The sequence below is a fragment of the Megascapheus bottae genome, chromosome 19 (assembly GCF_031878675.1).
Source record: "Megascapheus bottae isolate mThoBot1 chromosome 19, mThoBot2.hap1, whole genome shotgun sequence".
Lineage (NCBI taxonomy): Eukaryota > Metazoa > Chordata > Mammalia > Rodentia > Geomyidae > Megascapheus > Megascapheus bottae.
In genome coordinates, this window is record NC_143527.1 from 31,363,716 (window position 1) to 31,435,804 (window position 72,089).

Below are 72,089 nucleotides of genomic sequence, written 5' to 3' on the forward strand. Positions count from 1 at the left end.
CATCTTTAGTTCCTGGGCTCTGATGTCTTTCAATTCTTATGTTCTCAATGCATAAAGTTCTAGTGTATAAAGTCATGATCCCTTATTTTGATATCCACAGTCACAAAGAAGTGAGTTTCTTTTTTTAACAATAGAAATAATTTATGCAAATGTAGAACAACTTGAAAAAATTCTTCACCTGCTAAGTGCTGTTTCTAGGATGCTATTAAATCCATGCACTAATAATACATTTATTATTGATCATACAGAAATAAATCAATAAGAAGTGAGGAGTTATCACATACATGTGTATATTTGCAAACAGGACCAGAGTGAAAAGATGTATCACACCTGGGGATACAAGAACTGTATTATATGGAATCTACTTCAGTTAATTCAAAGGTCAAACTCAGAATTGCTGGTGTCCACAGAAATATTGCTAGCTAATAAATACCATTGCTTCATAAAATTTAAGATTAGAAAACATCAAGTAACCATAGCACATCAACGGATTTTGGCTAGAAACCAAAAATGTTAGAAATTGTATAATTATGTGGTTGTTTGCTATTTAGTTATTGTTCTTGGCAATTTATTTGTAGCCATGTCATTTTCTTTAAGAAAAATTAAGTTTGATAGTCCAAACTCCTGAAATAGAGAAGGGATCAAATATTTATGTGAGCAAACAATTCACACAAGAGTCTTCTAAATAGGAAAATTCCCTAATACAGGAAATAACAAACTTACATATAATTACTTGACAAAAAGAAGAAACTGGAAACTAGCATATCAGCTTCTGTCAACTGAAGATGAAGCAGAAAATAAGCAATTTCTCAAAGCTAAATTTCCCAAGAATATATTTTTCTGCTTACTTTGTCACATAAAAATAAATGGCTTCTAGATCTTTAAAAATTATTTATAAAATGGCAGAGAATGGAGTTAATTCTTGACAATGGAGATGCATATAGTTTGAAAGGTACATTTTTGTTTAAACACATCATTAAATATTTATATTAATGACATTTAACAACTACAAATTTATCCAAAAAATAAATTTTACAGAAAAGTTATCCCAAGCACAGATAAATCTTTTCAAGATTGAGTTGCACAAACTCAAACATTTGTATTCATCCTTTCAGAGAAAGAAACAACCACACTTAACTACATGCCTAAGATTATTCACTGTCCAAAAAATAAATACTATTGTTTGAAAAGCATGTGTTTCTTATGATAGCTGGACTTTGGAAAAAATTATAAACTTTATCCAAAAATCCTATGTCTTGCTTATTTTATTTCGATATCAATGAAATTGGGAAACAAAAAGATCTTTTCAGTATTACCATCTAAAGATAATTACTTACTTACTGGCAAATATGTTTGAATATTCTGATAACAACAAATTGGTCATATATAAGTCTTTATTCAATATTTTGTTTTGACTTCTCTGACTCCATTCTGTCATCTCTGCTATGCTCATAAACAGCTTATTACCATCGTAAGCTGTGAAATCATTTGATATTATTTTAGTTAATCAAATGAAATATTTTAATGACTAATCTATTAAACCATTTTAGGTGGAGGTATCATTCTTGATATGTTCACCTTACATAAATGAACATTCTAACCTTATTCTCCAATTGCATTCTTGTGATTCTGTGATTTCTCTACACTCTTGAGCTTTCAACATTTTCATTATAGCTAGGGTTGGTAAGCATGAGTGATACCCCCTTTTGAAGAAAGCTTTTAGTTGCAATAAGTAAAGTTTTGTATATTTATTGCCTTCACCTCCTTATCACCACAAAATCACAGAAAATATTGGTCAAGTCATTTTGGTTCCTTTCTTAACTAGTGCTACTTTTTTATTCTTTTATTGTACATTGTATTTATCAGTGTTGACTAAACATTACCAATACATTGGCATAGATACTACTGTATTCTTACTATTATCATGCTTTATTCTCTGCATTTGCTCGTGATATTACTGGTCCATATAGACTTTACATAATTTGCATTTCTTTGTTCTAGGACCAACAACAACTTGTGTGATATACTTTTATAAAGCATCTGGGCAAATTAGAGAGCAAAATGAAAGCAGGAAGTATTATCTTTTAGAATTGTATAATGACCTCTTGTTTAGCTTAGGTTTGCTCTTTCTTAATTAGTGCTTTATTGTCTTCTAGGAAATTTCCCTAGGGCGTCCTCATTATTCACTCCTATTACAGAAGGATAAGAAATCCCATCTGCAAACACCTGAGCATCCCCATCAGCGAACACGCTGCCAGGTGATGTGACATCTGGACGATCTTTTCTCATCACACATGGCTCTAATATTATTAAATGGAATTAACTGGAACTGCTTTATGTCAAAGACCATTTCCTAATCACCATATTCCTGAGTATTCTCCACGGGAAATAATTTCTAGAGCTTTTGGAATCAGTTGGACTTCGTTAAAATTAGAAACAATCCAAATCAGAGTATTCTACTAAGAGTTCTGAAGAGTTACTCAAGGGTGTCTCCACAGATACTCTTATGTCTCTTAAGAGAATGTTTTGGTTACATACGTCTTGTCTTAGTTTGCTTATCTGATCAAGAAAAAATTACCAGGAACTGATTGATTAAAAAAGTGAAAAAATAGTATTTTTTCATGTCTCTCGAGAGTTTGAGATCAGAGTGCTAATATGATGTCTTGTGAATATTTGCTCACTAAATGGCCATCGGCTTTCATTGCCATTAGAACAGGAAAATAAAGGAAACCTTCTCCTTCGCTTTTCCTTTCTTTTCACTTCCCTTTTTAAAATCTGCCTTTCCTTCCCTTTCTTTCCTGTTCAAAATTGGGTGTCCACAGATTCCAGAGCAGTGCCAAGAAACTGCATAATAAATACCTGGATGAATATATGAACTCACAAAGAACGGGATGAAATCATTTTACTCTAATTGCTTGAGCAGTTTAAGCCAGAGACCTCTTGTAAAAGGATCTTGGTTTATTAAAACATTTTGCTAATAAAGAGTTTGAATATGAGTCACCTTCAAAGTTATTCACTTAAGTCATTACTTCATCTGCTCCCTCCAGGATAATTGTCATGCCCTTGCTAATAATATGGAAGCCTCCCACAGCAGTCTTACTCCCTTTATTAGTTTTGTTTTTACATAAAATTCCTTTGCCTTTAGTTAGAGCAGTCTGAGGGTTTGATATAAACTTAAGAATCAAATAATCCACAGAAGTAACTCTGTGATACTTTCCACACATCCTGACAATTTTGATAATGCAACTGCCTTTTTCCAAGTTAGGTCTTAAGTCTCACATCAAATTGCAGAACTTCTGTATGGCAAAGGATATAGCTAGCAAGTTAAATAGAAAGCCCACAGAGTGGAAGAAGATCTTAACTAACCATACAACAACAACAAAACTCATATATAAAATATATCTACAGCTAAAATAAAACGGACTCTCTCTAAAACAAATCTCCAAAGAAACAAATATCCCATTAAAAGATGGGACAAAGACTTAGAGACTGCTCTGAAGAAGAAATAAGAATGGCCTATAGGCACATGAAGAAATGCAAATCAAAACAACTCTGATTCCACCTCACTCCAGTTAGAATGGCCAGGATCAGGAAAACTAATAACAACAGATGCTGGAGGGGATGTGGCCAGGAGGGATCACTACTACACTGTTGGTGGGAGTGCAAACTCATTCAACCACTATGGAAAGCAGTATGGCAGTTCCTCAAAAAGTAAACATAGAGCTCTCCTATGATCCAGAAATTCCACTACTGGGCATTTACCCATTGGTCCAGAAACAAGGACACACTAAATCGACTAGCACAACAATGTTCATTCCAGCACTATTTACCATAGTGAAGATATGGAACCAACCCAGATACCGCTCAGTTGATGAGTGGATCAACAAGATGTGGTATTTATACACAATGGAGTTCTATGCTGCCATCAGAAAGAATGACATCGCACCATTTGTAAGGAAATGGAAAGACTTGAAAAAAAATCATACTAAGTGAAGTAAGCCAGACCCAAAGGAATATAGGCTCAATGGTTTCCCTCATCTTTAACAATTAGTACACATCCAAAACGCTCCTACCAGAGGATTACAATAGCTCAAACCCTAGATACATAAGGTCACATGGGCTGAGGTCAAATTAATGAACCTCCAGGACATGGAAACAAGAGCTTAATTATAAGTGTAATTCTTTATGTATTATGTTTTTCTCTCTTCTCTTGTGTGGCCCTTTGGTTAATCTCATATTGTTACGGTATCCTACTTTGTTACCTGTTATATTATATAGATGTTTACCTGTTCATTTGAAATAGGAGGGAAAATGAGGGGGGGGAGGGAAATGGGGACAAAAACATAAGAAAGGATATCAATGTGTGAGAAGTAATACACCCTCTATCTGGTGAATATAACTGTAACCCCTCTATAGATTGAAATAAAAATTTTGAAAAAAAGAGATAGACTCCACTGCCACTACTAAAATGCAAAACAGCAACAACAACAACAAACCAGCTTCCAGTTGTTCTGGAAAATCTCTTTATTCAAATGCAAGCATTGGCAAAGGAATGACTTGTTCAAAATCATTTTCATCCTCTACATGTTTCATATGAATACAGAACATTTTTTCTAACATAGTTCACCTTGTAACAAAAGATTAAATTATCACAATTAAGTTGTTATTACATTTGTGTACCCATTTTCTACAAAAATACCATTGATAATAATCAAACTATTATTTATTTGCCTTTAATTGGTAATGAAATGCCCTGAAAATACTGCTGCCTTCAAATTCCACAAATTGAATAAAATGAAGATAAGAATGTAAGTATTGTCACACATTCACAGTGAATATTTAAATTCTCAATGTTTTTCGTACTGATTTTTAATTATCTCTAAACAGCTCTAACCAAGCACCTAAGAACACTATGGGGAGAAAATCTAAAAATAGAAAGCACAAGACTGTATACCCAGAGCTGTGTAAAGACTGCAGAGGAATATGTACCTGCCAAACACTAGATATGGCTTTAAAATATAGCAAGTATAACAGTAAAGCCGTTGGTGGTAGAAATTGATTCTTAGGATTCATAAACCTGAAGTTCATGGTAAATAAATAAGACAGTCATTCCATAGAAAGGCTAAATAACTGGTCAAAAAGAAACATAAGGAAATGAGTACTCAAAAGGTCAAGGGGTGGGGCAGATGAATGAAAAGAGAAAGGGAGAAAGAATACCATCATAAAACTAAATGCCTAGTCTCCACAATGGTAACCTGAGGAACAAGATGTGGTTGGGAGAGATTGGGGAAAATAATGAAAGGGATAACATTGATAAGGATGCATTTTATTCATAAACTGCTGTATTGAATGCCAACTCCTTTCTACAAATACATAATGATGATAATAATACTAATTTTAACAAACTCCATCCATTCTCAATTAGATGAGGGGAGATGAAACAAAATGTGACAAGTCTCAACATCTAAAGGCTTAATGAGTAAGATTTAAAATTTTATTTTGGGGGGGAATGAAGGATACTTTTGTCTTTATTTTGCTACTTTATAGTTTTAAGAGCATAAGCAAATAAATAACCTAAGTAGCTTATTCATATCTAATTGGATAAAGTGGTATTTCTAAGTTAATATCTTTCGATGTAACCAGATGATTTAATACGCATAAAGTTCTTATAACTATGTAATGCATAGTTATGGATAGTAACAGTAGTTATGATTCTTCTAGCTTCCAATGATTTCTTTTCAATCTGGTAGCTATCAATTGCTTTTAAGTTCCCCCTTCCCCACCCACGTCATTGTAATACATCTGCTCTTCTGATGAAAAGTACAATATAAATATTGGAGCCATTCATCTCTATGTGACTATCCTTGCAATTCGAGGACAGGAAAGTGCTATCCAGAACAGGTTAGGGGTTCAATGTTAATGAGTAGAAGCAACTGTTGCAAGTAGACCTGTTGCAAGTAGAACTGAGAGTATAAGTTTTCCAAATAGAAGAGGAAAAAAAGTAGAGGATGGAAGTAGAGGTGAGAAATCAATTCTTTTTTTTTTGCTTTTTTTAAGTGAGTCAATTTGTTTGGTGCTGTCACAAGGAACATTAGGATAAAGGGTGGGAGCTTTGATTGAACTCAAGGCCTGGGTATTATACTTGAGCTTTCCCAAGGCTAGCACTCTACTACCTAATTACATGGTTTCTAGAATTAATTTCACTTCTGAGGAGTATTGTTTTAAAAGATGTCTGATGAAATGAATATCTTAGTTAGGAATATAATTCTTGAATATGTTACTTCAGGATTAAAGGATAAGAAGGTTTGCTCAAAGGATACTGTTCAAAATAATTCTCGTTTCTCTTGCAAGCAAATTGATTTGAAATTTTACTTCGATATCTAAAAGAAGCTGTGTTACAACCATTGCTTCAGATAAATATACTAAAATTTTTTTCGTTTAGGAAATAAATTAATTATTGATCATTATGACTTTTTATTAGAGAACATTTTTAAAAATCCCAGAGAAAATCTAAAAGCACTTGTTCCCCTTCTTTTCTTTCAGCACTCTATCCTTTCTTACTGTTCTATTTATCTATCAATTGATCTATGTAGATATATCTTTAAATATTAACCAATTATGACTATATATATATATATCCTTTCCATATGGATTTAGAGAGAGAACTATCTGAAAACCAATTAAGATAATATAGGTACAGGTAACACTGAAGTCTGTGAATGTTTCTATTATCAATCAAAATACTATTTAAAAAATTATTGATAAAAATCAATAAAGGTTTACTAATTAAAATCTATTTTTGTGTTTTTTATCTTTCTCTTTAATCTTATATTTAAATGAACATAAAAATCAATAAATACCAGTATTTGCTGTCCCTAAAATTGGATAAAATTTTCATAAAGCAGGATATGTAACTTGAAATTTTTCAATGGTATCTCACCATTGTTTGGCATTAGTAACTTTGAGAAATGCCGTTAAAACTTGGTCTTTAACAAAAAAGTAAGAAAAATGAGGTCTGTTGTGCACCTGCAGATAATTCTCTGTGGTAAGCTTTATATTTACCCAACTCCCAGTGATGATGATTTTAGTCATGTAGACACTCAATAATGAGGTGACTTTTCAATAATTCATAAGGATTTAAGAAGTGTCTAAACAACTGTTCCTGGGGGGGATGTTTGCCAAGTATATGAGTTTGTGAATTTCTAATATCACACATTCATAATAGCCTGAGAATCTATACCTTGGGTTCTAAAAGTAAATTAATGAAAAATCTATAAATTCTTAACTGAAAATTGAAAAGTCATGTGTACATTTATAAGGCAAAACAGATTGCTATTGTAGAGATGGTCATTTTATATTATAAATTATTCACATTTAAGTTTAACCAACATTGATAAAATTTACCAAGTGACAGCTACTCCAGTCAATGTTAGTTTCACAAAGCCAAGAGAGTCTATGAGAATTCTATCTAGGAAATATGTTTCATAATGAAATTACATTACTGTTTTCATGAACAAGGTATCCTGGTGAGGAACATAGGAAAAAATGAGCTACAGTATTCATTTATCATTTTCCCAAGTTTCTGTGCCAAGTATACATCCATTTAATCACTTGAATGTAAGTCTCTACCAATGGCACTTATTCACTCCAATTCTTATTGCACAGGATTCCCAAAATACTAATGCCAATAAATGTCTACAGAGAAAGAATTGCAGAGCTTCAAGTACAAGTACAAGCATAAGGTTGAAATAAAATAAAGGTATTCTGCATGCCAACAACTCCACTACTGGGAAATATTCTGTTTCTCAAAGACTTTTGTATTTGATGGATTTGAATTAAAGAGGGTCATTGTACATACTTCAATGTTTTTTTAAATATTGCTATTATAAAGTTGTTATACAGAGGGGTTAAAGTTACATAAAGCCCTTAGCTCTTAATGTGTGTTATTGTCTACCTATTGTCTTAAAGTTTTGACACAATCACACAAGTAGGATATTTTTATTCTCCTTTATGACTACAGAAGTTCAAGAACAGTGAATTATCCTCTCAAGGCCTCATAGTTTGTAAGAAAGAGAATTGCAATAGAGACTTCATTGTGTCTATAAAATCTGTATAACTTCCACCTGCCCAGCCACTACATTTCATGTCCTATATCCTGGCTAATATATTGAAACCTCAGCCCTGCTGTCCTGTAATATCATTTCACATATATTCCTTAATATTCTATTACAATCCTTGTGGATTCTTTCACTCTGTATCCCACGCTTTCATGTTTAAATTGAAGTATGTTTTGGTGAACTATAATTTAATTCAGCTGATTCTATAGTCTTTTTTTTTCTTATATTCTTCATTCAGTCTTCTACCCTAGTTTAATAGCCTCAGGTAGTCAAGACCTCTACAAGGCCTTCAGTACACTATAAGATCACAGCTCCCTCCTTTCGTATATGTAGTTGCGTTTACTTCATTCCATGTTTTTCTTTCACTGTCAATTCTATTTGGTCTTTCCTACTAAGCAGAATTTAAGGATATACATCATTTTTACTATCTCTATACCTTAAATAACCATATTGCACACAAGATATTATTTATATTTTTTGTTTATTTGTTTTTTGTCGGTCATGGGGCATGAACTCTGAGACTGGTCTTTGTTCCTGAGCTTTTCAGCTCAAGGTGATTATCACTCTACAACTTGAGCCACAGGACCAGTTCTGGTTTTCTGGTGGTTAATTGGAGATAAGTGTCTCACTACTTTAGTGCCCCGGCTGGCTTTGAACCACTGATTCTCAGATCTCATCCTCCTGAGTAGCAGAGATTACAGGTGTGAGCCACTGGTGCCCAGTTGTCTTTTTTTCCTCTAAAACTCACAAAAGAGAACTGGTGACATTTGAATATATAGTGTGACTTTATTAAGTAGAAAAGAAATGGTTGAAGGGATTGAGTATTATATAGTAACTTATTTTCTCATTCAATGGGAGTCTATATAAAACTCAGTAATTGTCAATATTTTAGTATACTTACATTTGAATAGTGTTCTCTAATAATTAAAATATTTAATTGTAGAAGCATTTACAAAGTTCCTCATCCCAGGCTGCCTATTACCTGCTCTGTCTAATATAACGATCCTATCAATCACTTAGCTTGCCCATTGTTTGTTTCATTTTAAGCAGGAAAAATGATAAAATGTACTTGAAAACATTACTTTGAGTTTCAACACTCAGAGATATTAAGTAAAAGTGCAAAACTCAAAACCAGGTATTTCTAGAAAAATAATCATCTCTAGTAAACATAAAGTTAAGCTTTAACTTCCTGATAACATTCAGCCACTTTCCTAAGTCTTTCTGAATGCTCCCAGGTATTCTGTCATTGAGAAGATACTTTGTTGCCATACTCAGTGGAGCTGATTCTTTTGTCAAAATCTTTAACTTCTAAACTTCCAGAGGTACAGATTTTCAAGTGACTAAGATTGCATTGTCTCCTGTGAAGAACTCAGAGTACAAATGCCTTTGTTACTCTATAAAAAAATTAACGAAATGCAACTTTCCCAACCTCCATATCACATGTTGTTACTTTTTTAAAAAGAGAATTATGTAGGTTGGACTGTGAAAGCTTCCTGAAAAATTGAGTTATAGCTCCACTCTTCAGGTGTCTAGAATGCTTCCAGAAAGCTCATCAATAATATTAAGATTTGAGCAGTTTCAGAATGTCATCATAGCTACTCTGTAGGTGATGATCAGGAAGAACAGAGTACAAGACTCGCCTAAACAAAAGCAAATGACCAGGACTCCATTTCAAAAAGAAAAATAAGGGGGCGGGAGTTTGACCAAGTGGTAGAGTGCTTGCCTAGCATACATGAAGACCCAGGTTTGATTCCTTGGTACCAAATACATAGAAAAAAGCCAGAAGTGGTGCTGAGGCTCAAGTGGTAGAGTTCTAGCCTTGAGAAAGTGCAAGGACAGTGCTCAGGCCCTGAGCTCAAGCCCAGGACTGGCAAAAAAAGAAAAAGAAAAAAAAAAGAAAAAGAAATCCAATTATTTGGATGTATACTTATAATCTCAGCTATAGTGTAAGTCAAAGGTTGAAGGTGTGCTATTCAAGACAATCTCAAGGAAAAAGCATGAAATCTTATCAGTGTGAGTAATGACACCAAGTGAGAGAGAGAAAGAGAGACAGACAGACAGACAGAGACACAGAGAGAGAATGAGAGAGAACATGTTTAAACAAATAATACACAACTCTTATTATATAATATCAAACATCTTTGTTCTTATTGTCTCCAAAATACTTCCTAGAGATTGTCTCATATGAATTGATTTGATCAAATCTCTTTGTGCAGTCTCACAAATACATCAGTTATATCTGGCATATCTCCATTTCAACACTGATTTATCATCTGCTAAAATGATAAATGTGGTTAACCTAAAAGGCCTCAAAATGATTTGTTTTGTCGATGAATGAATAATTTATAAAGGGCTAAATGGATGAATGCCTTTCTTAACCTTATCTCCACATCTCCACATTGACAGCTTCTGTTCAGGTAGAGCATTCTCCTCACTCCCTTTTTCCAAATATACCCCATTTGGCAGCTCCACTCTTAGTACTCCTGCAGACACATGAACAAACACATGCAGAAAAAAATATGTGAACAAGAAAACTGTACTTCAGATTCATTTAAAGAAAGTAATTTAGCCAAGCAAGGTGGCTCACACCTGTAATCCTATTCTAGAGACTGAGATCTGACGATCACTGTTCAAAGCCAGCCCGGGCACTAAAGACCATGAGACTCTGATCCACAATTAACCACTAGAAAATCAGGAGTGGCTCTCTGGGTCAGGGGTAGGGTGGTAGCCTTGAGCTGAAGAGCTCAGGAACGACGTCTAGGCCCAGAGTCTAAGCCCCAAGACCAACCAAAACAAAAACAAAAACAAAAAACAGAATCTAGGAAAACGTCTAGCTAAATTCTCCAGCTTCATTCACATCGTTTCCAAAAGTCATTCTGATCAAACACATTTCTTATTTTCTGTAACACATTAATCTAAAAACACACATAGTTTATCTTCCAGAATTTCCTTGATACATTTGTTTTAATTCCTTCAGGAGAAAAAAAAAATTTAAACAATAACTCCTTATGGGAGTTAACTGAAATTCAAATTAGTTTCTTATGAAGAGTCATGGCAACAAATCAGTTTTTTTTTTTGTGCCAGTCCTGGGCTTGAACTCAGGGCCTGAGCACGGACCTTGGACTTTCTCAAGGCTAGAGCTCTACCAACTGAGCCACAGCAGCACTTTCAGCTTTTTTCCATGTATGTGGTACCAAGGAATTGAACCCGGGTCTTCTAGCATGCTAGGCAAGCACTCTACCACTAGGCCAAACTCCCAACCCCAACAAATCAGTTTTAACTTAAAATTTAACTCAATCATTTATGTAATAGAAACACAGGATAAATCTTAGAGATGTGGAACTGAATAAAAACTAAAAAAATAGGGCCAGGAGTTTGGCCTAGTGGTAGAGTGCTTGCCTAACATTCATGAAGACCCTGGTTCGATTCCTGGGTACCACATACATAGAAAAAAAGCCAGAAGTGGTGCTGAGGCTCAAGTGGTAGAGCTCTAGCCTTAAGAAAGTCCAAGGACAGTGATCAGGCCCTAAGCTCAAGCCCAGGACTGGCAAAAAAATATTAATTTTTTTTTAAAAACTAAAAAAATACTCAAAGAGCAGTGTATTTTTAATAAAGTAAGAAAGTTACAGATAATGATGGAAGGTGCTTTAATCAATATATTACAGTGAAAGAAGGGAGTATAACTTCAGGAACTGACATTAAAAAACAGTGACTGATGGAGCAAGACAACAGAGGAGATGGATAGAGCACAAGTCTAGGTTAGCTGGATTTTGCAAAAACTAACCCAGAGTTCAGTGGTGGAAGCTTTGAAAAATCTGAACATGGCAGAGCAGAGACACAGAAACTTGAATTTGGTGTTATTGGCTTTGAATTTGAAATGTCTTTGGGGACTGCTAGAACTTAACAGCCTACATCAGCTAAAGAAATAAAATATAATTGATGTGTGGCCAATTCTCAGGACTTGAAAAAGTGAATGAGTTACTGGAGTTATGTTAACTTTATAGTGCTAGTTTCTGATAGAGATTTCTTTTAATTATTTTGATTCTATAAGAAGGTGGTTGTTGTTGTTTCAACTGGAAGAAAACAAACTATATTTATCCATATGAAGACCAAAAGTTTATCTTTAAGCAAGTTACTTTACTAATTAGATATGTTCTGCTAAGCAAGAATGAATATAAAAATGTGCAGTAACTTTAAAACTAATAGTATTTTTCTTATAAATTAATCAATTACAGTATAATTATATTTTCTTCTATAAAATCAGTCATTTCAATTTTTGTCAATATTTATTTCTTAATTTTAACTGAAATAGAAAGCTCTTTCTCTCGATCATTCTCATTGGATTTTCATATATTAGTTAAAATTCTAAAAAGTCCAAAAACTGTTAAAGTTGGTGCTATGGCATTTTATTCCAGTTAATGTTGATTTTCAACTAGAATTTTACTACATTTAATTATAACATCTTCTATCTCCATTTTACAGTTATAAATTGAAGAATATGCTGATTTGAACTAAATTGCACATTGTCACTTTTTACTAAGTACTTATAATAAAAATAATCTTCTTCCCCTGACAATCTCTTTATAAAACCAGTCAGAAATCTAACTTGAATAAAATTATTAAAAGCACAAAAAACATACTTTATCTGGCAAAACTTCACAAACTGAGTTGTCTGTAATTTTTATTTGTAATTTTTATTATATATCTCCTTCATCTTTGCATACTACAACTATTTGTGTGCACATATCAATATTTTTTAATTTTGTTGATACATGCAAAATAAACCTCATGCTCACATATGTATATGTCACATCTATATACTCTGATAGTATATATCAATATGAAGATGCTCTGGGTGCATCATGTTTCTTAGAGAGACTAGTATAGTAGTCTTTGTTTTTCTCCCACTGGAGGATATTTTAATATTCAATTTTCCTTGGCCCTATCAACTACTCGCTTGTTTGACTTAGAGTTGTTTTCTTTGGGGAAGCTCCTAAAATTCTGTTTAGCTCTATGTCAGTAAGTTTGTTGATTCTACTTTAAGCGGGAATGAAAATAATCTAGTTAAATAAGAACAATTATCATGAGGAATTCCTGTAATGGATAGAAAAGAAAAATGTAGAAATTGAAGATAATTATATCACATTCAAAAGTGTAGTCATTGGTTGAGGGACATGACTTGTGTATGAAATAGTTCAAGACGAACTGTGTACTAAAAAGAAGTGGAGATCGGAAGATAGCACTGAGACAATAGGGACCAAGCCTAGCTCTCTCCCACAAAAAGAGAGAATCAGGGAATCCCATGAGCCAACTACCTTAAGAAACCCACAGCTAGAAATTCAAGAAGCAAGGGAGAAGTACACAAAACAGAAAAGAAATCCAGATAAATCTTATATCCAACATTAACAAAGAATCCAAAATGCAAGGACCACTCCCACACCCCTCATCACTGGCTTCAAGCTGCAAAAGCCACAGATGAGGGCACTGCATCCAGGAAGCTTGGAACTCCAGTAACTCCAGCAAGCGGCGGGATCCAGATGCAGGAATCCCTCACAGACTGGGCATGGGCAGCACAGATGGTGGTGGAGACCAGAGGAGAGGCAAACAACCCTCCAACACCACGGAGCAGCTAACAGCCAAACCCCATCAAGTAAGTAGTCAAGCAGGTTCCCCCAAACCCATCAGGAAAGCCGAGCTGGGGGCAGGCTACAGAACCTAACCCAGATCCCTTCAACCTCTCCCAAGAAAGACTGGCAAGTGCAGGGGGGCAAGGAATTCAGAATCCTGCCCTTCCCCTAACAACCCCCTCCCCAAGGCCATTGACTGGAGACTGACAGGCGGGCACTAACATCCAGCACCCCCACAAAGGGCGCAGAGGTGTCCCTGCTCTCACATGCCCAAAAGCCTCCTCTCCCAGGCCACTGAAACTGGAGACAGAGGGGCTCTAGGACCCTGCCTTCCAACAGAGAGTGGAGGAGTGTGTGAGTCTGCCAGCCACATCTGACTGAACCAAACCTAAGTGGGACCTCCAGCAAGACACCACCAAAGGGCCCCCTATAGAGTCAGAAAGGATCTCAGCCAAAGTGGCAGAAAAAAAACAGCAGAAAAATGAAGGGCAGACCAGCAGGGGCCGAGCTTGCCCTCTGAGAATCAGAAAGGTGCTACCCGCCCACAGTGCCCACATCCTCAGCTGGACCCAACCCCTGGGATCAGGCGGAATCCAGTCAGGCTGTTTAGCTGAGAGCTCCCAGAAACTCCCAAAACCCAGGCCCTCAGCTGGTCCCTGCCCCTGGGAATAGGGTAGGAAAACTAGCCATTCACCAGGCTAGCTGAGACTGAAGTGTGCAGCTTCATACTACGGCCCACTGTGGGGTCACTAGTTGGGCTGAGAGCTAGCTGTGCAGCAGCACATAGCCTCTGGGAAGAGGCCGCACACCTGTAAAAGCTGCAAACTCTGACCTATTCAGTGGCGGAACCAATTTGGATGAAAATCACACATATACACAGATTCCCAGAACCACCAGTCCCAAACCAAGTAAAGACCACCACCTACCCACCGCATGGCGAACCTTCAACAACAGTCCTTGATGCCTTGGAAAGCTCAACGACGAATTATGACATATACAAATAATCAAAGTCCTACACAAAGTCCAAAAAGAAACAAGAGTGAAGGGACAAGAGAGATGTCACCATCCCAAGAAATGAGACCTGAAGAGACACGAAACATGACTATTCAAGGAGATGATTGTGGATATGCCTAAAGAGATTGAAGCAGAGTAACAAAAACAATTCCAGGAATATAAGCAGGAAATTACCAAGGAGCTCCTCAAATTCAAAAGAGAAATGAAAGAAAAGATTAAGAACCTCTCAGCACACATGATCAGCTCAGTGTCCACAATTCAAGCAAAAAAAGGATGCATTAAGCAACAGATTGACTGAGATGGAGAATAGAACATCAGGAAAGGAAGATAAAACACAAGACCTGGAACAGAGAATCATCAGTCTGGAGAGATCGCTCCAGAATTCACCAAAGAGAACAACAGGACCTGACAGACGCAGCCAAGAAATTTAATCTTCATATGATAGGGATTTATGAAGGGGTGGGGTTCCAGGATAAAGGAATGCAACCAAAATCATAGCAGAGAACTTTGCCAACCTTAAAAGGGAAAATACTCACATTATTGAAGGTTTCAGAACTCCAAGTTCCTAGAAGATCCTAGAAGGAACTCGTCTGGACACATCATATTAAAAACACTAGACCCAAATACCAATGAGCTGATCTTAAATGCTGCAAAAACAAAGAAAAAAAAAGACACAAAGCAGCAGACTGGAGTAAGAAACAAGACACATCCAAATGTTGCCTCCAAGAGACCCACCTCACTGCCAAAGACAAAAACAAAAAACAAACTCCAAGTGAAATGATGGAAATGAATTTCCACCCCAATGCACCATGCAAAAAAACAGGAGTAGCAATCTTAATCCCTGACAAAATTAACTTCTCAGTAAAATCAGTACATAAAGACAAAAATGGCTACTACATATTAGTAAAGGGTACAATCCGTACCCTCAATATTACAGTTATAAACATTACTCCCCGAACACGGGAGCACCCAAATGCATAAAGCTCTTAGAGTTACAGAAAGATAGACTTAAACATAGTCATAGTGGGAGACTTCAATATGCCACTCTCAACAAATGACAGTTCAACTCAACAAAAGATAAGCAAAGACATCATAGACTTAAATGACACCATAGCCCAGCTGGGCTTAACAAATAAACACAGAGTCTTCCATCCAGTGGCAAAACTTTATACATTTTTCTCAGCATCACATGGAGCACACTCCAAAATAGATCATATAATAGTTCATACAGAAAACTTAAGGAGATACAAGAGGACTGACATAATCCATGCATTCTATCTGATCATGATCACAGTATTGTCAGACTAGTTCTAAACAATGCAATAAAAATCAAAAAACATTCAAACACTTGGAAGCTGAAAAACACACTACTGAATAACTCCTGGGTTACAGATCAGATCAGAAAAGAAATTAAAAACTTCCTTGAATGTAATGACAATCAAGAGACATCACAAAGAAACTAACGGTACACATCAAAGGCAGTTCTAAGGGGCAAATTTATCTCACTAGGAGCCCCTATTAAAAAGACAGAATAAAAGCATGTAAATAACCTAAAAAAGAAATTGAATCACCTAGAGGAGCAAGAAAAAGTTAATTCTAAAACATCTAGAAGAACAGACTACAAAAATAAAATCAGAAATATCAGAGATTGAAATAAGATTCACTATACACAAAATTAATAATTCAAAAAGTTGGTTCTTTGAAAGAGTCAACAAAATTGGCAGACCCCTGGCAAGATTAATCAAGAAAAAGGAGAGGAGAGACTCAAATAAACAAGATTAGACCCCACGGGAACAATCACAACTGATATCCAAGAAATTCTGCCCATTATAAATAAGTACTACCAGGGCCTATATGTGAAAGACAAGAAAATCTAGTAGAAATAGATGATTTCTTAAATAAATGTAGGCTACCCACACGGAACAATGAAGAGGTAAACAAATTGAACAAACCAATCTCTTACAATGAAAGTGTGGAAGCAATCAGGGAAATGCCAACCAAAAAGAGCCCAGGTCCAGATGGTTTCACCGTGGAATTCTACAAGACGTTTAAAGATGAAGTAACACATATACTCTTGAAACTCTTCAGAGAAATAGAAGCAGAAGGAGCAATACCAAACTCATTTTATGAAGCTAATATTACTCTCATCCCCAAATCAGGGAAGGACCCAACAAAAAATGAAAACTACAGACCTATCTCTCTAATGAACACAGACGCAAAACTCCTCAATAAAATACTAGCCAAAAGAATCCAGAAACATTTAAAAAAATTATACACTACAATCAAGTAGGCTTCATCCCACAGATGCAAGGCTTGTTAAACATTCGCAAATCAATGTAGTACATCACATCAATGGAGCTATGGATAAGAATCATATGATAATTTCTCTGTACACAGAGAAGGCATTTGACAAAATACAACACCCATTGATGTTGAAAGCACTAGAAAAAATAAGAAGAAGAGGTAAATTCATTAAAATAATTAAAGCTATATATGACAAACCTACAGCCAGTATTATACTAAATGGTGAAAGACTGGAACCATTTACCTTAAAATTGGGAACTAGACAGGGATGCCCAGTCTCTCCACTTCTCTTCTATATAGTGCTGGAACCCTTAGCCAGAGCAAAAAGGCAAGAAAAGGACATCAAAGGGATCCACATAGGGAAAGAAGAAATTAAAATGTCCCTATTCACAGATAAAATGATCTTTTACTTGAGTGACCCAATAAGCTCCAGTCCCAAACCCCTAGAATTAATAAACAAGTTTAGCAAAGTGCCAGGATACAAAATTAACCTTCAAAAGTGAGTAGCTGTCTTGTACACCAACAATACACAAACAGAAGCCCAAATCAAGAAAATGATCCCAATTCCATTAGCCCCCAAAAGAATAAAATGCTTAGGAATATACTTAACCAAAGATTTAAAGGAATTATTCAATGAAAACTATAAAGGCTTAATAAAAGAAATTAAATAGGACACTAGGAAATGGAAAGACAACACATGCTCATGGATAGGGAGAACCTACATAGTGAAAATGGTATACTGCCAAAACTGATATACAAATTCAATGCAATCCCCATCAAATTCCCAAAGATATTCTTTACTGAAATAGAAGATACAATCCAAAGATTCATATGGAACAAGAAAAGACCTAGAATAGCCAAAACAATTCTAGGAAGAAAGAGTATGGTATTACAATACCAGACTTCAAACTCTACTACAGAGCCATAAGAAGAAAAACAGCATGATATTGGCAAAAAATAGACGAGATGATCAATGGAACAGAATAGAAGATCCAGAAATAGAACCACATACGTATAGTCAACTTGTATTCAACAAAGGAGCCAAAGATATACAGTGTAACAAACACAGTCTATTCAATTTTTGGTGCTGGCAATACAGGGCAACCACATGCAGAAAACTAAAAATTGACCCTAGCTTTTTGCCATGCACAAGTATAGTAGATCAAAGACCTCAATGTCACACCAGAAACAGTAAAAATGCTTCATGATAGAGTAGGAGAGACATTGGAACTCATAGGATAGACAAAAATGCCTGAACAGAATCCCAGTGTCACAACAGATTGGAGAGAGACTCAATAATTGGGACTACCTAAAAACAAAAGGTTTCTGCACAGATAAAAGTATAGCCACAAAAGTAGAGAGACAGCAAACCAATTGGCAAAAGATATTTACCAACAATACATCTGACAAATGCTTGCTCTCCAGTATTTACAGGGAACTCAAGAAACTATTCCACCCCCCTAAAACCCAACAAACAAGTCACTAAATGGGCAAGGGAACTAAAGAGAGACTTATCAAAAGAAGAGATTAAAAGGGCCGAAAAGCATATGAGAAAATGTTCATAATCCATGGTCATAAAGGAAATGCAAATAAAAACAACCCTAAGATGCCACCTTTCCCCAACAAGAATGGCCAAGATTTTGAACTCAGACAATGACAGATGCTGGTGGGGTTGTGGAGAAAAAGCAACCTTACTACACTGCTGGTGAGATTTTAAACTAGTTCAGCCACTCTGGAAAGCAGTGTGGAGGTTCCTTAAAGAACTGAAGATACACCTTCCCTACAATCCTGCCACATCATTCCTGGGCATCTACCCTGAACATCATAACCCAAGATATGATAAGGACACCTGCTTAGCCAAGTTTATCTCTGCACTATTCACAATAGCCAGGCAATGGAAACAATCCAGGTGCCCTACTGCAGATGAATGGATGCAGAAAATATGATATATATATATATATGTACACAATGGAATTTTTCCTAGCCAACAGACAAGATAAAATAATGCATTTTCAGGGAAGTGGATGAATCTAGAGTGAATCATGTTGAGTGAGACCAGTTAAGACCAAAGAACAAAAGGGGCTTGTTATCCTTAGTATGTGGCTATTAGAACCAAACAGTATAAGACCGAGGACTCAAAAGTTGTATACCCAATGCTATGGATATGGTACTGGAAATATAAACACAACTACGTTGTCATAAAAACTTATGACTCTATAGACATAATGTTTAATTACATAGATTAGTATGTATCTATGACATACAAACCATGAGCCTAATTTTGATTATGTTCTAAAATCTAAGTGCCAGTGATTGTATATAGAGATTCTTCTCTTGAATACTTTTTTGTTAAACACATCATTTGAAATATGATGTAAAAATCAACGTTAATAAATTCTTTAATTAATAAAGCAGAAGAATCTGCAAGTGGTCAGGCCAAGAATCTGAAACCCTCAGAAAAAGAGATAAGCTTCATGCGGTGTCAGCCTGAGGCTCAAGGACTAGAAGTACCCTGAGGAGCCCCTGGTGACTGTCCATATGGTAAAACTAGACTGGAGCCAGATAACCACAGAAGATAGCAAAAGCAAAAGACATATTCACCCAAGAAAAAGTGAGCTTGTGGTAGTTGACTTTCTCCCCATCAGACTTGATTCATTGTCTTCAACCTATTGTGAGGTTGCTCTCGATCAGATTGAGTTTATCTCAATTATTGAAGTATGATCTCATTTTTATGAACTTTGTTATGATTATAAAGAAAGCTTATAGTCCTTTCCATTCATACATTCTACAATCACAGATTTTTTCTTGAAGTACACTCATATATCTCATATATTTATATATAAATATATATATATATACAGAGAGAGAAAGAGAGAGAGAGAGAGATTTTTTCCCCCAATACTGTCAGGTTTACAACTAAAATTAACCATCATACGGATCCTGAGTAATGAAAATGTACCTTATTATCAACCTTTGGACCATCCTTTATTTTAATTTTTATTTTCTTAATGTAGAAGGTATACAGTTACATATGTGAGGTAATGATTACATTTCTTGTACATTGTTACCCCCTCATTTGTCTCCCATTTTCCCTCTTCCTCCCAATTCCTCCCAATCCCCAAAATTTTACAGTTCATTTCCTCCATATTTTATTGTGAGTGTTGCTGCTTATTGATATTTACTTTAGGAATGAAAGCTCATGAACTTTTCTCCCTTGCCTAACTTTGAACTATGATCCTTCAAATCTCAGTCCTCAGAGTAATTAGAGTTACATGAATGGACCATTGGTGCCCAGTAAGGAAAACTAGTATTTAAGATAAGAATAAGATATTATGAAAATAATATGGTTTCAAATGCAAAAGAGTTGAAAAGGATAGATAAGGAATCAGAGACTCTTGACATTATCCAAATACCTTTCACAGAAATAATGCAAAGATAGGCACAGGGGCCAAGGCATATTGTGAGGGAAAATGTTGAGCTGGTCAGTGAACCAGCAAACGTGTCCATTGCAGAACTGGAAAGAGGAAAATGTGTTGGATATTTGAGGGGAAAAGTAAAGATGTAGATAGTATGCTAGATAGTAAATACAGAATAATATATTGTACTAAACATAAATAAATGGAAAGCCCTATTTTTCCTTTCTGTATGTAGATAAACATTTTACTTTGTATTTTTGCTTTCTGAGGGCAATAAAATCCACATACTTACCTGACTTCCTGACAGTCATACATTACATTCTATATAGATATTAGATAAACATTTTACTTTGTATTTTTGCTTTCTGAGGGCAATAAAATCCACATACTTACCTGCCTTCCTGACAGTCATACATTACATTATATATATATATATATATATATATGGAGAGAGAGAGAGAGAGAGAGAGAGAGAGAGAGAGAGAGAGAGAGAGAGAGAGAGAGAGAGAGAGAGAGAGGGAGAGAGGGAGAGAGAGAGGGAGAGAGAAATAGCAACTGGGTAAAATATATTTCAAGCTGTAATGAAGGCATGAGGGAAAATACTGATGAAGAAAATACAGATAAAAATATCAGAGGTAACCAAGAGAGAAATATCCATGAGTTCATATGAAGCATAGACAAAATAAACCAGCCATACAAAAGAGAAAAGAACAAATCAAAGGTAGGTACATGAGGGCCTGGAGTGTAGTCTTGTGGTAAAGTGCTTTCCTAGCATACACGAGGCCCTGGGTTTGATTCTTTGGTATCACACACACATAAAAAACTGAAAGCAGTGCTGTGGCTCAACTGGGGAAGGAAGGAAGGAAGGAAGGAAGGAAGGAAGGAAGGAAGGAAGGAAGGAAGGAAGGAAGGAAGGAAGGAAGGAAGGAAAGAAAGAAAGGAAGAAAGAAAGAAAGAAAAGAAGAAAGAAAGAGAGAGAAAGGGAAGGAAAGGAAATTAGGTATCTGAACCAAATAGTATTAGAAACATATTTAGACATGTAGAGAATAAAATAAGTAGAATAATAATAAAGTGGACATATTTTTTTACCAGTCCTGGGCTTAAGCTCAGGGCCTGAGCCCTGTCCTTGGACTTTCTCAAGACTAGAGCTCTACCACTTGAGCCTCAGCACCATTTTTGGCTTTTTTTCTATGTATGTGGTAACAAGAAATCGAACCCGAGTCTTCGTGCATGCTAGGCAAGCACGTTACCACTAGGCCAAACTCCCGGCTCCTAAAGTGGACATTTTTATACATAGAAAAAGTAGTAGAAAAATTAGATATGGAAGTATATTGTAAATAATAGTAGAGATTATTACATGCTGCTCATCTATATTCAGCAATAAAGGATATAGGTATTATATACATACATTACAAAACAATATATAAGACAATATGTTACATTATTATAATATATTATTATCTTGTATATTATATATTATGTTCTAATATGATATACATATAATATATGCACATCATATGTAATAATATAACATGTACAGGAATAGATAATTATGCTATATCTATATTTTGGTAGTAGTATCAAAAGGAAATTTTCACCTGGAGGAATCTGCTAGTGTTTATATGTCTATCTATTTTACTCAATTCAAGTATGATTTCTGATTTTTTAAATATTTTAAAATATTCATCACAATTTATGTTATTTCCCATATCCTATTTAGAGCATATAAATTGTTTTTCAATCTGAATAAATTAACGAAGTACTTAATACAAAATCTATTTTTACTGCTTCTTCTGAATTCTAGCTGTAAAATTGTGTGTATAGGTATGTGTGTGTGTGTGTGTGTGTGTGTGTGTGCCCATGTACATTATGGGGCTTGAACTCATGACCTTGGCACTATCATTTTGTTATTTGACTCAGACTACTCTACCATACAGTAGCTATAGCTGTACTTCTGATATTTTTCCCCATATATTTCTTATTGTAATTGTAGTTAATAGAAGGGTTACATTATATTCACCAGATAGAAGGTGCATTACTTCACAAACATTGATACCCTTTCTCATGTCTTGGTCCCCATTTCCCTTCCCCACCCCCACCATCTTGTTTCCCCCCCTTCCCTATCTGATTTCAAATAACCAAAAACACATATATAAAATATATCAGACTGATGTTTTGTTTTTTAACTGGAGATAAGAATTCCACGTACTTTCCTCCCCTAGCTGATTTCAAATTGCCACCCTCAGATCTCAGCCTCCTGAGTATCTGGAATTGCAAGCATAAGCTATTGATGCCTAGTGAAAATAAGATATTTGGTAAAAAAAAATTAAAGAAAATAGGTTCTTCATATTCATCAAGATCCTTCTTGGTTGCTACTTGGAGAAAATCAGATTCATATAAAGTGTTATGGCTGGTTTGTATCACTTAGGACACTGTGGGACTGCTAGAAATTAATCTATGCAGCTTTCCTTTTCTTAGGTCTGATACACAAAGCAGTCAACGCTAGAATAGTTATAATTTTAAGTGTTTTCTCTCACTGTTGTCAAGAGTATCTCATTCTGCTGCTCAACATTTTAGATGTGCCTCTCTGGAGCTACATTGGAAAGGATATTTCTAGACCTAGGCCAAAAGGTCAGTTACTAGAAAAGCAGTCTCAAAATATCATACCCAGAGGACCACAAGTTATAAAGCAAAGAGTGAATAGAGTTCAAGAGCTGGAAATTTAGGTCAGCACAAATGCCAAACGAGAAAGATCTGTAGCAGAACTTAGTCTGCCTGATAAATTGAGAGGGCAACACAGAGCAGAGATGATGGATTGGCGTGCTGGTGAGAAACAAGTGTGGTTGTGGATGAAAGTCATGACCTCTGATTCTATCTTATATCCCCTAACCTTTAAACCAGCTTGGCTTACCCGAGAAATGAGAGAGGTGAGTTACATATGCCCCAAGGGTCTCTCGGGTAAGTGTTTGGGGCAGAGCATGCTCACATTCTGATGGCTACGCAAGGTCGATATGAATGTTTGAAACCACTCAGTGCTCGTGTATGTAAGTGCATGTAAGTATTGTACCATCCAGGTCCTGCTATGACATGAAGTTTTCTTAATCTGGACTTTGCAGTTCCTCACATCAGACTTATTGAGCTCTGTCATGCATATCCTGTTGTTCAAGACGTCTTTGTGTCACTAACTTGGCCAATCATAAGAAATCCACTATTTTCCCGAGATTATGAGATGACTATTTTCTTCTATCCTAATGTCAGAAAAGTATATCAGAGTTTTAATCTATCATCTGTCTGAACCTGAGTACTTTTGCTGTATGAATACTTTTTATGAAAAAAAACTCATGTCTATCTATGTATACATGTAGGTCTGAGCCCATTGTCGGTTTTTTCTACTAAAATAAAAGGTGGAAAGAGTAATTATTCAAATATCCTGATAGAGACCATCAGGTACAATCACATACATTCATAACATTAGTTATTGGTCAGGAAATATATTCAGGAATTCTGTAGGGTACTTAGTAGATTCATCTACTTTTGTTGCAGAGGAAGGGTATTATGATGTGAGCTTAGTGGTGGGCTGTTTCAGGATGGAAAGTTTGAAATACATAGGCTGTATAGTTATAATATTTGTTGTTTGTGGTAGTGGTCTAGAGTTTGAAGGGTTTTTGGATTTTCTAGGTAAATATACTCATGGTTGAGTCATGCCTCCGGTCATTTTCATTCTGGTTTTATTTATTTTATTTTTTTTTGCCAGTCCTGGACCTGGAGCTCAGGACCTGAGTACTATCCTTGGGCTTTCTCAAGGCAAGAACCACAGCACAACGTCTGGCTTTCTCAATGATGTGGTATTGAGGAATCAAAACCGGGTGTTCATGCATGCTAGGCAAGGTTCTTTTTTGAGACAAGCTCTTATTCTTTGTCCAGGCCTACCTGGGTGTAATCCTTCTATTTTATACTCATGTCATTGCTGGGGTGTCATGATTATTTCACTGTTCTCATCTGTTTGTTGTTGTTGTTCTGATGAGTTTGGCTCTGGAAATATATGTTCATTCCTAGCCTGGTCTGCTCCAGTGAATGTGCCACAGTTTCTGGTGCTGTGAAACAGGGGTGTTTCTTTCAAATACCAAAAGAATCACACAGTGTCTCTCCATACGATCAAAAACATACAATTCATATTGAAAAGCATTGAAAAGAAGTAACCCACCTACAGTTTCACGCAGATCTTAGTAAAGTTTTCCTGTTGTTTTCTAATGCAGCAGTAATTTTGTACTGATACCTAGAAATATAGTTTTATTCATAGAATGTATTCTCCTGGAAGTCTTCTTAGCTGTATTTCTGTTAAAATTAATAGGGGGCAGTGGTTAACACATGGTTTATTCTACTTTAAATATTAATGTTTATTTTTAGACTCCATTTCTATTGTTTGAAGCATTCAAAAATTGTTAAGGATTAGTAACTATTTTTTTTAACTTCCTGCTACTTGTGAGGTAAATTGTTGCTCCAGGCCAAACAAAGGGTCAGCAAGACGGCTACTACTAGGTATTAGTTCAGGAACATGCCCCAGCACTAAATCTTTATACCTTAAGTGCAGAATTATTATATAAACTACCAGCTTTATTCTACCCAAATGCCTATCTCACCAATTACTATGCAGTGTATTTTATCTAAATTGTAAGTTTCTTGATAGAAAAACTTTAACATTTAAATCAACTTTAGTGAAATATTTATCCATATGGCTGGGTATATGAGGTGATGATTTCTACATGTATACATTACCTAGTGAACAAATCACGGTAGTTAGCATATCCCTCACCTTAAACATTTATCATTTTTAGTGGTGATAAACTTCAAAACACTCTGTTCTGATTATTTTACACATAGCATCTTTATGTGTGTTGGTTTTTATGGGTGCTCATATTTCCAAATAATTTCCAATCTAAAGTTTTATGTAATGCCATCTGGACCTAATGACTGGATACTAAATAAAATAAAATGGAAGAGAGTAAAGATATTAATTTTGAGAGCAGACTATCAAAGTTCAAATTTGGCCCAAAAATCTGTTGTCATGAAGTTCCTGCCGTTTTATTTCTGTGGAATACTTAGCATTTGGAAGTCATATATTATGGAATATAAAGTTAAATTGAATATGTGTGGCATATTTATCAAAAGAGTTTAATTTTCATCTGATAATTATAATCTCTATATATTTTATCAGCTGCCTGTCAATATAGGAGATACTGTAAATGTTAATTTTTAGCATAAGATTTAGCCACAAATTCAGAATCAATGAGAACACAAGACTATACTGGTGACCAAGCAACTCAGCATATAACTATGTAGTTAGTTGTATCTCTTTGTTCAAGATACAACACATTTTTCTCAGTACATCACCTAAATGAGTTTATGTAATAAAGAACCTTGAAAAACTTTGCTTACTAGCTCTAAATGTTTAAAACTTTTGCACTGTATCATAGTTATATATTCACAAGTGAAATAACTCACATTAATTTTCATAGATCTTGCTACTTATCAAGGAGATATGGTGATGTGAATACTTTTTAAGTACCTATGATCATAAACTAAATAAGATAATTCACTTAAATAAAGTGGCATCATTTGTTAAGTTCATGGCTATCATTAAAAAAAAGTTTAAGTCATTATTACTGGACTGAATCCAAAGAAACACTAAAATGATGAAATTAAAAAGTTAAGTAAAAATATGTAGCCCTGGTGGTGGAGTTCATCTATATTGTATGTATAAATACACAATAATAAACACCAGAAAACAGGTACCTGAAATGGATGTACAGGCAGCACTGGGAAAGGGGTACAGATAGATACATAGAGGAGAAGATATGGCAGTCAAGAATTCATTGTGCAACTAAAAATTGTAAAAAAAAAAAAAAAGTAAGGGAAGGAGTGCTTAGAAGAGGGTGAGTAAGAATATCAAAACGGGTCACATTGATCAAGATGCATTACATTCATAAATTGCTTACTCAGGGGTAACTCCTTTGTACAACTACTTGAAGATATTTTAAGAAAGAAAAAATGAAAGTACAACTTTAAACCTTACATTCTCATAGGTGAGTGAGAAAGAGTAATAAGTATTCTATTTTGTGTGTTTTTGAAACATCGTTTTGGCATCTTGACATGGTATATAAAAGCATCAAGAGAGCTTTTGTGAGCTGTACTCTATAAAAACTGGCATAGAGTGCTCACTTCGGTAGCACATATACTAAAATTGAAATGATACAGAGAATATTAGCCTGGTCCCTGCACAAGTATGTCACGCAAATTTGTGAAGCATTCCATATTTTTAGGTAATGCAGCTACTACTGGAGAACTTGGGGAATGAGAATGTGCACAGGTCTGTGAAGCCACAGATTCTGTCTGTGTTTGGTGATATTGCCCTTGCTATTGGTGGAGAGTTTAAAAAATACCTTGAGATTGTATTGAATACTCTTCAGCAGACCTCCCAAACCCAAGTAGACAGGGCAGACTATGACATGGTGGATTATCTAAACAAGCTAAGAGAAGGCTGATTGGATGCCTACACCGGAATTGTCCAGGGATTGAAAGGAGATCAGGAGAATGTACACCCGGATATAAGGCTGGCACAACCCAGAGTAGAATTGATTCTGGCTTTTATCGATCTGGAGATGAGGATCATACAGATGGAGTAGTACCTGAGCTGCTGGGCTGATAGGACATTTATGTACAACATTTGGTAAGGATGTACTGAAACTAGCAGAGACTAGGCCAATGATCCATGAACTGTTAACTGAAGGACGAAGATCGAAGACTAACAAAGCAAAATCCCTTGCTACCTGAGCAGCAAGAGCTGAGGAAACTGAAGAACCAAGCTTGATCTGTTACCATTGGGATGAGAACCTGAGACCCCCCACTGGAAATCTCCAATCTTTTGAAAAACCCAGAAGTGAGGAGTGTGCACGGATGCTGAATATTGGGAATGAGAGGATGAGTGAATGAGGCTTAAACACCACATTGAAAATCCTGCCGCAGCCACAGCCACCAACAGCAGAGATGTTAGTGAGCTAAGTAAGCACTGACTTAGTAAAATCCATAACATGGGCCATCTTGGAAAAGAGAAACAATGGATTTACTTGCTTATTTAAAAAAAAGAAAAAGAAAAAAAAAAGGGCTGTCTCTTCCCAGCGGTTGCTAGAACTAGCTTTCTGTCTTTGGTGAGGAAGGGAATGACTGGTTTGGGAGAGAAGGAGGGACTGGGTTCAGCTATGGTGCTTTGTTGTAAAAGGCAGCCTGGCCTTTGCTACTGAGGAGAAAGATGGAGCCTAGATTTTGAGCCCCCCTTCACTGTACCTTTGCCATGTGGTAGTATATAATGTCCTGGCTAGAAGGAGGGGAAAGGATTTTTACAGTCTGAGAATGAGTGTGTGTGAATGAGGCAGTATCCACATTCTCAACTTCAAGTCATTGAAGTTTCTTTTTCCAAGAAAACAAAGGGTTAGATGTTGCATTTCATGAAACTAACTCAAGTTCTGTCTACTGATGCAGCACAAGACATGTGTGTTTAAAAGAAAAAAAAGGAAAGGCACTCTTTAGGTTTTGTTTTCTTGTTTTCTTTTTTAAACTAGGGAAAACACTGACGAATGGTCAGAGCTCCTATCCTTTCATCAAGTCGCCTTTCCTGATAACATGGTTCAACTGTGAATGCAGAAGGGGGGAGGGGGAGAACAAAAACTCTGGAATTAAGGGATATAGAAAAATAAAAGTACAATTGTTACAAATAAATACAGATTTCAAAGATGAGAATACAGCCATAACCCAAATCCAAATTTAAATTCTCAAAAACTGGCAGCACAAAAACAAAGCTCTCTCCCGACCTGTATTGTGGCAGTTCGAATACCCCAGCATATTGTGCCAAAGAGTTTAAGAAAACAAATGTACAATAAAATACACACACACACACACACACACACACACACACGAAAAAAAAAACCAGCAAACTTCAGGTAACTTTGGATTACAAATGAAGATTAACTTAATGTTCAAACAATGTGATAAAATAATCATTTAGAAACTGAAAAAAAAATGGCAAAAGGAGAAACTGGGGCTTTCCTTTATTCTCCAAAGAGCTGGTTGCTGAACATTGCCTAGTATGCCATTCTCTCATTTAACTTACTTAAATGTTAAGTTTACTAGCTAATAAATAGGTGCCACAGATGAGAAAAAAATTAAATACATGAGCAAAAGCTTTAATGTAGACTGAACAAGTGAAATGGTAGCAAAGAATTATTTTGCATGCTAAAAACTCATGTTGTAAGGTTTATGATGTAATAAAAGTCTAAGCACCTAAAAGCAACCAAAGAACTATATCAAAAAGGAAACTTACAAGTCTCATTATAAAAAAAAAGCAAACCAGTTCATAAATATTGGATTCTATGTTGCCCTGACATTAACAGCAAATCATAAAATACAAATATTAAAAATTGAAGTATATATGTATTATATAGTCATACACATATATGTGTATGAATATATACACATATATGTGTGTATGTGTATATACACATGTATGTGTGTGTATGAATATATAACCATATATATATTTATATATAATAATATATATTATAATATATTATAATATATATTATAATATATAATAATATATATAAATATATATATGGTTATAAGGCCTGAATGCATGGCCTGGACACTGACTCTGAGCCCCTTTGTGCTCAAGTCTAACATTCTATTACTTGAGGCACAATGCCAGTTTTTGACTTTCTTGAGTTGTTTGTTGGAGATAAGTCTCAAGAGGAATTTCCTGCCCAGGCTATCTTTGAACCACTATCCTCAGATCTAAGTGTCTTGAACAGCTAGAATTACAGCCATGAGCCATAGGCCTCTGACCAGGAAATAATTTTGCACAGAATGAATCTAATGTGCAAAATCTACTTCAAATTGGTATATTTCAGAATGATGTGTACCATAGGAAAGCATGTATGTAAAATCTAGCTAATGAATCATTCGTTGTTGTGCATTTAGAACGTTATGTAAGAAACTATTTGTGGTAACAGCCTACACTAGCAGTAATTTCTTGGGTATCATTGGAGAGAGAAAACTATGGTAAAAAAGGCAAGATTCCCTTCATGCAATTTACTTTTTTTAAAAAAATTACACATGATTAATTTATTTTTCTGCTATTAGTATAAATTCCTAAGAAAATCAGTTTAGAAAATCATGGAGTTCATACCTGAAAAGGGACAGGGAGTAGGATAAGTAGAGAGAGAAGACTTTTGGGCCTCTGGCACAGTTGATAAGACTTGACATTAGTTATGGACAAAGGTACCCAGGTACTTGGATACCCAGGCCATAATATAGCAAGTATATATTTAAGTGCCACCAAAATTTCAGTACATTCGTAAAAAATGGGTGTCTTCATCCTCACAAGGGAAGCAGATTAACTTTTACGTTTTATTAATTATAAGGCGTTTCCTCTGTGAGGTATTAACTAGGTACTCTGTGACAAATATAATCAGCTACTTGAATGTGAAATAAATTTACAATAAAACCCCACGTTCTCCATAGGCTAATTCTGATGGCACACTTATACAGTGTTTTCTGGCACTTGTGAAAGCGAATTATGATTCTTCTGTGATTTCCCTTGAATCAGAAGTCATTTGGTAAAATAATATACTTCAAAGCAAAATATCCATATCAAAACTCTGGGCAATACATATATGGCAGGAAAGTAAGGTTCCATAGATCTTTCATGAAACAACGGAGAAGCCATCATCAATTCAGACTGGCCATGAGACTCACCTTCCACTTCTAAAAATGAGATATTACAGTCTAGAAAAACTTCCTATTCAGGATAAAAGCATGATGATGTCTGAAGGGATATATTTCTCTTTGCAGCTTTATGTCATACAGGGAGTAAACAGAAAGTAATAAAATGTGCCTAGTAAAAGCTAGGAAAAGATGCCTTTTTAGGCATTAGAACCCTTTAGGGAAATACTCTGGAGTAAAAAGTATTTGCCTAGGGAGCCAATTATAAATTGGAGCAAAGGAATTGTTCCACACAGGAGTTGCTATCATAAGTGCACACAGAAACTGAGATCCAGTAAATAGATTATCTGTGAGGAATGAACACAAAGCTTTATGATTGCATGGAAGATTTCTGCAAGATGCAGGAAAGAAACTTAAGGAAAAACAGCCCTGTAGAACAGCCATAAACTACCCACAAAAGAAAAGAATTCAACATGTGCTGATGGTCACAGCAAAAGAGACTTCTAAGAACATACAAGTGTCATTATTTTAGAAGGGCTTGGAAAAGGAGCTTGCTTATTAGTACAATCACCATCACCATATCATTATTGTATATCATGCTGTTTGTGTAAATGCATATACTTGTGATTATGGCACTCACCAAGTCAAGGACAGAATGGTTTCTTCTGCAGTTGATCCTCCATCCCCACTGCATTACTTTACAATTCCATTGTGTCTTCATGGCTCATCTCTATCATGCAAATGCTTCCACACACTGTGTCTGAGTGTTGGGTTTGAGTGAGAGAAAGAGAGACAGACAGACAGACAGACAGACAGACAGACAGACAGACAGACAAAGAGATTGAAAGAGAGCATGCAGAAGATTGGTACTTACATTCATTTGTTACAATTCCATTTAGTTTAGATTTCTAGATTTTTAACTTAAGAATATTGGATGTGAAATTGATTTATATAAATGTTTCAAAGTCAAATTTGATAATCATACTACACTGGAGAAACTCTCAGCATCTTTCCCCTTTGATTCAGGTACAATCTAGTTATAAGGAGCACCTGGTATCTGGGTTGCAGACGAGAAGGAGCTTTGTGTCCATCTAGTTCCTATAGTTTTAGTTCACAAATTTGAAACAATGACCTAGACTCTACATTTCAATTTTGATAGTAAATTCCTTTTAACTACTTGTAAGCCATTGCATATAGATTTTAGTCTTCAGAACAGTCTAGTAATATAAGAATAAGAAATACATTTCTTTTTTCTGTTTTGTTTTTTTTTTGCCTGCCTTGAGCTTGAACTCAGGGCCTGAGCACTGTCCTTAGACTTTCTCAAGGCTAGAGCTCTACACTAGAGCCTCAGCACCACTTCTGGCTTTTTTCAATGTATGTGGTACCCAGGAATCGAACCGTAGTCTTCGTGCATGCTAGGCAAGCACTCTAACACTAGGCCAACTCCCAGCCTAAGAAATACATTCCTGTAAACAAAATGTCTGAGAGTAGCACATCAAAATTATCCAGAATTTTAAAGAAGTATGAATTTTTAGTTTTATTTGAACTTAGTGTTATATGATAAGGAAAATGAAGAAATGAATCTACTCTGTCTGTGGCCACAACCAGAGAAGCAGGTGTAGAAACACACACACACACACACACACACACACACACACACACAGCTCTGGGTTAAAGAATCTTGTCACTTCTTTCCCACAGACCTCTTGGAATCACTCAGATATCTCCAGCACCCTCCCTCAATCTTGAAGGGAAACCCCAAAGTGACTGTGCACACGACATTTATTTGACATTCCTCCTGATAGCATCTCGTCCTCCTTTAGGATAGAGTTGACACTTCCAGATATTTAGTGGAAAGCATGTATACAGTTATAAGGCTTCAACTTTCATTTTTATCTGCCTTTTTACAAGATGATATCAGTTAAAGCAAGTAAGACTCATGCAAGGAAAGATCCAACTCAAGGAAAGTAGATGAATAAAATTACCTTTTGATAAAAGATATGGAAGCATAACCCTTTTACTAATTACAATAAAAAATATCTCAGGCAAAAAAAAGATATGGAAGCATGAAATCAGAAATAGTTGGAGATTGTTAGTATAACACAAGGAAAAGCTTAAAGAATTATATCATGTGTGGTAAGGTTCTCTAGGTTTGATTATCCTTTGGGTCTAACAATGGAGATTGAATTTTTATTGTGGATTTTATGACTCCTTTAGGGAATAAATCAGCACATATCATAATTAATTAAAGTCTACCAGAGATTAGTAAATCACTCCATGCCATACGTACTTAGCCCTCTGACAAATTCAGATTAGTCACTTATCCAATTACTTGATAACATTTCAGGGTCAAATTCTCAAGTAAGTATGTAAAATAATTATCTGTTTTAAATTCACAACATCCCTATGAATTTGTTATTATCTTACATTTGCAATTGCAATTTATCAAAGCTGAAAGTGGGAATTTAGAATATTTGTTATTTTGTAGTTAACAAACAGAAGCTGTGTATCAAGCTCCAATATTTCTGACTAAAAAGCTGTACTTACAAAATATAGTAGTTCTATTAGTACTTCAAAATTTTTATCTGGATTTTGTTTCTTCACGTGCACTCTTTTAATTGTGTTAGTCTTTAATATTCAAAATAATGGAAAAAGGGAAAATGGAAAAGAGAGAGCAATAACTGATGTTAATCTGAGTAAATCAGAATATATGCATTTATGAATTACTATGATGCAACTCCTATGTAAAAGGATCATACTATCAAAATATAAATGAAGGAAATTCAGGCTACATTGATGTAAGGCAGGTACAGGTAAAAGTATCAATGCAGAGGGTATGGGATGTTGAAATTTTATGAATCTGTAAAAACAAAGCCTTGAAAACTGTTGAAATTATTCTCCAAAGATGGGAAGGGAGACAAGGGAAAGAGACAGGCAAGATGGGTTGGAGATAGATACATTATATGTATATACAGATATATACATACACATAGCTCCATCCTAGAGCTAATAGTTATGCTGATAAAATTCTTAAAAATTGAAAAGGTTGAGTAGAAGGGAAAATTCAAAACAACCTCTAAGTAAACATCCATATTTGAACTCAAACAAGTGAGAATAAAAGAAGTTTCATTTTGTATCAGAAAGAGAAGCAGAGCAACTTGTGTGATTGTTGTTTTTAATGCATTAGGTTATTTCTCTTCTTTATTTGCCCTTTGGTTAATCTCATAGTTAATGCATCTGACTTTGTTACCTGGTATATTATATATACATTCATTTATTTATTTATTTGAAATAGGAAAGGGACAGGAGGGAAACAAAATCATTGATTGGGAGGGAATGTGGAGAGGAAAATGGGGGCAAAAACATGAGAAGGGATATCAATGTGTGAGAAGTAACGCAGCTACTACCGAGCAAACGTAACTGTAACCCCTCTATACATTACGATGATAATAAAAAAAAGTGGGTCTTAGTTAAAATTATGCATCTATAGGCCATATGTTTGAGAATAAGGTGTTTCTGAGTTTTAAAATAATTTGAGTTATATAAAACGAATTCAACCCCTTTTCTATTGTCAGTATTAACACCACTTTCTGAATGGAATTTATTTAACATACTTACTTAAACTGATCAATGCTTCACAATAAGTCCTAAAAGTTGATTAGCAAGCATTTGATACCTTGAGTTTTCTGCCTCTGTTCACATTCAGGACCTTATGTAGCACAAATTCACTTGCTTATACTGATGATACTTACCTTAATTTTTTTAAATCAGATCCATTTTGACTTACATTCCACTGTGTTACTACTTTTTCCTCTTCTTGATCATTTCAAAAGTCTTCATCTTGACATGGATTAACAAAATGGAACAAAACCCAATGCATGCAGAGTAGGACTTGGGATGAAATACAATTTGAAAAATAGTTATATTAACAAACTTTCTTTCTATCATATGTTCTGAACAATATAAAAGCAAGCAAATTTGGAGCAATATGTTTTTCTTTCATGCAGTAACAGCATAATACAAAGAAATGGTCACCAAAAGTATGTGTAGTTATGTACGATATGCCTTTACCCTGCATGTAAAAAGATATACAAAAAACAAATAGTAGATAACAATATGTTCTTATAAATAAGATAATTCTGCAATGATTTGAAAGTACTTGCCAATAATACTCATTCTATAAATGCAATTCTAGATCCAAGTGCATATTTTTACCCTTCTCAGTAAATTGAATAAAGACCTTTTACTTCACACACACTACATGCAATTAAATTATGACAGTAACTTGTCAGAACAGAGCAAAATTTCACATGGGTGTCATTAAGCACACAACTGAATTTCAATGAAAGGGCAAAACAAGAAAATATAGCAATAATCAGCCAAACAAAGGAGCAATTAAATTCTATGCCTGTAACTGGGCAGGTATAAAATAAAATGCTGCACTAAAACTCATGAAAATGTTGGCTAATCATCCCAAATTAAGTATATAGTCAATGATTTTTGTATAGAATGATATTTCAGGAGAGATATAAATTTAAGATATAAAGTTCTTATACTCCCCCTTCACCCAGTAGAGATCAATCCCACCATTTGCTTTCATAACCCACTTGAAGGATTTGACACAAAATCTCACAATCGTTATCCCCATTTAAATATATTCTAATAAAGAATATTATGATAAAATTGCCTGCTAGGGATGAATGGGAGAACAATTACATTCTGAAATTGGATACCTGATACAAATCACCTATCACTATCTTCTCATAAAATCTGAAGTCTGTATTACATAAACGCAGGTTATTATCCCATTAGCCAGGCCTTCTTTTATTGGTGAACTTGACAAGGGAAATGTTAATACTGATAATAGAAAAGAAATTCCATTTGTTTTAGAGAACTCAAGTTATTTTTAAACTCAGAATAGTTGGCTTCAAACTCCATTTACAAAATAGGTGGCAAAGTACTTGTTTATAAATTTTAGATGTTCAGGAAACATTACCTGTGGTTTCCTGAGCACAATTATAAATTCTGTGATTAGTTCTTGGAATAATCAGTGAAATATACATATATATTAATATTAAGCATGTCCATATGCACTGAAAATTTTATTCTCAGGACAACATGCATTCAAATATAATTAGTTGAAAAGAGAAAATTCTTGTGCAAACAAGAATATGTAGAAAATATTTTGGTCACTTGATATATAATAATAACAGTTTGAGATATCAGTTAATTTCCAAAAGTACTCAATGCTGTGAGATCACAGAATTTTCTATTCTGTTAAGTGAACATCACTGAGAGATTCAATGTTATTAAATGGGATATATGTTACTAATGAAAAATAGTCATAGGGGCCAGGAGTTTGGCCTAGTGGCATTTGCTTGCCTAGCATGCATGAGGACCCGGTTCTATTCCTTGGTCCCACATACATAGAAAAAGCCAATAATGATGCTGTGGCTCAAGTGGTAGAGTTCTGGCTAGCCTTGAGAAAAAAAGAAAAGCAACATAACATTCCACATGAGTTTATTAGCGATAAAAATAGCTGCCAAAGGGGCCGGGAGTTTGGCCTAGTGGTTAAAGTGCTTGCCTAGCATGCATGAAGACCCGGGTTCGATTCCTCGGTACCACATACATAGAAAAAAAAAGCCGGAAGTGGCGCTGAGGCTCAAGTGGTAGAGCGCTAGCCTTGAGAAAGTCCAAGGACAGTGCTCAGGCCCTGTGCTCAAGCCCAGGACTGGCAAAAAAAAAAAAAAATAGCTGTCATTTACAAAACTAAATCATGTCATTATGACTATAATTTTCAAAGAAGAAATCAACACGAGAAAAAATACAACTTGATAATCACATATAATTGGCAGGTTAAAGTGTTCTTCAAGGAGGCTCTATTGGTCCTATGGAAATCGAGGGTTATTTTAAGGTCTTCTTTTTTTTGTGAGTCATGGGGCTTGAACTCTGGGCCTGGGCACTACCCCTGAGCTCTTCAGTTTAAGGCTACCACCCTACCTCCGAGCCTGGGTGTTGTCCCTGAGCTCTTCAGTTGAAAGCTAACACCCTATCCCTGGATCTACAGCCACACTTCTCCTTTTCTAGTGATTAATTGGACACTTCTCCTTTTCTAGTGATTAATTGGAGATAAGAGTTTCACAGTCCTTAGTGCCCAAGCTGGTTTTGAATCTTCATCCTCAGATCTCAGCCTCCTGAGCAGTGAAGATTACAGCCCTGAGACACTGAGCCCAGGTTATTTTAGGGTATCTTATTTAAAAATATTGTAAGTCATTTAACCTGTACATGTTCCTGACATGAAATTCCAGTCTTAAAATATCATATTACTATTTTTCCTGAAGAGATTATGGTCCAATTTGATGTTTATTAAAGCTCCTGTTTACCAATTAAGGGAAATGAGAAGGCACAATAATAAAACCAATAGATAAGGGTTATTATTAGTTATTATTCAGTTGGATGTCATTAGAAAAGAACTAAATTGAAAAGATTTTTATCAAACTAAACGTTAAATTTTACTCACATAAGATAAAATTATTATGCTCAATTTTTCCTGAGTATTTTGACTTTTAAACAATTAATGCATTTGTTCTCTAATCCTTGGCATTGTGGCTCATTACTAGGTACTATAACTCGTCACTTGGGATTCTTACTCGTGTCATTATTTGCTTCAGGGAAAGTTTTATTATTTTTTTCTTTCAATCATTGGTTTCACTTTTTCTAGCTATTCAAAATGTAATATCTTCTTAGATCCTTCCTTTTAACTATTCAAATTTAGCAATTTGCATAATATGAACTCCCATGGACATATCTGTTACAGTGGCATACGGTTTCCAGTTTTGAATGCATATAAACCATCCTTCAAGATTAGCCTCACTTTATGAATGGCTCATGTTTAGTTTGCTGAGGAAGTACTGGACAGAATAAAAAGCCTACGTCTATTATATGTTGGTCCTTTATTATGTGTTGACACTGCGCCAAAGTGTCAAAGCCTCATTTGAAGTATTTTCTTAGGGGCTGGGAGCATAGTCTAGTGGTAGAATCCTTACCCAGCATGCACGAAGGCCTGGGGTTGATTACTCAGTATCACATACAGAGAAGAGTGTAGAAATGGTGTTGGGGGCAAGTGGTAGAGAAAGCCCTTGAGAAAGCCCAAGGACAGTGCCCATGTCCTGAGTTCAAGCCAACAACAACAAAGCTTGCCTGAAATTAATGCAAAAGAGAATCTGGTCACTTGGCAAGTTTTCACAAATTATTTACACTCTAAGTTCTTCAGGATAATATAATGGATCAGGTCTTTCACTGATTTATGAATAGCAGGCGACACTTGGATGAGATGGTCAGGGATGTGGAAGTCACAGAAGACTGGTGACAAGGAAGTATGGGCAAGAGGACTGACAGTTGTCGTCTTGGAATAGGTACAATATATGCGGATCTTTTTTATACTGCAAGGTACCTACTAAGTGTGCCAAGAGCAAAGAACCTGCCAAGAGCCACGATGTATTATTATGCTCTCCATAATGTCACACTCACCAGCTGTCATTTCTCTAACAATTCAGGGCTACGTCAACACACCCAAGTACAAAATGTCATTGCACCAGGAAGAGAGGTTATGAATGTCTTGACAATTTATCTCTAATGTAATTTTAATATGTCTTCTTCAAATTTTAGGCATTACTAATATAATAATGTTAATATTCCAAAATGTCATTGGGTTGCAGGGATGGTCCTTTGTGAATGGGATTAAAACTCCTTTTCATCATCCTATGCTAATTATAAAAAGAGGTTATGTATCATGATACCTCTATGCCTATATAATGTACTTTAGTAGATTCATTCCCTCTGTTACTCTTTATATTTTATGTATTTATAGTTTTTTTCCTCTTGACTTTGTGCCATCTGCTCTAAGATCACATTAAGACCTGAACTAGACTAAATGCTGAAGTCTCGATCTCTGACTTTCTCCCAAGCTTCAAAATTGTAAAAATATAATGCTACTGTTTATATATTATAATCTCTCATACTGTTTCATCAGCATAAATTGAATTAAGATATCCTCTAATACTAATAAAGGAGAACCCAATGCACATTGAATCTACTAAGATCAGAGGTCAGTTTGAGTTTATGTGATGGTTTTCTTAGCTTCAGAGATCAGGAAGTCATCAAGAGACAAATCAATCATATTTGATCCTTTGTATCATAGGTAGAGATTCTTCTTTAGAGGAAATGACATTTCTTAGGAGCCTCCTCCTGCTTGTCACTATGCAGTTGTATATGTATTCATAATCATAGACATGTAAAAATTGCCTCTTTCCCAGATACAGCCTACATTAAAGTAATTATTGATGGTTTTATATCCTTTGGGTTTACTCTCTTTCTAATAAGTAAGTGTAGTAGCAGTTGGACTACACATGTTGGAATTCCTTATTGATTGCTCAATGTCTGCTCCAGCTAGAAGATAACACATATTAGTTTTGGGATACTATATTACAAGATGAAACACAAGCATGAAAGAGTTGGTCATGCCTCTAGTCCTTCCTCTGGTTTCAAATTGCAAAGCACTAAGAAGAAAAAGGTGTTTACTTACAAAAAATTCCAACCTTCCCACCAAGCATGTGGGCACATTATGAAATGGCACATCCTGTGACCCCTAAATTTACAATGGCCACATAACATTCACGATGAAATATAAATGGTGATTGAGAGTACAGTCAAGAACACGATGCATATCCTAAAAAATTAAAGTAAGGGAAGGGGTGGGTTGGATGGGATCGGTGAGAAGATAAAGATATGTTATATTCATGAACAACTTAGTTAAATGGCATCTCTTGTACAACTACTTAAAGAGAAAAATTAAAAAAAATAAATTACAATTTAAAAGCAAGTGTTACAGCCAGGATGAAGTGTTAAAACCAGTTTAGATTTGTTGATGAGAAGATGGTATCTTTTCAAGAATCATAAATCATTAGGAAAATATGGCCTGTGATTTTTTTTTTGGATTCAATCATGACTACAGTGAGCTTCTAATCTACAGCTGGAAGTCATACAACAAGTAGCATTGTGTGTCAGTTGCGTTTGGCGATTTTTACAAGGTATTTTTTGAAAGTAATAAATAGAGAAAATGGATAATGCCTCCAGTACCAATAACATTATGGAGTTTAGAAATCCAGATATTCTAGAAAATATTTGTTATCAAATAAGAAAATATTTGTTATTGTTGATGGTAATGTTTTATTCCATTATAATCACAAAACGACAAATATAAGAGTTCAGTTATTTTAATTGGAAAATTGGCACCAAATTTCACAGAAAGTATTGGATCAAAAGTCCTTGTACTATTAAGAGTTCAGTATATGTTAGTTTCTAAATTAGAGTTCCAGCAAAGCACACACCATTAATTAAGTTCATTAAGCCAGACAAAATGTCTTAGGAAAAGAGATTCAAACTACAGTTCTCTTAACAAAGTCTTACAGGATGACTATATCTGAAATTAATTTGACAGAGAGAAAAATCTAACTTAGTAAATAAAGAAGCAAAACAAAAAAATCTAACTAGAAAAGGAATGCGCTATTGTCATTAGTGCATGGAGCTGACTGCAGTAAAATGTATGAGTCCAATTAAATGTTGAGTGTCTAATACCAAAGTGTCCCACTAAATTGGATGATAAGGAGAAAAATACAAAGCAAGGCTGAACACCATCAGGGACTGACAAATGTCTCTAAATAGAAAAAAAAATGCCAGACATCAACACGATAGCAAAACAAGGTGCAAAAATATATACACTTGCAGCTTGTCATTATCTTATTATCTAGATGTTCCCAAGAGACTACAGGAGAGGTGTACAAACACCTCCCTATATGCACATATGGATGTGTATATGTAGAAATATATTTATATAGATATGTGTGTATCTACGTATATATACGTATGTGTATATACATGTTTTAGAGAGTACATATAATATACTACATGTCATGTACTCTCTAAAAAAACATTTGTGTCAACAAATCACTGAATCCCTATGGAAGAGAAAAAGAGTAAATATCTTTTTTTCCTTTGGCATTACTATGTTTTAAACTCAGTGCATTGTACTTGCTAGGCAACTGCTTTACCCATCAGGCCATGCTTCTAATAATTTTTGGAATCATTGACATTTTTGAGGTTGTTTTATGATTTTTTGTTCTTATTTTCTTTTTTTAATATTTTATTGTAATTAATAAAAGGGTTACATGATTGTGCCAGATAGAAGGTGCATTAATTCACATACATTGATACTCTTTCACATGTCTTGGTCCCCATTACCCTCCCCCCATCTTGGTGTTGCTTAGTGTTGTCTTGGATTCTAAATCTTCCTGCATTTTGAGCCTAACATGTACCATATCTGGTCTGAAGTCTGACCATTTCTTTCTGAAGAGTAGCATGGGGAAGAAGAAAATCTCCCTATGAGATACACAATGAAATCATAATTCCAAAATTTAAGTCTGAGAATATGAAATTCGACAAGTAACCTCTCTCTCTCACACACACACACAGATTCAACATTCCCTCTCTCTCTCTCTCTCTCTCTCTCTCTCTCACACACACACACCCATTTCGCCACACACACATCAAGGATAGCAAGCAACAACCTCAAATAGATTTTTTTTTATCCTCCAAAAGCTATTGAAAAATATAAAGGTAATTTTGTGCTATAAATAAAAGTGGAAATGTTCCAAAATGGATGTTAAAAGCAGACAAAAAGTTATCGAGTCTTTGTCCTCTTCTGTTTATTTCTAAAGGTTTTGAGCAAAAAAAATAAATATACTGGCTAAAAACATGAACACAAACTGAAAATATTAATAAACAAATTTTAGTAATCTAACAGATGGAATATAATAGAAAGGGCCTCCATTCTTTTTATTCTGTGTTTCTCTTCAAACAGACATACCACATGAACTTTGAAGAAAAGCATTTACCCTTTTATATTGCTTGCACAAATCCGGACATTTTATTCTAAAAGTACAGAAAGATTCTTAAAAACTTCAACAATAAGCATATTAATGTATATATATATGCTTAAAATGTAAGGATAAGGAATCTCTTAAAAGTAAAAGAAAACACATACATTACAAGGAAAATACTGGAGAATGGAACCAGAGCCAACTAGCAACTGCATAGATTCCTGCCAGTCATTCCCAGTGTACACAATTTTGCCTGTGTGTTTCATTGATAAAAAAAGAGAACCACAATAATCTTTATAGTAGAAATGAAGGAAATGCTTCTAAGGAGACTCTGAAACAAAAGAGACTAATATAGTCATTATGAAATATTTATGCAAGAAACATTGAAAATGATACTTAAGTATTGCAAGAAAGAAAAAAGTAGCACTAAAACAGCGAGTTAGAAATTGTATGAACCAGTCACATTGCCTGAATAGAGAGGGAATGAATGTACATTAACAATTTTTAATATTCTTTTTATTGTAATTATTAGAAGGGTTACATCGTATTCATCAGATAGAAGATGCATTACTTCACAAACATTGATACACCTTTTCATGTTTTTTCTGCATTTCCCTCCCACCTCCCCACCCTCATCTTGTTTTCCCCCTTCCCTATTCTATTTTAAATAAACAAATAAATATGTATACAATATACCAGATAACAAGTTAAGATACTGTAACGATAAGAGATAACCAACAAAAGAGATGCGAAATCACATAGTACTTTAAGAACAAAAGTCACACCTCATATGGCTCTTGTTTCTAAATCTTGAAGTTCTTTCATTAATTTATTACATCAATGAAAACAAGTGTGAGGATGGTGTTAATAAAATCAGGGGCTGTTTTGTGAAAAAATAAAAAAAAATGAGATACTGGGCTAAACAAAAAAAATAGAAACTGGGTCTAAAACTTTCTTCTAGTCAGCAAGAAATATGGAAAGCATCAGTAATTTATTGGACTAAGTAAATTACTGAAATTGACTGTAGCCAAAAAAACTCTCTGTGGATCGGTAAACACAGCAAAAATAGGCTAAGAGCCATGGTCTTCCTTTAAAAGATAACCAAAACTCCTATCCTTTATGGACAAATTCTCTGACGATATCTGAAACTTAAAATATACATGAGAAAATTTAAAAGTAGTTAAAAATGTAACAAAAGGCAAAATTTCTTTTAGAAGAATAGTCCTTGTCTTTCCAAATACATGAATGAAGAGAAAATAGTTTAGGGTATATATAAACTGCATTTCAAAATAAAGATAGCTGGCAGCCATGAGATTATAATCCTTATAAAACTTGCTTACATATTTTGTGGCAGAGGGTGAAGCAGAATTCAATTTTTTAAAATTAGTATAATTATGAACAGAAATGTAAGGCAAAAGTTCTTGAAAAAAGTGGTTAAATGATTCTGAAGCTTACCTTCAATACCTTTCTAGAAATAATCATTTGTGTCCAAAAAACCAGAAGTTACCACCACACAGGTGAAACACAGCTTTATGTATGGAGTCATATACAGACACGTAAATAAGATGTCTAGTAGCTTCAATAAGATTCATTGAGATTTTTTTTGTTAAAGCCAATTAATACAGAAAAACAAATTTAACACAAAAATTTTGTTATGAAATATGACAGTTTCATTAGGCTTCTATGATATGTGAACATATTTGGCCAACTACATAGACAATTCAGCAGAATGGAAGGGCAATTTTTTATTGCTTAAAATAACTCATACACTTTTTTTTTTGCCAGTCCTGGGCTTGAGCTCAGGGCCTGAGCCCTGTCCTTGGACTTTCTCAAGGCTAGAGATAAATTTTGACATTGAGAAATAAGACAACATTCTCATAAACTGGCAAAGTGGAACTGTCTTTTATTTTGTTTCAAATCACAATTATAAAAAAAAAGGGAAACATTTTCTGTGGTGGCTTTTATTGTAACTAGCATACTAAGGAGAATATAAAATTACCCACACATACTTTCTCTTCTATTCACCAATGAAATAACTACCTTTTAAAAGGTAATATAACCCACCAATTACACTTGACAATCTCTCATTCAGAAACCCTGAACACCTGTGTAGAGACACTGAGGAACAAATCATTACTCAAAGGTTATGATTTTTAAAAATCTAAATAAATACCCCTTTCAGTTAAAAAGAGTATTCTTTAATTGCAGGGCTTCTTTTCCCATAGAGACTTAAAATACTTTTTCTGTGATCTACTTTCAGGTTCTCCCGTCCCCTCCCTGAATAATTGGTAGTTCACTGCCAACATTATAAGCATTTTTCTTGCGACTGACATTTCAACATTAAGAGACACTAAAGAATAAATACTGAGTGTTATTCAACTTATTTTGGCAATCAATGCTGATGGAAAAATACTGGGTTTTCCCTCTTTCTTCTGTACAAACTTCCTAGCATAAAACTTGTGCTTTTTAAATTACAAAACTTGCAAGTGACTGTACAAAAAGGTTATTTTGAAGGTAAAAAAGAAACATAACCAGAGAAATATCAGTCATGGCAAACTAGCTGAAAACAAATTCAAAACAAAGTAGGTATATGAAAATTGTTTGAAAAATATCACTTCACCATTTCAGTTACAATTGGTTACAAATTAGTTAACTGATTTAATCATAATAATTAAAACTGTTAGTATTTTGTAAACATACAAAATTATAAATTAAGGCATGTCCAACTTCATCTTTGGACAGGAAAAGATTATTTATTTTGCCTATTATTTACAAAGGAATAGTGATACTTTTGTCTTCAATATCAGCAGCCAATAATTCACCTCCAAATTATTTTGCTTACTTGATTAGAACATACAACATGGACCCTAGGGCTAAGCTAAGAATTACTGAGACAGAATCTCCAGGGTACAGTGTTTGAAACTTACTGATAAACTAGATGATTTACATAAATGGTATTGCTTCGAAAAAATGTTCATTTAGGTTTATAACTTAAATATAGCGAATGTAGCCTACCAGTATTTAATTTTAACTTCTGAGCGTTAAGAAATGATTGTGATCTTTGCAAAATAATCACTCCTTTGTACAATTAAAGAAAAATTAAAAAAACAAAATAAAAGTGTTATTACTTCACAAAACACAGGAGGAATTAAAAGTGGTTCACAAAAGTCATGAATAGAGAGAAAAAAGAAGTTGTGAAGAAAAAAATGAGGCACACGTAAACAGGTGGTATGATTTCCATCTTAGAAACACTGCTTCAACCCTCTTTTCTCACAAGCACTGAGGAATGTTGGGGTACTTCTCGGATGTCTAGGAAAGGGTTAAGATGGTGGCGGAGCCCTCGAGTAATCCCAGGAACACAGACACCTGAGACCAGACCCTCAGTGCAGATCTAATTTTATTTTTTCCATATATTTTTGATTGTGATTAATAGAAGGGTTACATGATATTTGCCAGATAGATGGTGCATTAATTCCCATACTTTGATACCCTTTCACATGTCTTGGACCACATTTCCCTCCCCCCCAACTCCCACCCATCATCTTGTTTTCCCCCATTCCCTGTCCAATTTCAAATAACCAAATACAAATATATCCGATATATCAGGTAACAAAGTTAGATACTGTAACAATATGAGATAACCAAGGGACAGCAAAAGAGATGAGAGATAACATAGTACCTTAAGAACAACAATCACACATTATATGGCTTATGTTTCTACATCCCAGAGATCCTTTCATTTAGCGTCCTACTATATGGCCTTTTGTACCTAGGTTTTGCTCTATTGCAAATCTCTGCTAGGAGAGTACAAGGTTTCTACTGATAATGACAAATGAGGGAAACCATTGAGCCTAAGTTCCTTTGAGTCTGGCTTACTTCACTTAATATATCTTTTCTAAATCTTTCCATTTCCTAACAAATGGGACAATGTCATTCTGACAGCAGCATAGAATTCCATTGTGTACAAATACCACATCTTGTTGATGCACTCATCAACTGAGGGACATCAAGGTTGGTTCCATATCTTTGCTATGGTAAATAGTGCTGCAATGAACATTGTTGTGCTGGTGGATTTAGTATATCTTTGTTTCTGGATGATTGGTAAATGCCAAGTAGTGGAATTGCTGGGTCGTAGGGGAGCTCTATGTTTAGCCTTCTTTTTTTTTTTTTTTTTTTTTTTTGCCAATCCTAGGCTTGAGCTCAGGGCCTGAGCACTGTCCTTGGATTTTCTCAAGGCTAGAGCTCTACCACTTGAGCCTCAGCACCACTTCCGGCTTTTTTCTATGTATGTGGTACCGAGGAATCGAACCTTGGTCTTCGTGCATGCTAGGGAAGCACTTTAACCCGGCCCCGGTACCTTTTGAGGAACTGCCATACTGCTTTCCATAGTGGTTGAACGAGTTTGCACTCCCACCAACAGTGTAGTAGTGATCCCTCTTGGTCGCATCCCCTCCAGCATCTGTTGTTATTAGTTTTCTTGATCCTGGCCATTCTAACTGGAGTGAGTTGTTTTGATTTGCATTTCTTTTATGGCCAGAAATGTTGAGCATTTCTTCATGTGTCTATAGGCCATTTTTGTTTCTTGTTCAGAGAAGACTGTCTTTAAGTCTTTGGCCCATCTTTTAATGGGATGGTTGTTTCTTTGGAGATTAGTTTTGGAGTGATTCAATTTTTTGAGCTGTAGTATATTTTAGATATGAGGCCTTTGTCTGTTGTATGGTTGGTGAAGATCTTCTCCCACTCTGCGAGCATATTGAAATAAACAAAATCACAGATGAAAATGGTAATATCACGACAGAAATTACCAAGATCCAGAGTATCATGAGGGAATACTTCTCAAACCTTTGCCAACAAATTTGAGAATCTAGAAGAAATGGACAAATTCCTAGCCAGTATTAAAATACCCACACCAAACCAAGAAGAACTAACTCAACTAAACAGGCCTATTTCAAGCACTGAAATAGAAATGGCAATAAGAGAAGTTACACCTAAGAAAGGCCCAGGGCCAGATGGATTCACAGCTGAATTCTATAAGGTCTTCAAAGCAGAGCTCACACCAATACTCCTCAAGCTCTTCAACGAAATTAAAAATGAAGGTTCTTTACCAAATTCATTCTATGAAGCCAGTATAACCCTCATCCCCAAACCAGACAGAGATTCATCAAAGAAATTGAACTATAGACCTATTTCTTTGATGAATATCGATGCAAAACTTCTCAACAAAATACTGGCCAACCGTTTACAACAACTCATCAAAAAAATTATACACTGTGATCAAACAGGATTTATCACAGGGAGGCAAAGCTGGTTCAACATATGCAAATTAATTAATATAATTCAACACAGCAACAGAAGCAAGGACAAAAATCACATTATTGTCTCAATAGATGCAGAAAAGCCATTTGACAAGATCCAACATCCCTTTATGTTAAAAGCTCTGGAGAAACTGGGAATCCATGGAACATTCCTCAATATAATAAAGGCTGTATATGACAAACCCACAGCTAGTATTATACTTGAGGTCAAAAAACTAAAGCCATTCCCTCTAAAAACAGGAATGAGACAAGGATGCCCACTCTCTCCACTCCTCTTTAACATAGTATTAGAATTCTTAGCCAGTGCAATAAGGCAAGAAGCAAGCATATAGGGGATCCAAATAGGGAAAGAGGAAGTAAAACTTTCCCACTTTGCAGAAGACATGATCCTATATTTAAAGAATCCTACAGACTCTACTCCCAAGCTCCTTGAGCTGATTCAAAACTTTGGAAGCGTAGCAGGTTATAAAATTAACCCTCAAAAATCAACTTTCTTCCTCTATGCCAACAGTGAGAGGAATGAGGCAACAATCAGGAAAGCAAATCCTTTTGCAATAGCCTCAAAGAAAATAAAGTACCTAGGAATTACCTTATCTAAGAATGTAAAGGAACTTTTTGATGAAAACTTTAAAACCCTGAAAAAGCATATTAAAGCAGAACTGAGGAAATGGAAAATCCTCCCATGCTCCTGGATTGGAAGAATCAATATCGTGAAAATGACAATCTTGCCAAGGGCTATCTACAAATTCAACACAATACACATCAATATCCCAATGGCATTCTTTAAAGAAATAGAAGAGGCAATCCAAAATTTCATATGGAATAATAAAAGACCCCGTATAGCAAAAACACTTAGCAGAAAGAACAGCGTAGGAGGAATTTCAATACCAAACTTTAGACTCTATTTCAGGGCTATAATTATCAAAACAGCTTGGTACTGGCACAAGAACAGGCCTGAAGACCAATGGAATAGAACTGAGCACCCAGATATTAAACCACAGACCTATGGCCACCTAATCTTTGACAAGGGAGCCAAAAAAATAGAATGGAAGAAAGACAGCCTCTTCAACAAGTGGTGCTGGCAGAACTGGTTAAGCACATGCAGAAAACTAAAGTTGGATCCTTCTTTGTCACCATGTACTAGAATTAACTCCAAATGGATCAGAGACCTGGAGGTAAAAGCCGACACTCTGAAAACTTTACAAGAAGGAATAGGAGATACACTAGGCCTCCTTGGCATAGGTTGAAACTTTCTTAATAAGGACCAAGAATCACAACAAATCAGAGAAAGCCTGGCTAAGTGGGATTGCATTAAACTGCAGAGCTTTTGCATGGCAAAGGACATAGCTAGTAAACTAATTAGGATCTAACTTTATTTTACAAAACGCGCTGGCTACATAGAGATCAAGTGGTGGCCTCCATGTCATCAAGGAGGGTGTGGCCAGGCGCCCTCTGACTCCTGACTGCTTATTTCACTGAGTGTGTACATGCTGAACACAAGGCAGCAAGCAGCAGAGTTCCAATGGCTACCCCCACAGAAGACTAAAGATCTGTTTCAATGATACAACTGATTTAACGTTGAAGGTGCTATTAGATACTTAAAAAGTATTTTCGCAAAGTAATACTAGATGCTACATAGTGCAATAAGAGTTTTGCAGAAAGATGAAATGGAATAATTGAGAACTGTGCTAAAGATTATAATAGCCAGTACATGAAAACAGAATTTAAATGTGTGTAGACATTGAGACACAAGTAATATTCACTTAAATTCACTTAATGTTCACTGATTTTTAAACTGACATGCATGTAGTAAACCAGTGTATCATTCAGTGATATGGTTTTGACATATGATCTTCAAAACTTGTGCTATTTACCATCTGGGTCCCCAAATTGTTGCAGTTGTGAAGTATAAAGACTTTAAGGGGTGTGGTCTGTGAGACTTTCTGGTCACACTGTGCTAGACACGATTAGAAACAGAACACTGCCTCATATGCTCTCCTCTTTGTTTCGAATCATGAAGTGAGGCCCTCTTGCACTGTCTGACCAGTGACTTGTAGCAACAGGACTAAATGCTTCCACATTGCCATCCAAGTCAAAACTTTCCTCTCTTTAATTTGAATATCTTAGGTGATTTTGTTATTAATTATAGTGTAATGCATAATGTAGCAATGAAAACCAAGATCACTTATACTGACTATTTTTTTTCTTTTTAAATGTATAAGGTGATTGGTGTTTAATAACATTACAGTAAAAAATGGATAGTATTAATGCAATTAGATGTAATTGTTAGGTTTTAATAAACACATTTACAGATTTAGCTTTTAATGTGAACAATTGTTTAAGACATATACTAACCTAAGTGAAGCTTATTCACATATATTTAAATAATTACATATATTATGTACAGTTTATAAAATAGGCAATGCTATTTAAACTCCAAATTTTACTACCTATACTAAGTATATGGGTAGGAAAAATAATTCATAACATAAAATATCATGTCTATAACAATACTTGCAGGGGCAGGCAGTGTACTCTAGTGCTAGAGTACTCTCCTAGCATGTACGAAGCCCTGGGTTCTATTTCTCAGTACCAGAAATCATGAAAAATTTACAGGAAAGCATAAAGGCAGTATTAAGGCTTCTGAGTGCAGGCTGAAACTGTCTAAGTAAAAATCCAGCACAACAAACTAAAGAAGAAATTAATAAATGTGATTACACCAAACTTAAACGTTTCCACCTGGCAAAGATAGCAAGGTAAATAGGAAGCCCACCAAATGGGAGAATTTTTTTTAACCAGCTATTCACTAGATAAGAGCTAGTACCCAGAATATCCTTGAGCTCAAAAATTTAAATAATCAGATATTAAACCAAAGAAATTATAAAGTAACTGGAAATGGATCAATGACTTAAAGAGAAAATTTGTAGAAGTTGTTTCCGTTTGTTTCAAGATGTATTTAGAAAACTTTTCTTCATTTCTACTATGAAGATTTTTGTGGCTCTATCTTGGTGTATGAAATCTGGAGCTCCATTTGGGGAAATAAGTATGTCTATTTTGTATTTGATTATTTAGGAAATACATAAATCATAGTAATTATATATTCTAATGGGAGAAAATGTGATGTTTCAAAATGTATATACATTGTGTAATGTTTAAATCCAGTTGTTCATACATAACTTCTAATTCATTTGCAAGTTCTTTATGAAAAAAATTCAAAATATTTTCTTGAATCTTTTAAAATACCCAACACATTGTCTTTACTAAAAATTGTTTGAATATGTAATAGCTCACAGAGAGCCTTCTGAATACCTGATGTTCTTGAATGCTAACCTCTATACTACCATTTAATTTTTTAGTGATTATCTCTCTTATCATGGTCCCTTTTTTGTGATATTAGGAGTAAACCCTGGTTTCTCCTGAATGATAAATGATCTGACTCTGAATTGTTCTTTTAACTATTTTTTTAAAATTCAGGTCTGAAAATATCATGTATGAAAACATTTCATGAACTTGAGAAAATACTAAGGGAGACAATTAAAAGAGTTTTCTCAAATATCTCCTTCATTAATTAGTTCCAATTAAATGTTCATAAACCCTCAAACAATATACACACATTTATGGTATATAAGATCATGAATACTTTTCACCTTTACTACATTGTGTTGTGCTGCTTTCCTTATCCAAGTATGAATAAATGTTTTCTTTGTTATTTTATATATAAATTTTTGTTCCAAAATATAACAACAGTAACCATGTCTATTTATTTCTTATGTAATAGGCCATTTCTTAAGAGCTATATAGAATTCCTTTGGATGAAAGATAGCTACTTAAGTACTTTACTATCCAAAGATAAGCATTCATTCATATACAATCATGCCCTGCCTCTTTTTTTTTTAATAAAAGTTTATTTAAACAACAGGATGCTTGAGTTGAAGGGAAAATATCTAGGATTCTTTTTTTTAAAGAGTAATTTACCCCTAAAGACAGATTTGCCCTACATGTAACAGCTATGTACCAAAAAGTTATAAAATTGTCCTTGGTTTTACAATGATAAATGAAAACATTAAAATTCTTCAATCAAACAAGGTATGCAAGGATTTTTGCTGTTGTTTTTTTCTTTTTTGTTAAAACAGTGAGAGCAAAATAACTTACTGAAATATAAAGATAAAAACTGAATAAGCGTGCTACTAATGGAGAAGGGGGATATTTTTACAGAACCAGTCTTTTTCCCCATCCAATCTCCATTTGATGTCAATCAAAATATACCATTGGCATTTAGTTAAAAAAAGAAAAAAAAAGAAAAGCAATATGCTTGTGCACATACACCAGTTTCTTTATGTACAATAAAGGAATGGGGAAGGGGAAAATGAAAGAACAGAGAAAACTATACTGTAGTAGTCAGGATGTGGTGGAACCAAATGCAGTTTTCTAATTAAGAATGTATTCTTAGTCTATAAGAACAAAGTTCTGGAGCAAAGTAGCAGGTTCCCTTTTTAGTAGACACCTCCTGCCTGCTGCTGGAACACACGAATTGTATCTTCACCTCCATTTACATCTGTGCAGGTGTGTCTCTTTCATTGATTGGCTGCCCATCAAATCGGAATCTGATCTGCCTGGTGAACAAACCCTGTCCTTCACAATAGGCTTCCATTAGTTTACTAAGTGGTGTATGCCTCTTAATCTTACATTGTACCACAGAACCATCCTGCCCCGCCACCTTCAAGTTAATATGATTGTTGTTCTCAGTCTTGACTCCTTCCTTGGGCTTTTCATCTGCCATCCCAAGCGCTGGAGTCTCCTCAGATGTCGCTTCACAAAAGAGGTCCCGAAAGGGCTCACAGGCAGTTAGTTCCACAGCGGCTGGAGGAAGTGGCAGCGGTGGATGAGGCAGAGGGCGCATGCACATCATGCTCCATGCCTTGCTTTTTAAAGTAGGCTCTTGGATTTGTTTCAGGACATAAAACCTGGATGCTCTAAACACATAAATAAAATAGAATGACATTTGGTTATAGCCTATATATCCTACCAGATACTACAATTAATTTCTAGGTTATTTATAAAAAATAATATATAACTGAAAATTAAAGCTTCACTTTATTGCTTAGTACATTGTTTAGTATATATTTTTAAGAAAAAAGTCTAAACATTTACTAAAGATATGATTTAATAGCCACATGTTTTACTATCTTAAGTAATTCTGCAAAAAGCTCTAATTTGCACATGTAAGAAATAAAATACTAGAATCCTTTTCCTATCAAAGTCTGAATTGTTGCCCTTAACATAATTTTGTCCAGTTCCATCCATTTCTTTGAAAGTGGCATATTACTTTCCCTGTGTATTTCTAATCTCCAGTTGGTTGAATCTGTAGACAAAAATCTTGTAGACAAGGAGGATGGTACTGTTTTAAATGCTTTTCTTCCTGATTAAAAGTATGCATACATTTATACAATGTAAGTGTTACTTTTGAAGTCCACAGACTTCATACATACATACAAATGTATGTTCCTATTTAAATGATAAGCAGTTCAAAGTATTGAAAATCCATTACTCACCTGTCTTTACTGCTAGTAAAATTCAGGGTGCTTTTCTGCAGTTATCTATTTCTTTTCTTTTTTGCCAGATAATGCTCTTTCTCATTACTCTGGGAGATTCATTGTTCTTTTATCAATACTCTGAAAAGTTTTTAGTATTATAAGGATTTTTCAACTATTTATGTTTTGCCAGAACAGTGATACTTTTATTTTGTCTTACAACTGTCTTATCATTTCTTCACTCAAATCTTGGGAGTTATTCTCCACAATCCAAAGTCAGAGTCACAACAGGGTTAATTCTCATTCTTTTGTTTTCTTACCATTATCTTAATATATAAAACCTTTATATACAATTTACTGAAGATATAATTTATTGGATTTGTATTAGGGAAGATAAAACTCATCTTATTACATTACTTCTTCATTCCTTCAACAGAAAATACAACATCTTGAAATTTTCCCTGAGCTCTTCAGCTCAAGGCTACCATCCTACTCTTGAGCCAAGCCCCACTTTCGGTTTTCTAGAGGTTAATTGGAGATAAGAGTCTCAGATCCTTATTCCCGGTCTGGCTTTGAACCTTGATCCTCAGATCTCAGCCTCCTGAGTAGCTAGGATTATAGGCGTGAGTCACCCAGGTCGGCTGTCCTGAGATGTTTTTTGCTTAAGGCTAACTGCTCTACCACTTGAGTTACATCTCCATTTCTAAATGTTAGGTAGTTAATTGAAGATATGGTCTCATGGATTTCTTTGTCCAGGCTGGCTTCCATCATCATTCTCAATTCAGCTTCCTGAGAAGGTAGGGTTATAGGCATGAACCACTAGTCCCAAGAATGTTCCTGTCTTTTATTAAGTACCTTCTGCATTTTGATGAAACACTTCTTTATAATTTCCTGTGAAGCTGTGAGGCAAAAGTGTGTGCCTGTGCGTGTACCCCCTTATGTGCATGCACCACTTACATGTAAATTTGTTATTCAACTCTCCTTTTTGTTTGATCATCTGATTGAATAAGAATACCCATGTGGGACATTTTCCTTAAGATCTGTGCTCCATTCACACAGAACTATCAGCACTTATTGTAAGAAATGTGGTGGTATTCTACTTTGCAATTCTATTTAGATGACATGTTTTACTGTTCAGTTTTTTTCCAGGTAACAAACTCCACTTTATTCTTGTATTTTAAAATAGCATATAAGTAGAAAAGTATTGAATCTTATACTTCTCCTTATAGAAAGGGAGTGCATAACTTAAATATGCACTTTCAGGGCACTTCCACAATAACTAGTAAGCACTTGAGGATATTTTCTGAAATATAATTTTACTCAATCTATCAAATTTAAATAATCCTTTCTGAATTCTGAATGTTCCTTCATTAAAAGAAAACAACTATTTTTCTAGCTGTAACAAGCAACGACTCTCTTAAGATATGGACTAGAATCAAATTTGTCTTGGTAAATGCCACCATTAACATGACTATTTACCCAGCGGCATCAGGACTCTTTTTAATTAGTTCTCCTTAAGTTTGCTTTGTAAATACAGAGCCACAATGTTTTGAACAAATAACAAAGCCATAAAATAAACATCTCACTAATAGTTTGCTAAAGGATGAGGTTGCTAACATTAGTTGTTATCTGATGTTCCAAAGGTAGGATATTGAAGCAAATAAATTGTCTCTATGAGTTTTACCAGCAACACAATAAATATGTTTTGATGGAAGTCTTCAGTTTTTTACCAGAGTTCTTTACCTTACAATAAGTAAGTTTTCTTATACCTTGCAAAATTGGCAACCAGAAAATTGATACTAGTTAAAATACCCATCTACTTTTGTTTGTTTGCTTTTTGAATCACTGTGGTGTGAGCTCCCTCTATGAAGTCAACTTTTTCAAGACAAAAGTAACTTTTTCATCCACAGTGAAAAAAAAAACCTACACATACACATACACATATATATGCACACATACATATATATGGCCCACTATGAGATCCATATAATTAATACGAATATGATTCATCACTTATTTCAGTCAGATTTTTCAATTATATCCCAATGAATGGAAACAGAATTTCTTGGTAAAGGATCTAAGTGCAATTATAATCTGTGATATGAAATTATACTAGATACATTATAAATTTCACTTCTATTATAAATGTTGCGACTATTACACTTAGAGTTTTACAAATGCATAAATGTCTAAATCACTAAAATGAGGTTGACAAGCTTTTATAAGTATATTTTATTCACATATATTTCTAAGATGTTAATTCTTTTTTGGTTGTATGATTTTTTTAATAAAGAAATTATTAACATTGATTTTTACATCATATTTCAAATGACGTGTTCAACAACAAGTATTCAAGAAGGGAAACTATATACAATCACCGGCACTTAGATTTTAGAACATAATCAAAATTAGGCTGAGGGTTTGTATGTCAGAGATACATATTAATCTATGTAATAAAACATTATGTCTATAGAATCATAATTTTTATGTCTATGTAGTTGTGTTCATATTTCCAATACCATGTCCATAGCATTGGGTATGCAAATATTGAGTCCTTGCTCTTATACTGTTTGGATCTAATAGCCACATATTAAGGATATTATGGGCCTTTTGTTCCTTTGGTCTTGACTTGTCTCACTCAACATGATTCGCTCTAGATTCATCCACTTGCCTGCAAATGCCATTATTTTATCTTGTCTGTTGGCTACGTAGAATTCCATTGTGTGTGTATCTATATATATGTATATATATATATATATGTGTGTGTATATCACATTTTTTGTATACATTTATCTGCAGTAGGGTATCTGGATTGTTTCCATTGCTAGGCTATTGTGAATAGTGCAGAGATGAACTTAGCTGAGCAGGTTTCCTTATCATATCTTGGGTTATGATGTTCAAGACACATTCCCAAAATGGTATGGCAGGATCATAGGGAAGGTCTATTTTCAGTTCTTTAAGAAACATCCACACTGCTTTCCAGAGTGGCTGAACTAGCTTACAGTCCCAAGCAGTTCAGTAGGGTTCCTTTTTCTCCACAACCCTGCCAGCATCAGTCATTGTCTGAATTCAAAATCTTGGCCATTCTAATTGGAATAAAGGTCTATCTTTGGGTTGCATTTCTTTTATAACCATGGATGATAAGCATTTTCTCATATGCTTTTCTGCCATTTTAATCTCTTCTTTTGCCCATTTAGTAAATGGTTTGTTGGGTTTGGGGTGGATTAGTTTCTTGAGTTCCCTGTAGATACTGGATATTAAGCATTCGTCTCATTTATTACTGGTAAATATCTTTTCCCAGTTGATTGGCTATCTCTCTCCTTTTGTGGCTATGCTTTTATCTGTGAAGAAACTTTTTATTTGTAGGTAGTCCCATTTATCGAGTCTCTCTCCAATCTGTTGTGACACTGGGATTCTGTTCAGGAATCTTTTGCCTGTGCCTATGAGTTCCAGTGTCTCTCCAACTCTATCGTGTAGCAGTTTCAAGGTTTCTGGTCTGACAATGAGGTCTTTGGTACATTTTGAGTTAATGCTTGTATATGACGAAAGGCTAGGGTCAATTTTTAGTTTTCTGCATGTGGCTGCCCAGTTTTGCCAGCATCAGTAATCGAATAGGCTGTGTTTGTTCCACTGTATATCTTTGGCTCCTTTGTCAAATACATGTTGACTATATGTATGTGGTTCTATTTCTGGATCACCTATTCTGTTCCATTGATCTTCTGGTCTATTTTTGTGCCAATACCATGCTGTTTTTGTTATTATGCTCTATAGTAGAGTTTGAAGTGTGGTATTGTAATGCCACCTGTATTGCTCTTTTTGCCTAGAATTGTTTTGGCTATTCTAGGTCTTTTCTTGTTCCATATGAACCTTTGGATTATACCTTCTATTTCAGTAAAGAATGTCTTTGGGAATTTGTTGGGTATTGCACTGAATTTGTATATCAATTCTTATGGATTTTTTTAAATTCCACTTCAGGGACTTGAACACTGGTGCTTTCTTCCTTGAGTTTATTTTACTCATTATTGACACATTCCCACACATCCAGCCATTTGCTGGTTATTTGGAGATAAGATTTTTCTGCAGTGGCTAAATTTGAACCATAATTCCCAGATTGTAGCTTCCTGAGTTGCATTATTTACAGATGTGAGCCACCTTTCTTGAATCTCTCAACAGATTTTGTGTCCAAAGTATACATCAATGAACTTGTCTATTGTTCTTAGATAATCTATTAAATAGTTTCATTTATTTCTCTAATATATTATAATTCCATAAATGAAATATTTTTCTGGTATCACCATTCTTTAAAATAGTGACAGTTTTAGGCTAGCTGGGGCAAAATATTTGAGAGACTACCACAAAACCCAAGGTTGGTATGATAGTGTACACCTAAATTCTCAGCTATTTGGAAAGCAAAGTTAATAAGATAGTATGAGGTTCACCCAGGAAAAAAGATCCAGCCCACCATGGAAACAAACTAAATCAAAAGGGACTGGATGTAGTGGAATGCTACTGATTAAAAATGACAAGACTGCAAAAATGAAAATATTAAATTAACCCTTTTCATGGTATTTTGAATCCATCCATCTTTGTGATGATGTCTATTCCAGGATATTTTTCTGAGGCAAGGACCAGAATAATGTAAAAAATGCGTTTTATTATGCCTAATATATAATTTCCGCATGCAGCATAGTCAGGTAGAGGAGAGACTTGGGAAATCTTGAGTTAGTTGTGGATCAGTTCTTGTTTTGTTTTTTGTTTTCTTCCTGAAGGTAAATACATATTTTGGACATCAAGGTCCTTCAAAAATATTTGGGAAATCTTCATGAAATGTACAATTTTAAATGATTTACATGAATATTTTTATAATTATACATTCATCATAGAAAAATATCAATGTGTGTATTGGCTGACACCTGTAATCCGAGCTACTCAGGAGGCTGAGATCTGAGAATAGTGGTTCAAAGCCAGCCCAAGCACTAAAGACTATGAGACTCTTATCTACAAATAATCACTTGAAAAGGGGAAGTGGGACTGTAGCTCTGGTGTAGGGAGATAGCCCTGAACTGAAGAGCTTGGAGACAATGCAAGGTCCAGGTTTAGGGCCCATAGCCTTAAGCTGATTTGTTTAGGGACTGTGTCCAGGCCCAGATTTCAAGCCCCATGATCCACAAAAATATAAAATACAATAAAATAAAAATCAACCCAAGCAAATCATTATGGCACATCCTTTTAATATAAGCAAAATTTCTAAAACAAAACACATACACACACACAGAGGCAACAATAATAAAATCTCTCCATGTATTTCTTATGAACTTGATAAATTAAGTTGAAAAAAATAGAAATATTTTCATCAGTCTTTTATTATTTGTGATGTAAAAAACCTATAAATATCTTGCTTTTTATTTCTCCTGATAATGTCTTTTAGTAATTATGTACAAATTAGGACAAAATTAGAAGAAACTACATTGAAAAAAGACAGTATTTTATTTTATTTTTTTGTGGGTCATGGCAATGGAACTTGCCCTGAGCGTTGTTTCTGCTCTTCAACTCAAGGATTCCGCCCTACCCTTGAGCCAATCCCCACTTCCTGTTATCTAGATGTTAATTAAAGATGAGTGTGTCAGGTCTTTTTGTACCCAGGCTGGCTTTAACTTTGATCCTCAGATCTCATTAGCTAGGATTACAGGTGTGAGCAACTTGGCCCGGCTTCAAGAGACTGTAGTTTAAACAAATTACTATATGTGCCTGAGAAATTACTTATTCAGTCAATTGATACACTAATAGATGACATTTAATGCTCTGTATGAATAAAGCACACTACCCTTTCTTTTCATTTCCTTTTATGGTACTATTTAAGCAAATATTTTAAAAATAGTTAAATCATATTACCCATAATACTATATGTTAATTTCATTTTAATTTACTCCATTTTTAAAATTCCTGCCTCCAATTTGTCCAATGAAATTATGCATTACTTCAAAATGATGATAACTTGGACTCATGCAAAAAACTATACATGGACAAATAAAGTTTCAGAATGTTCAGAAATATACTCTAAATGAAATCTTCTTTAAAAGAAGGATTTTTCTCTCTTTATTGAGGTACTTTTCTTTTCCTAAAATTTGCAGTATATTTTATGGATGGAAGTTATATAATTGCAATGTGTGTCATGATGTTTCGCTGTCTGTTTACTTTTGGAATGGCTAAATCAAGCTAGTTAAGATGAACCTCATCCTACATGTTTATTTTTTATGATGAGAACTCTATATATTGCCCTGCTCATCATAGTAGTTTGAAGGTTCGTTGAGTTCTTTATGAAATAATATATATTGAAATGAAAAGAAATGAAATTGTAATTCTAACAGACTTTTCCACTATGTATTATTTATATACACAAAAATTTAAGATTAAAAGAACAACTGAATCAATACCTTTTGGAAGTAGAAAGGAAGATATACAATGATATTTACCTTGGAATGACAAATATGGACTGATTTTCTATTTAATTGAATGACTATTTTAGTGGTATATGATTTTAATCTTGTAGTTTATTTTGATTGCTTGATTTGTCTCTGTGAGAGAAAGCTTGAGTTCTTTGGAGAAAATCAAATCAGAGGCATAGAACTAAGTAGTGAATGTAAATATACTATATAATTCATTTTCATATATGTATATATGTATAGATCTGTTATGGGAATAAGATAAAGTGTTTGAAATAGTTCAATCAATACATGCCTACAGCAAATGAGTTTTGACAGTGGAGTTAGCGGAGGTAATGGTGATGATCGTGATGAACTTAAATAAAATTATAAATTGTGTCCTTTAAACAATCAATTACCAGCTTAGAGAAGGAAAACACAAGATTACCATGCTCCCAATGTAGATACTTTTTCAACAGATTGTTTATTCAGTCCAGTGGATACCATTGCTGAATAGAATTTTGAAGTCACATTACAATACTGAAAACATAAATGACTTTCTGAGGGATTTTGTAGGCATACAGTACTCTGTTTTCATAAGCTGTGCTCTTAAACTCTATCCTAATTTCCAAAGCCTTACCATTTTTCACAAAATTATGCTTAGGGCCAGCCACTGAGACTCCTTCTGGATGCAGAGTTTCAGAGTAATATTATTTCATGCATAAGTTTCTCATTAAGTGAAATGTTGTACTATTGGGGTGGCAGTAAAAAGTAGTGTGGCAGCCAGGTACCAATGGCTCACGCCTGTAATCCTGGCTACTCAGGAGGCTGAGATCTGAGGATCACCATTCAAAGACAGCCAAGGCACAAAAAGCTGGTGAGACTCATTTCCAGTTATCATCAGAAAACTGAAAATGATGCTGTGGCTCAAGTGGTAAAGGGCTTGCCTTGAGCTGAAGAGCTCAGGAACAATGACCAGGCCCAGAGTTCAAGTACCACAGCTAACAACAACAAAAAAGTGCCCAGGCTGGCTAAGCTAGGATTCATAGCTAGTATTACAGCTGGGTGTCACAACACCCAGCTGATCATTTGTCATTTTGAAAATGAAATATTAATGTTGAAATTTTTCTTTGTTTAAAGCATGAATATTTAGTAATTCCTAAATATTGCAGTTGGGGAAGAGTATATTTTATTACACTTTCCTGAAATTTTATGTACTTTCCTCAACAAAGCACTTTTATAGGAAGGGGCAAAATGTGAAATGTGGATTGTTTGCATATATTGTGAGCAAGCATGCCAGTTTCCTGTTAAATATTGCTTAACTGAGGTCATGAGAGTATGATTGATCTTACTATTGCTAAGCACAATAACCCTAAATATCTTAAACAGAGACAAGAAATATTTTTATCTTTGATGCCATATATTTGATTATAGATAATACAGTGTGAGTGCCTTATTATAAATGTGTGATGTCATCTACTGTTTGCACACATGAAAAAAGGAACCAATGTACACATGTCAGGTTAGAACTCCTGGTAAAATTCAAACAGTGCAAAACGTTAGCCTGTCTGAAAAGTGAAAAAACAGCAGAATCATTGTTTTATCTGCACAGGTCTGCTTCTAAATATTTCTGTCCTATTGACTATTTGAATGGAATTAATATTGAGCCCTGTTGCTATTATGACAACTTCCTGATAGATGAATGTTTTCTAAGTTTTGTTATTCTTCCTCAGGTAACAAGTTGGCTCTTACCAGGATGTAGCTTCCTCTCCTAAAAACCAGTCATGATTTTGTCTCCCAAAAAGTGGTACCAAGGCCATCCTTTGTGAGATCTAGTTAAGGTAGCATCAAGTTTTGAGATAGTTAAATAACACAACTGTACATTATCTAGTAAATCAAATGCATACTATTCTTCAGTTACCTTCCCATGTCAATATAGACACAATTATGCAAATGGATTTTTGTTCTCTATTTTGATAATTGATGATTTGAAGAACAAATTAATTACTTTACTTATAAATCATTATTAAGTGTTTCTTCTATGTATTTGTGCATATCACTGGTTTGAAACAATGATCAAGATGCATTGTATTCATAAATTGCTTTATTGAATGAGCCATTCCTTTGGACAATTTCTTAAGACATTTTGTAGACACAAAATAAAGGATATATGCTGTAGTTTGGTGGAAAGATGTTAGTTTTTGTTTTTGAAGTTAGATCTCACCAAAAGCAATGGGGACATAAATTATTTATTTACAAATATGAAAGAATAAAGATATTTCTGCCATAATCTCATCTCAATATGAAGAAATAATACTTACTTTAAAAATACTTTACACAATAATACAAATTAGGCTTTCTTTCTTCCCTTTTAAAAAAATTCTGGCTGTGGGAGAATTTGCTTTCAAGTATGACTTTCCTGTCTTTATTGTAATTCTTTTGCATAATCATCTTTGAAAACTGTATTGTTTGGAACCAATTATGAAAATTTTAATTTCAGGTTATAAAACAACCAAAAACAAGGTTATTTCCTAGTGAGATTATTTTATATCTAAAATGAAGATCCCTAATTGTTAGACAGATGTCTCTATTAAAATTTAGTCAAATAGCTCATGAACTCTAACCAAAAATGGAAGTAGCAGATGCAAAGTCACACAAACACACACACACACACACACACACACACACACACACACACACACATTCACTCACTCACATTTATTCACTGGCTCATATTTATACTAGATTACTCAGAGGCCATGTTTCTGTCGTGCAAGCTACAAGAATCAACAAAAGCAGAGTTGAAAATCAATCACCAACCAAAACACAGTCCAAGACAACTCTGTTTTGACAGATAGTTTCATCATAGAGTCTCCAGAAATTTTCTGCACAGGTTGAATTTGATCTCCTGTCTTTCTTCTCCTACCCTCTAGAGTCCTAGGATTATAGACATGAGGCATCAATGCTTGGAATCTATTTTTCTTTCAATTCCTCTCTCTAAATAGTAATATAGTGCTTAAATGGTTTACTTGGATTCTAAGTTTATTGTAGATTTCAAGAATAACTATTAGTAGAAGATATATACTGTTTCTTTGAAAGAAAAACACTTATTTATGAGCACTGGTGGCTGAAGTCCATAATCGTAAGTACTCATGAGGCTGAAATGTAAAGACATCTTTTTGAAGCCAGCCCAGGCAGAAAAGTCCATGAGACTCATTTCCAATTATCTAGCAAAAACCTAGAAGTGGAGGTGTGCCTCAAGTGGTAGAGCACTGGTTTGTGTAAAAGCCAAGCAAGACCGTGAGGCCTTAAGTTGAAGTCTCGGTACACACACACACACACACACACACACACAAAGAAAAATAAAAACAAAGAAAGGAATACATTTGGAATATGCATAATAAGTAAATGGGACACTTAATATCAATGACCTGAAAGTTTCTTTGCAAGATAAGTGTTCAATCAGTCTCCTTATTAGAAGGGACAAAGAACAAAAATAGAAATAACTCTGGCGTGATCATCTTGGTTGACTTTCTAAAGGGAGTAGCAAGAAGTATACAAATAGAAAAATACGAAGGCTGAAAATAGGTACTTAGGCCAAGAGAAAGGAATTAACAATGCTTAATGTGCATGAAAGCATCCAGAATGATGGTAGAACTTGAAAGAGTTGCCTCTGGGTAGAAAATGTTCCTTGGTCTATGTTATAAAATATAGTTCTTTGAGGTTATATAGTGGTCTGATGACAAAGTATTCTCTTCCAGGCAATGTTTGGCAGCACAAAATAGAAACATTTTGTTTGGAAATACCAGAGGAAAGCCATATTCAAATTTTCACTTATTTCTATGAAGAATTTATGAGGTATGTGGAGGAGATTAAAGACAAGCAGTAGGAAAATTACTTACATAGCTGAACAAACAAAACATATGGCCTAGAGTTTATCAGTGGTATAAAAAAAAGTTTTGTTTAAGTTTAAATAAATCCTTTGCATTTTGTCTTCAATGTAATTGTTCATATTCAATAATCAAAAAGGTGAACGGAATTAAGATGTTAAAATAACACTCAAAAATTAAAGTTATGTATCCTCTATTGCTTACACTAATGATTTCTTATGTTATATATTTCTGATATCAGAATTTTATATCATTTTGGGTGCATATTATCATCTCCTGAATTAAAATTGTGCCTGGACCACATAAAAAAACAAATACATTTAAAATTTACATATGTCAGGGTTTTTAGTCCTCGGTCCCTCCTGACCTGCAGGAGGGATAGAGAGAACATGCCCCACCTAGGATGAGCCATGAAAGCAGAGGGCCAACTGACTGCCTGCACCAAGCCCTCTCTGACAGGAGAACAATCAGATGCATCAGGGAGACCCCTCAAGGCAGGAGCTAGTTTATTGAGGAAGTACATTCAGCTAATATAGGATTCAGGAGCCTATCAGCACAACGGTGGGCAGGGCAGGGGAGGTACTCTCACTATAGGTAAAGAAGGGGAATCCTGTGCTAAGAGGGCAGAAAGGCTCTGGGCCTATCCAAGAGGTAGCCTTACTTTACATCACAAAATACAGCCACTCCTTCAAACCCGGGAAGGCATCATCTCAGCCTGGTGACAGCTCAAGACCAGGAAATGAACACTATGTTATGAGTTATCCCTCCTTTTCTACAGCATGGGGCTTTGTTTATAATTTCACAAGGAGTATACTTTTATTATCCTGTATATTACAGAATGAAATATCAACGTAAGTCATCAATGTGTGTGTCAACTTTGAACCCATGGCAGTTAGTGTTTAAGGCTGAATCTGGAATTTATCTTAAAAGCTTATATGGTTAAAGACTCGGTGTCTGGCTAGCAGATACAATGAAATGGAACCTAGATGAAGGATATAGATCATTAGAAGTAGTCCTTGAAAAGTGTGGGGAACACTGCGCCCTTCTCCTTTCTTGAATCCTAATCACTGTCAAGTGAACAGATCACTGTCACAAATTCAATCTCCATGTGGTTTTGCAGTCTAACAATGGAAATAAGTGACCATGTAATGAAACTTCAGAATTGAGCCAAAAATGAATCTTTTCTCCTTAAGAAAGGTGATTAGCATTGTTGCTAGGTTTTTCTATTAAATAATTTACTCTTTTTTATAATCTTTCTATTCTGTACTGATTGAAAGGAAGACATTATATGTCAACGAAGGTTAATATTTTTACTTGGACTAATTTAGGTATGAATAGTTTGTCCCTCTTGCCCATTCTCTAATTTGATTTTTTAATTTATATTAGTATGGATGCATAGGTCCTTTATTATTTTTATTTTGTCCATGCATTGCATAAATTGTTGAATTTTAAACATTGGAATTTTCTATTGGTTATTGTGTTCTTTTATCACAGCTAGTCATGTTTTGTTTCAGCATATATTAATTCTTCGTCATCAAAAGATTTTCCAAGTTCATATTATATATTTCATTTTTATAGATTTCACCCAACATTTTCTTTTTTTATTTTTAAAATGTATTTATTTTATATTTTTTACCTTTTAATCTCCAATTTTATCTCTACTATTCACAAATCTAACTTGATAGTTTGCAGCTCCATCTGTAAATTTCTAGAAGAAAATATAGGAGGAAAAATCTTTCTTTAGGCAATAAAATCTCTTACATAAGGCGCAAAAGCATGAAACATAAAAACATTTACTTCCTTTAGCAATTTTGTAGAGCATGTGGATAAATAAATTTCTGGACTTATCTTGGAATGATTCCTAATGAATAGTTTTGCTAGTAAGAGATTTAGGGGATGCATGTGCCATCCATTGCTTTCTGGTCTCCAGGGTTTCTGACTCAAAATCAGCTGTTCATCTCATGGAGGTATACTTGTGTGGGGTAATTTGCTTCTCTCCTATGGCTTCCAAGAGTCTCCACTTTTTGCTTTTTACCATTTATGTACAATGCATCTCAGTGTGGATATCTTTGAGGTGATCCTAAAGCTCATTGAGTTTTGGAGTTTGTTGACTAGGTTCACAGCTTTCACCAACTGTGGAATGTTTGGAGCAACCTATCTTCAAAGATTATTTTTGTCTCCTTCTCTTCTCTTTTCCTTAGGAATCCTTACATTGCTTAGGTGAGGGGCCCTCCAGGTCCCTCAAATTCCATTTGCTTTCCTTTACTCATCTTCACGGTTTCTCAGTCTGATCAGCTTCAATTACCTTATCTTCTACATCACCGATTCCTTCTTTTACCTGCTCAAATCTTATTTTAAAGATTTGTAGAAACCTCTTCATTTCATCCGCTGTACTTTCAGTCACTGATTTCTTTTGATAATTTTGTTGTTTTTTATTAAAGAATTTATTCACATTGATTTTTGCATCATATTTCAAATGACATGTTTAACAAACAAGTGTTCAAGAAGGGAATCTTTACATACAAACACTAGCACTTAGTATTTAGAACATAATCAAAATTAGGCTAAGGGTTTGTATATCAAAGATACATATTAATTTATGAAATAAAACATTATATCTATAGAGTCATAGGCTTTATGTGTATGTAATTGTGTTTATATTTCCAATACATGTCAATAGCATTGGGTATGCAAATATTGAGTCCTCACTCTTGTACTGTTTGGATCTAATAGCCACATATTAAGGATACCATGTGCCTTCTGTTTGTTCTGCACAGATAAAAGCATAGTCACAAAAGTTGAAAGACAGCCAAACAACTGGGAAAAGATATTCACCAACAATACATCTGACAAATGCTTAATATCCGGTATCTACAGGGAACTCAAGAAACTAATCCCCCCAAACCCAACAAACCATTCACTAAATGGGCAAGTGAACTAAAGAGAGAATTATCAGAAGAAGAGATTAAAATGGCAGAAAAGCATATGAGAAAATGTTCATCATCCATCATCATAAAGGAAATGCAAATAAAAACAACCCTAAGATAACACCTTACCCCAACAAGAATAGCCAAGATTTTAAACTTAGACAATGACAGTTGCTGGCAGGGTTGTGGAGAAAAAGGAATCCTACTACACTGCTGGTGGGATTGTAAAATAGTTCAGCCACTCTGGAAAGCAGTGTGGAGGTTTCTTAAAGAACTGAAAGTTGACCTTCCCTAAGATCCTGCCATACCACTTCTGGGAATGTATCTTGAACATCATAACCCAAGATATGATAAGGACACCTTCTCAGCTATGTTTATCTCTGCACTATTCACAATAGCCAGGCGATGGAAACAATCCAGATGCCCTACTGCAGATGAATGGATGCAGAAAATGTGATATATATATATATATATATACATATACAATGCAATTCTTCCTAGCCAACAGACAAGATAAAATAATGGCATTTGCAGGGAAGTGGATGAATCTAGAGAGAATCATGTTGAGTGAGACAAGTCAAGACCAAAGGAACAGAAGACACATGGTATCCTTAATATGTGTCTATTAGATCCAAACAGTTATTTTATTTTATTTTTTATTGTTGGGGTAATATATAGAGTGGTTACAGTTACATTCACCAGGTTGCAGGTGCATTACTTTTCACACATTGATACCCTTTCTTATGTTTTTGTCCCCATTTCCCTCACCCACCCCTCCTAATCATCTTGTTTCCCCCCTTTCCTTTTCTATTTCAAATAAACTAATAAACATATATATACAATATACCAGGTAACAAAGCCAGATACAATAACAATATCAGATTAACCAAAGGGCAAAAAAGAGAAGAGAAATAACATTTGCACAGTGAGATTTTCAATGGCACCCATTTGGTAATGGTAGAGCTATGATGGAGCCCAAAGAGTTTAAAAACATTTCTGTCCTGCTCCTCTTTATGTATTTATTTGAAATGTCTTCCATGTTTCCACCATTTCTGTGAGACTGATGTAATATTATTCTGCCTAACTCATGAGTGAAATTCCACTATGTATAAATATATATACATATCAAGAAAATGTGACATATAGATATATTGATTAGTTTGTCCATTTAGGGGAATCTGGGTTGATTCCTACCTTGGCTATTTCCCCTTACATTTTCTTATGAAGGAATAATTTATAAAACTCATTTCTAAATGCTCAGGATATATTTTTTAGTGGAATGACATTTTCCTTTGCATTCTAAATGGACAGAACAAGGGAATCTATGTGTTTATATTTTTACTGACCTGTATAAGCATATGTATCTTTAAATACTTCCATATGTTCCATCTCTCTGTATAATATGCTTAGAACAATGTCTGCATCTCAAATGTACTATCATATGGATAATTTCAACCCCATCATTATGCTAAATTTTAAAATTCTGCTAAGACCATGATGGATCTGGTTCTTACGTTTCATGTTCTATTAACTTTATTGCTCTACTCTAATACAAGCATAACAGCATCAAAATTCTCAATATATGTATGAAACCTTTTTGAACAGGCTGCAATGATTAGGTAATTTAATAAATTTATTTTTGGATATTTTATTTAAAGTTAAAATTGAGGTAAAAATAATGCCTTGGAATTACTGATATACACATCGATAACCTGCTTACTGCTCCCTACTTGACAGTTGTTTTGTGTCTGCTACCAGAACCAGCAGATGGCTGAGAGGAGTATTTTCATACAGAAGGAAATGCTCCATTTCACATCAATAAAATTACTCTAGATTTCTTAAAATGTGTCGAACATGTAGCTTCCATTGGTGAAAATTCTGCATTAACATCGAAAGTACATCACACTACAACTTTAGAAAACAGATTGCTTATTCTCATACAAAGAAGTTACAAGAATCTAGAACTGCAGCCTAAGGCTTCTCAGCACTTAGAATTAAAAACTAGTAAAATATCTGATGTTTGCAGGTGAATTTTCAATTTATTAATTGTAAACTTAACTCCTTCTCTCTCATGCTTCTCTGCAACTGAATCTCTTTTGTATTTTGTATTATATTTAGATCCAATTCTTTTCCATTTTGCACAAGAATCTAGGATTATCTGTATACTAAAATGACTCAAAATTTTTGTGTGTTAAAATTATGATGAGCTTTAAAAAAATGCATACCATTATTGTCTGTTCTTTTGTGGAACATTTTTGCATTCTAAAATATCTCCTGTGCTTCACTTGTTTAATTTCTCAGATTTCCCACTTACAAATCCTATAAGCTCATATAAAAATGTCATATGTCTCATAATATTAGCCTTCATACATATTTCTTTTTAATTTACTTTTATCACCTCATTCTTTCCCTGTTTATTTGATCTGTCCAACCCACAAATTAGGTATTTAATTTTCAACATAGTGTCCAGTGAGTATTATTGCTGCATATATATATATAGTATATATGTTAGAATTATATATCTATATATATATCTATATATATTATATATCTATATAAGTATTACTAGACAAATAATTCCAGAAAGTCAGAAAATATATTTGAAATTTGAAATATATATGGAAATTTAGCTTGTATAGGATAATTACTATTCCTTACCATTTATACAGTGTTTTGTTATATCAACTACTGTAGATCGATCAAAGAAATCAGAAAAGTAGGCATGCACTCTTATTCAGTACCCAAAGCTATAAGAGAAGATAGGATGTTCAGCCAATGATAATAAAACTGTTCTTTTCCAAAATGTTATTTAAATCAGACAGATAATATAATCTAAAGCACAAGCAATAAATTAGGGATCAATATTTCGATGAATACAATAGAAATTACCCAATAGTAGGATCATTTATTTAAGTTTAAATAACTAGAAAATTATGACTACCCTTCAGCTGTGTTTGATTCTAGTTCTATAAAACTAACATAGAACATTACAGCTGTGAATGACTGAGACTGATTCATTAAGTGAGACAACTTCAAAAGAGGCATAATGTAGACAAACGACATTCACATACAGTATTTCCTTAATTTTATGTTTAGGCCAATATATGCATAATACATATGTAATAAAATGGCATAAAATCATTCTGTGCTTAAAATATATTTGGTTGTCTTTGGGTAACTAAAGATATATCAAAATGTATTTCCTGTATGTATTTCTGTTTAGCATGAGAAATACCTCTATGAATGGGTTTTAAGGCATTTGGGGGTCTAATAGAAAACATATATTCAAAGAAGTATTCAAAAGAGTGAATATAACATTCATATAATAAGTACATCTAGGGGCCGGGAGTTTGGCCTAGTGGTTAAAGTGCTTGCCTAGCATGCATGAAGACCCGGGTTCGATTCCTCGGTACCATATACATAGAAAAAAGCCAGAAATGGTGCTGAGGCTCAAGTGGTAGAGCTGTAGCCTTGAGAAAGTCCAAGGACAGTGCTCAGGCCCTGAGCTCAAGCCCAAGACTGGCAAAAAAAAAAATAAGTACATCTATTCCAAGTTTCATGATTGTCAAGAAACAAAGTTGTGTATTGAAGAGGTTATTAGGACAAAACAAAAACAATTTTAATGTGTTCTGTACAACAGACTATGGCTCTTTGCCCATATCACAGTGGAAGCAATTGCTCTCTGTTTTCTTTCCATCCTCATAGTGTAATTAGTTAGAAAGAAAGTCACTATAATGATATTAGTTTAATTGTCACTGGAATACTTTCAAGGATAACTCATATTCTCTTAAAATTTGTGATGTGCAAAACCTACTCAAACACATTCAGTACTTCTTCTAAACCTGTTGTATTTAGTGAGATATCCAAAAGGTTTTCAATCAAATTATACTATACAATATGGATTCTTATTATAGCTAATTCTCATCTCTAATATTCTAGATGGTAAATATCTTTAACTTACTACTAGGTAGAAGTAGCATCCCCATGCTAACTGGAGAACAAACTGGCTTTAGGAGTATTTGGGATTTGGGGGGGGGGGTTGTTTGTTTTTTGTTTGTCTCAATTCCAAGGCTCGAACTTGGGGCATAGACACTATCCCTGAACAATAGTTATCAAGACTACTGCTCTACCACTTTAACCACAGGTTCACTTATTGCCTTTTTGGTATTGAATTAGAGCTAAAGGTCTCAAGGTCTTGCCTTCTTGGGCTGGCTTTGAACTACAGATCTCATCTTCCTGAATATCTAGGATTACAGGAGTGAAATACATACTGGCTCACAAGAAGGAATATTTGCTTCATATTTCATTGAAGGCATAGGAAAATCTGATAAATTCTAAAGACTGTACTGTTATCTTTTATTCATTAAATATAGAAACATGCAGATTACACATTTAAAAAATAATGGTTTCATTAAAAGCACTTTATACAATTTTAACAAAATAATTTGGTTATACAATTGAGAAAGATTAGTCTTTTGAAACAGTATAAGTGAATTCATTAATCATACCTTCATTATTTAATAAAAATCATTCATTGCTTTATCTTTTCTCTATACATTTTCATAGTATACTTCAAATGGTGTATTGGTAAGTTTTATAAACTGAAGAAAATGAACTTGTCTTATTTTGAGAAATTATGTCAATTTCATTAATTAGTTTGAAATTGAATTAAGCTTTGCTAATCAATTTCTGAAGCAAGCACTTAGTGTAATTGAATAAATGAAATCTGAATTTTCTTATTGTCCAATATATTAAAGTCAAAGGCACTTGTTATATTATTTTGAAAAAATACATTGAAATGAACATAATTGTCAATTTGTCTAGCTATTTCTTAAGATATTCAAACATAAGATATACTCTTATAAGAGAGATAATTAGTGATTATTTGAAAAACCATGGTAATTTTGTTTACAAAATTGTGAAAGTAAATGACCTTTCTGTGATTGAGTAAAACTTGCTTTGAATGTTGACTGCTTTAACATTTTTGACATTTATAGTAAAGTGTAAATGATTTTAAGCAGATAGATTATCAAAGTAATTTTAGTTAAACTTTCGATTTAGATTTATACATATACATCAGAAGAAATGCAAGTGACTGCAAGACTTTGCCTTAAGAAAATACTCTCTTCCAGGATACACTTTGCTGGGAATCTATTATCTTTTAAAAGATAATTGAGGCCATTGTGACCATATTGTAACAATGAGACAATTGCTATCAGGTGAAAATGAGCTGTTGTCATGAATTGAATGTTGTTATCTCACTGTGAAAAACTATAAACCAATCAGGGTTTTGTTTTCTGATTTGTTCTCAGGGAAGGAATCTTCTCATCAGAACTCTACTATCCGTAGTTATTGAATAACTCATTCACCAATAAGAATCTTCTTTAATTTTATAAAAAAATTGAGAATAATTTTGTGCTTATAAAATGCAAAGAAAGGCATGCAAAAGCAATTTAGATAGTTCTTTTGCGCCAAAAACCCTTAACCTGAAAATACACACATCACATATTATGGTGATATATTCATCACGAAAAACAAGGCAATATCTGTGTATTACTATTAACTAAATCCCTGATGTTTATCAACTTGGGTTTTATGTTTTTCTAAAAATATTATGTAATTTATTATTATCTTATCCAAGATTCCATATTGTGTTTAGACAATCTGTCCATAATCTTTCCTAGTTTGTGAGAGGAAGGAATACCATAAATAAGAATGTGTCTCACACATATCCTTTGGTTGGCATAGAGATAGATTTAAAAATATTTGGGCAATATGATATTAATGGTACATGAAATCTATATGAAATTTTGGTATATGAATCTTGGTCTCTTAATTTTGATACTTTCTGCTAATTTTCTGAACAGGCAAAGTTAATGTTCTTTTTTTCCTTTTTTAGAAAGTTAGTACTACAGTTTGAACACAGGAATTTGCCTTCCTTCAGCTTGCTTTCTCTGTTAGAATTCTGTCACTTTTAGTCATGCAGCCAAACTTGCCTTTTTGTTTTGAGTTTGTTTTAGAGATAGAGACTTAAAGTTTTTGCCTTAGCTGGTTTCAAAATATAATCTTTCATGATCTCAGCCTCCAAATTAGCTGTGGGGCACTCATGCCAATTTATTTTCTTATTCTGAAACATGGAAGTACTTCCTAAGACTTGTTGGTAGTAGTTGAAGGCAATATATTTTCTATAATGGGAAGTCAGTTGGAAATACATGTAAGAATGCTTTTGAGAGGTAGGGTGGTCTTTCCAACTCCAGTTATTTTGGGGGATCAGAACATACTCAGCATGGTTTAACTTGGACTGCAGTGTTTCTGACAGAGTTTATCATATGGTCTGAATAGTTATGGAAGGCCACACATTTAAGACCAACACAATTCAAATATTTTAAAAATATTCTAGCCAAAATGATTTTCTAAGTTTCATTAATTATTATTTCCATATCTATCTTTTCTTCTCTAACTTTATTAAAATGGCTCTTCTCCTTAACTCCTCCATTTCTCTTTTTTTCCCTTCTTTTGTTAGTTTGGTTGTTTATCAATATAGCTCATCTTTGTATACATTTTTGAAATGGAACATTCTATTATTGATTCTTGGTCTTCCTTTAGTCTTCATTTTGCTGACTTTTGGACTGAACATTTTTCCCCCCTCACTGTCCTAATTCAGGGCTTATCTTGTCTTAGTTTTCTTTTTTCCACATATTTTTATTGTAATTAATAGAAGGGCTACATTATATTCACCTGATAGAGGGTGCATTATTTCACATACATTGATAACCTTTCTCATGTTTTGCTCCTCATTTCCCTCCCAATCCCCA

General features: G+C 34.5%; 1 non-coding gene and 1 pseudogene across 1 annotated transcript; one reads left to right on the forward strand and one right to left on the reverse strand.

Annotated features, from left to right (window-relative positions):
- Nucleotides 1-26,689: 26,689 nt before the first annotated feature.
- LOC150049799 (U6 spliceosomal RNA) lies at nucleotides 26,690-26,796 on the forward strand. The gene has a single exon (XR_016538914.1). It is a non-coding gene; the product is annotated as a U6 spliceosomal RNA (small nuclear RNA).
- Nucleotides 26,797-50,997: 24,201 nt separating this feature from the next.
- Nucleotides 50,998-51,284, reverse strand: LOC150049800 (small ubiquitin-related modifier 2 pseudogene; annotated as a pseudogene).
- Nucleotides 51,285-72,089: the final 20,805 nt, after the last annotated feature.